The sequence below is a fragment of the Lolium rigidum genome, chromosome 5 (assembly GCF_022539505.1).
Source record: "Lolium rigidum isolate FL_2022 chromosome 5, APGP_CSIRO_Lrig_0.1, whole genome shotgun sequence".
Classification (NCBI taxonomy): Eukaryota; Viridiplantae; Streptophyta; class Magnoliopsida; order Poales; family Poaceae; genus Lolium; species Lolium rigidum.
Genome location: NC_061512.1, coordinates 57,788,331 through 57,860,419, shown reverse-complemented (window position 1 = coordinate 57,860,419; position 72,089 = coordinate 57,788,331).

The window sequence follows — 72,089 nt, the reverse complement described above, 5'->3', positions numbered from 1 at the left end:
TACTATGGTTTCAACTAGTTCTTGAGTAGTTATTGGATGGATCCTATCAAGGTTGGATTCATTAGCAACTAGGCTTGAATGGTTTTACTTAAGCATAAGCATCTTAAGCAATTAGTTATACATGGTTGTTATCATGGTGGGTTCATCTTGTTGGTGATAGCTAGCTAGGGTTTATAGGTCCTTATAAGCAGTGGTTGAAGATGATTCCTTATTTTCTTCAAAAGAATAACTTTTGAAGAACATACTTCTTAAATAATAAGAAGTATATCAATTAAGGTTGAGGTTGTCTAGGTTTTACTTGTTGGTTCTATTAAATAAGGAATAATTGGCTCCTAATAATAGGATGGTTCATAAGTATCTCACACTAGTAGGGTTTAGTGGAGTATGGTTATGTAATGGTAATTATTGGGCATAGATGCTAGTGGAGTTCATCACAATGGTGTGATGCTAATCATGGATAGTTAAGGATGATGGCTTTAGTAATAGGATCTAGGGTTTACACTTGTTTAACCCTACTTGATCAATTAGGTCTGATGAGGATGAACACATGGGATACCCATATATTAGTGATAGGTCTTCTACATTTTATGTGTCCAAGACAAGTGTTTAGTTGCTACTATGGTTTTGTGGATCAGAAGTAAGTACATGATCACATATTCTAACCTAGGTTTAGATTTAGAAGCAATTTAGGGTTCACATGGAATAATGGAACTAGGTTTCTAGTTGAATTAGGGTTTTGGGTTTACACAAAAATGATGGGGTTGTACTATCATTTAATATGGAATTAGAGTTTGCTATTTACCATGTAATTATTTGTTTAATAACTTCATTTTAAAGTTGAAGTTATTAGTAACTTGGAGTTAAAAATAATATTGAATTTGTCATTATATTATTTTTAATGAATTAATAATTAAGGTAATTATTAATCAGGGTTTAAAATTTCTCTAATAATGATTTAACAAAGAAACAAATAAAGAAAATTAGTCTTAATGTTTTCTTTATTTATTTACTCGGTTTTTTATTTACTTTTGGAGATTCTTACTAATTATTAAATTTTAATTGAATTTAGAATTAAAATTTAAAGCTTAAATAACCAGTATTAAATAAATGAATTTTTATTAAAAATAAAAATTTCATACTTTATTTTTATTAGTTAGGGTTTTCTATTCTAAGAATTTTAATATCTTATTTTAATTTTTCTCGAGTTAGTATGAATTTGATTTGAATTTGCAAAGTTGCAAGCAATTTATGGAATTGAATTAAAACGAAAATGACTGAGTGTACCCGGGTTATAACTAACCCAAGCCACTGACTGGTGGGCCTGTGGCCACATCAGCTGCCACGTTAGTGGTTGACTGGTCAAAATCGGAGACGTGGCCGGGGAACACCTGACTGGCGGGTTGCCGGCGACGGCGCCGCCGTTCCAGGGCTCGCGCGGACGGGCTTCATGCACCAGTCGACTCAGCACGTCTAGACAAACCTACTGGTACCAGCGCCGCCTCCAGATGGTCGCCGGAGCAAGTCCGGCGGCGAGGACGAGCGGCAGCACTCGCTGGCTATTGATGCGGGAATGATTTAGGCCGAAATTGAAGAGGCTAGGGGCGCTTGAGCACCGGTGACTCACCCCGGATACGATGCGCGTGATGGCGAGGTCGTGGGCGGTCGGGTTCGCCGGAATCGACATCTCCGGCCATCGGGAACGATGAGCTCGGTGAGGTCGGTGCGAGAGGTTTCAGCTCGATTCCTTGTGGGGGCTGGGCAAGAAGAGCACGGCGGTGACAACGGTGACCTCAGCTTGGCCTGGGAAGGTCTCCACCGCCGGCGATTGAGGATGGCCGGAACAGCTAGGTTTTCGTTTTGGCGAATTAGACAGAGAGAGGGGAAATTTTGGATGCTAGGGTTCTCAGCGGCGGCGAGGGGGTACTTATCGACGACGACCAAGCGGTGGCGCGAATCCTGGCGCACGCGGTCGAGGAGAGCTCGACAGCGAGCTGCTTCCAGGAACGGAGGAAGACGATGTCTCCCCCTCCTCGTGAAATATCTGCCGAAGGGGTACGTTTGAGGCTGGGCCAAACTGGGCTAGCTTGTTGGGCTGCTGCGGTGGGCTGTGGTGGCCAAGTCTGGTAAGCCTCCTCTCTATTTTTCCTGTTTTCTTTTTCTTTCTTATTTTCTGTTTTTTTCCATTTTGTTTTATAATTCTATTTTGAATTCATGTTTTAACTATTTCCTATTTTGCAGGTGTTAAACATTTGGTCTTTTATGAAGACTAATAAAAGTATTATTGTATTACTCAATTGTTTTAATTAAACATTTCACATATGTGAGCTTTATTACAAATTGTAATTAATTATGATTTTATGCACTCATTTTAATTTCCTTTTTCTTGTGTAATCAAATCTATTTTGAATTATTAGGGTTGAGGAATTCTACTCCAAAGCATTTGAGGATCATAATGAATTCTTGGTTTCTTATTTGAGAGTGTTGCTCACTTGCATATTATTTTATGTGATTACTTATTTATTATAGTTTTGTAAATTCTCTTATAACTCCCTTTCAAGGTTAACACCCTTATTATCTTTGAAAATGTCTAATTAGATATTGTCCCCATACTGGCTTGGTCTTAGTTACAAAGGTAAGTGGTTGATCACCCCACATGGTCTAATTAAAGGTTTTAAATTAGGTTTATCTTGTGCTCCATAAGTAAGTATAGGTTGTGGAGATGAGGTGACACCATTTTGCATGTGCTAGGGTTTAATCTCCCCTAACCAAGTCAAGATGGTTACTTGCTTAATATTTCATGTGCTGCTCTTATTACTAAGGTTTGAGAATTAGATTTATCTCCTACCAATTGGCTTCTATTATTAACCTCAATTTATCATTTAAGTAACTACATTGGTTATAGTTCTTTTTATAGTTAACTTTGGTCATATGGATGGATGGTTTCTCACCATGTAAAGTATGGAGTTTCACTCTAAGGTTTTCTTAGGTACTTTATTTTATGGAATATAGATATGGTAGGATTCTACTGATGATCACTAAGTGGTTCACAAATTAAGGTTGGGATATAAGCCTAGGTTTGCTTACTAGTTACCTCCCTATGATTTCATGTGGGAAATAATATCTACTAATCATATAAGTGTTAGCATTTGGATTATTCTCCTATTTCTCCAAAGCATGGTCATGGATTAGGCATAATCCACTTGTTCTTAATATCTCTACCTCAAGTTCTTAGGGTTTATGATCATCACTTAATTTATAATGATCAAGGTTTGGCTTCCTAAGTTATTTCTCAAGAATTAGGTTTCTCACTCCCAAGATTAAGGTCTTGATCAACTAAGTATAGCACTTCTGGTTTATCTTCTTGAATGGGACTACTATGGTTGCCTCTTAAGTTATATCCCAGGAGAATGCCTGAGATATTCTGTTAGGGTTCTACTTAATCAATGATGATATAATCATCTGGGTATATGGATAGTTCTTTCCCTCAAATCCAAGTGTTGCCTCACTAACTTGAGTGTAACACCATAGTTTGAGCTCTCTTATATAAGATTAGCTTATTCTAGGTTATGATGTACTCCTAATACTCTAGTTCAATGATTGGCTTTTATTCTTAAGTAGATAAAACTAGAATTGATATGAATGGACTCTCTCATTTGGAAAGGACTTCAATGCTAACCTAAAGTTATTCTCCAAAGATAATGATGTGGTCACCAATATCTATGGTTACATAAATGGGTTCTCTCTCTAGGAAATGTCTTCAATAATATCCTAGGGTTTCTCTGAGATGATGATTTGAATACATGGATGTATATTCAAGGTTTAGTTCAAGGTTTATCATTGATCCTCTAATAAGTAACATAGAACTCTCACTTCTCTAGGTTTGATGTATATTAATATGTAGTAGAGAGAGTTGTATATTTCTAGAGTTTATCTCCTTGTCTTGCTTCCAAGAATGAAGTAAAATAAATACCATGAGATTCATGGTAAGATCATGTATTAGTTTAAGACATGGAGAAGATAAGTGGAGAATAGTTTCTTCAATTATTGTTACTTGATTTCCAATTACATGGATGTTCACATGTTATGGCTAGGAATATCATGTTGTGATATTTAATAAGATCAGGTAGTTGATCATTGAGTAAAGTGTTGTTGTGTTGATTATTAGTTCCATTTGATCTAACCCCTTAGATCAAATTATCTCTACCCAAAACAGAGTTTTAACAAAGTCACATTGAGGTTTATAGCGCTTGACTTGATGAGCTACTTCAATTCCACCAAGGTCAAGTGAAACTTCAGTTACTGTGACTGTTTTACTTTAAAGCGCGAAAATTCCCCGGATTTTCTATGCATGAATGCAATGCACACATCTATTTCCTCTATTTTTGTAACCCCATTACCTGGGATATTACATTGTTCGTAAAGAAGTCAACTACTTCAACTTCCCAATGAAAGAATCAGTTCAGGGATGGAGGCTGAAGTGATTTTATATCAAAGAATCTTCATCAGCCGACACTCAGCTTCCACAATTCAACGATGTCCTGGAAGCCGAACCTAAGAAGTCTTGGAAGAACATACTTTCACCCGATGAGAAACCAGCAGTCGATAGATTACTCGAAAGATTCCTTCGGATCAAAGAATTCGATGGCCAAACCATGATAGGTACTGAAGTGGCGGCTGTGTTCTTAAAACGTCGAGTCCAACCAGTCATGTCTAGGGCTCACCCGATGTGGTTGTACTCGGGACCCAAAGATGAAACTAGGGTAAATGTTGCCGACTTATTTGACAAGGAACTGCTTGATGAAGTTAGGCGCCTTACTCATTTTAACCAAGAAGATTCAATCCCATTAATATCTCCCCAGCCTCCGTTCAGTGCTGACCATCTACCAATCGAGGTAAATCTCTCTTTCATGTACTTGTTAATCTGTCACCTTCACTCTCTACAATTTTCATTATTCTTACCCCATTACTTCGACAGATCCCCATAGCTGCGAACATTTGCTAGGTCTGACGAAGGATGTTTCTGAAAGAAGAGACTCTTCAGTCCCTGTAGAGTCCCATACTGAAGGAAACATAAGCTCGGAAGATGATCATGACGATCCAATGATTCCTGAAGCTTCCTTCATTGACCCTCAATCTCCTACTGACGAGATAAGTGACTGATGACCCACAAGTATAGGGGATCGCGGCAGTCTTCGCGGGTAGTAAAACCCAATTTATTGATTCGACACAAGGGGAGGTAAAGAATACTTATAAGCCTTAACAACTGAGTTGTCAATTCAGCTGCACCTGGAAAAGCACTAGTAACAGGGGTGATGTGAAAGTAGCAAGTGATATGAGAGCAATAGTAAAAGTAACACAAGCAGCAGTAATAGTAATATGAGAGCAATGGCACCAGAAAATAGTTGATACTACTTCCAATGTCATGTAGAACAAGTATATGATGATGAAAGATGGACCGGGGTTCCCAGCTATCTACACTAGTGGTAACTCTCCAATAACAAGTGTTGGGTGAACAAATTACAGTCGGGCAATTGATAGGATTGAAATAGCATTAAGACAGAATATCAAGATCATTAATCATGTAGGCATGTTTTCCAATTATAGTCGTACGTGCTCGCAATGAGAAACTTGCACAACATCTTTTGTCCTACCAGACGGTGGCAGCTGGGCCTCTAGGGAAACTACTGGATATTAAGGTACTCCTTTTAATAGAGCACCGGAGCAAAGCATTAACACTTGGTGAAAACATGTGATCCTCACATCACTACCATCCCCTCCGGTTGTCCCGATTCTTGTCACTTCGGGGCCTTTGGTTCCGGACAGTGACATGTGCATACAACTTGTAGATACAATCTAAGCAATAAGTATAGAGCTTAAATCTAAGATCATGCCACTCGGGCCCTAGTGACAAGCATTAAACACAACAAGATTGCAGCAACAATAACTTCATAAACTTTGTAGATAGACAATCATAACGTAACAATCCATCGGATCCCGACAAACACAACACCGATTACATCAGATGAATCTCAATCATGTAAGGCAGCTCATGAGATCATTGTATTGAAGTACATGGGGGAGAGAATACCAACTAGCTACAGCTAGAACCCGTAGTCCATGGGGGAACTACTCACGGAACATGATGGAGGCGATGGCGTTAATGGAGATGGCTTCCGGGGGCACTTCCCCGTCCCGGCAGGTGCCGGAACGGAGACTTCGTCCCCCGAATTGGAGTTTCGCGATGGTGGCGGCACCCCCGGAGTCTTTCCGGAGTTTCGTCAAGTGGTACGGTGTTTTTAGGTCGAAAGGGATTTTATAGGCGAAGAGGCGGCGCAGGGGGCACTGGGGCTCCCCACCATAGGCCGGCGCGGGCCCAGGCCAGGCCGCGCCGCCTTATGGTGTGGTGGCCCTCTGGCCCCTCTCCGACTCTTCTTCGGTGTTCTGGAGCCTTCCGGGAAAAATAGGAGGTTTGGCGTTGATTTCGTCCAATTCCGAGAATATTGCCCGAACAGCCTTTCTGGAACCAAAAACAGCAGAAAACAGGAACTGGCACCGTGGCATCTTGTTAATAGGTTAGTTCCGGAAAACGCATAAAAACATTATAAAGTGCAAGCAAAACATGTAAGTATTGTCATAAAACAAGCATGGAACGACATAAATTATGGATACGTCGGGGACGTATCAGCATCCCCAAGCTTAGTTCCTGCTCGTCCCGAGCAGGTAAACGATAAAAAGAATAATTTCCGTAGTGACATGCTACTTACATACCCTTGATCATACTATTACAAAGCATATGAAATGAATGAAGTGACTCAAGGCAATGATCTATAGTTGCTAACAAGTAGATAACATATAGCAAAACTTTTCATGAATAGTACTTTCAAGACAAGCATCAAAAGTCTTGCGCAAGAGTTAACTCATAAAGCAATAAGTTCAAAGTAAAGGCATCGAAACAACACAAAGGAAGATATAAGTTTCAGCGGTTGCTTTCAACTTGTAACATGCATATCTCATGGATAATTGCCAACACAAAGTAATATGATGAATGCAAATATGCAAGTATGTAAGAATCAATGCACAGTTGAGACAAGTGTTTGCTTCTAAGGTGGAAGGAAGTAGGTAAACTGACTCAACATAAAAGTAGAAGAATGGCCCTTCAAAGAGGAAAGCATCGATTGCTATATTTGTGCTAGAGCTTTGGTTTTGAAAACATAAAGAGAGCATAAAAGTAAAGTTTTGAGAGGTGTTTGTTGTTGTCAACGAATGGTAGTGGGCACTCTAACCCCCTTGCCAGACAAACCTTCAAGAGCGGCTCCCATCAATTATTTTTATTTTTGGGTGGCACTCCTTCCAACCTTTCTTTCACAAACCATGGCTAACCGAATCCTCGGGTGCCTGCCAACAATCTCATACCATGAAGGAGTGCCTTTTTATTTTAGTTTTATTATAATGACACTCCTCCCCACCTTTGCTTTCTCAAGCCATGGCTAACCGAATCCTTCGGGTGCCGTCCAACAATCACATACCATGGAGGAGTGTCTATTTTTGTTAATTAATTTGGGACTGGGAATCCCATTGCCAGCTCTTTTTGCAAAATTATTGGATAAGCGGATGAAGCCACTAGTCCATTGGTGAAAGTTGCCCAACATGATTGAAAGATAAACACCACATATTTCCTCATGAGCTATAAAACATTGACACAAATTGAGAAGCATTTTGAATTGTTTAAAGGTAGAACTCAAGCAATTTACTTTGGAATGGCAGGAAATACCACATAGTAGGTAGGTATGGTGGACACAAATGGCATAGGTTTTGGCTCAAGGTTTTGGATGCACGAGAAGCATTCCCTCTCAGTACAAGGCTTTGGGCTAGCAAGGTTGTTTGAAGCAAACACAAGTATGAACCGGTACAACAAAACTTACATAAGAACATATTGCAAGCATTATAATACTTTACATTGTCTTCCTTGTTGCTCAAACACTTTTACCAGAAAATATCTAGACCTTAAGAGAGACCAATTATGCAAACCAATTTCAACAAGCTCTACAGTAGTTCTCCACTAATAGGCTTAGACTACATGAAAAAAACTTAATCATGATCTACTTGAGAGCTCAAAACAATTGCCAAGTGTCACATTATCCAAGACATGATGAGGCATTTTCTGTTTTCAACCAAATATAAATAAGTGCAATAGCTTCCAACTTTTATCATTGAACATTAAAAGTAAAACGAAGAACACGAGTGTTCATATGAAAAAGCGGAGCGTGTCTCTCTCCCAAACAAGGATTGCTAGGATCCGATCTTATTCAAACACAAACAAAAATAAAAGCACACAGACGCTCCAAGTAAAGAACATAAGATGTGACCGAATAAAAATATAGTTTCAATAGAAGAAACCTGATAAGTTGATGAAGAAGGGGATGCCTTGGGCATCCCCAAGCTTAGACGCTTGATTCTCCTTGAAATATGCAGGGATGAACCACGGGGGCATCCCCAAGCTTAGACTTTTCACTCTTCTTGATCATATATCATCCTCCTCTCTCACTACAACATGACCCCCCCTTCAGCAACGCATTGATGCGTTGCCAAATGTTCATATAAGCGTTGGAAAGGTCTACACCAACGGATTTATATGCGTTGCCGTTGGTGGCGTTGCAAGGGTCTACAACAACACAAAAACATCCGTTGGTAATCAAGATACATAAGCGTTGTAAGATAGCAACGTATATAACGAGAGGTTAACAACACCTCCTATGCGTTGGTGGTATCATGCACGAATGGGTTTTGAAGCTGATATAAGGCTACATCGCATGATTAATTAATATTTTTTCTATATCTATTAGTAGTCACTAAGTCAATGCATATAGTGCACATGAGCCAAGATATAGGGAAAAAACATTTCATATAATATATTAACTATGTTCAACTACAAAGGACAAGATTCAAATAACACAAATTATCTAGTACTTCACCATTACAAATATATTCTCTTCCCAACACTGACAATTAAAATGACATTCTAAAACTAATTTAAGCTATCCAGTAGTAGGAGCAGTCATCATCTTGTAATCAACATCTCAACCATGCATCATAAATTTATCTTTGAAATCTACAAGAGAAAAAATGAGATCAGTAATTAAAGAAAAAGCATCAAATTTATAAATTGGTAACATTTTGGAGGGGTAAACTTTACAAGAGGGTGACATACAAAGGTTGAAGGCCATGCGATAGTTAATGTTGTTGCATGACCAATAATCTTGACCTTTTTGAGTGGTCGTATCAACTCATCGGATTTCGCTAATGTAGCATCAACACGCACTGCCCAGAATTGATTTCCAAGTTTAACACCTTCCACTGCATATTCCGGGTCACTAATTAGGAGTGTACCAAGAGCAACATTCTTGTTCAGATTTCCCAAACTCTTCAAAAATACTATAGTGCCAACCTTTTAGATAAACAGAAATGCACGAGAAAACAATATTCAATGTAGTTTAAACCTGCAAAGAATCTTGAATTAAAGAAGCATAATGCACATACATCTATCGAGTTTGCATCCAATCCATTCGTCGTACTACTTTGTTGTTTCTGCAGATGACAGTGCAACATCAGTATGCAATAAAGTGAAATTATAAGAAAACTGAAAAGGAGAAGTGAAAGTTTTTCAAATATCATATCATTAATTAGCTTGCTTTGTTGCACTAGCCACTTTTGATATCTTCATTTGGCCACCATGCTAATGAGAATTGCAATATAATCAAATATTAGAAACAAAAAAAAACTTCATAAGAAGCTGCAAGTGATTAAAAAATACACATTGTTCTATCCACAGACTACTGCTGCATGGTACCATTATTAGTAATCCGACTAATACTTTAGTATCAGCTACCTAGTAAGAAGAAATGTGCTCTGCAAATTGTCAAGGCAGCTGAAATGATATCGTTATGGATACATAATAATGAACAAACAGATAATTACAAGATAAATGGAGGCAGTATAAATCTTTTATCTCTGAATAGTAGGCCTCCATTACCTGATTTTCCTAGTTCCTCATGAAGCCACGTCATCACATAAATATGAGGGTACAACTCTTGGATTGATGTCAACATTTGCGGTACTCTTTCTTATCAGTGTTAGAAGCTAAGTAAATTGTATTTTACCTACTTCTTGCCATATTCCCTTTTGGTTCAGATGTGCTTTATTGGAAAGTATGTGGGAAGCTGGTCTGATGTAATGATATTAGAATTTAGATCACCTTTGTACGTCACTTTTTGATGTAGTATGATCTCATAAGTTTTACTCCATCCGATCCGTAATACGTGTTGGGAGTTCAATTCAAATTTGAGCTAAATACATGATAATTATCATAAATCGGAGGGGGTATATAAATATTCGAGTAATCCACACGACGGTCATGTATGGATGAAATGCACTGACCATTGTTGTTGTTAACTGATGTAAGAATACTTGCTGACAGTTCTTTGGCTATAATTTTTCTGTTCACAAGGTGAACTGCTGGAAAAGAAACGTACTTCTACGAAATAAGATGAACTTGCCTCAGGTCTCAAACTGCTAACTCAGTGCCCATTTGTCGATGTATGTATACAACACAGTTACTTACTGAGTGTCGAGTGGAATTTTAGTACTAATTCTTTGCAAGTCCAAATTGTGCATGCACACCATTTCAAATGTTAACATTGACATGTATATTTCAGTATTAGCTTTATTTTCTTCTTGCACGACATACATATATTCTAAAAAAATCAATAGAACGCAGTCACGTAGTCCCGCAGCAACACGCGGGGTGTCATCTAGTTTCTACAAAAGATAACTCCAAGAATTAAAGTGCACACGAACCTTTTCTGCAGTAACACTTTCCTTCCTTTGGTTGGACGTTTTTATCATGGACCCAAGCTTCTTTGTTCTATGACAAAATATTCATTATAACATTGTCATGGACAATAATAAAAACTCATGTTGCAAGAATTAGAAGCAGTCATAAATTTGTTGCTGCTAGGATACGTATTAAATCATAAGCAAACTGAAAAGGAGAAGAGAAATATTAGGTAATTCCATGTCATACATTAACATGCTTTGCTGCAGTAGCCCGTTTTGGGATGTTTGTGTTCCGGCCACCGTGCTAATGAGAATGTAGATAATAGTCAGAGGTAATACAAGTAGAAAACAGAATTTAAATGTATATATGATGAATGAGAAGATGAAACATTAAAACTTGTGTCATTGTGTAGGGGGTCAATGTCCAAATCCTAAAGTATATAGTGTAATTCATATTAGATAACAAATAAATTCATGAAACATGTCATCCTTAAAATGGTAACTACAGGCTGAATGAGGGCGACATCAGCTACCGAAGAGTTAACTCAAAAAAGTAAAGAAGTGCACTAACCTTTTCTGCACTAGCACTTTCTTTCCTAGGTTGCCCATTTTCATCTTGGACCAAAGTTTATTTGTTCTATGATAGTAGATATATTGTAAGATTGGCAAAAACTACAATAAACACTGATATTGCAACAACTACGATGAAGAAAGAAATTGTTGATCAACTATTTTAGGTTGCAAACAATATATAAATGTGCAAACCTCATGTATAGCAGGACATTTCTCCGATAGTTGCATCTCCATATCATTTAAAAAGTTTTCCTTGTTCTCTAGTGAAAGGCAAGAGATTAATAATCCCTATAAAAGAAAGAAACAAGAATGTACCAATGTATATATACAGTACCATCACAATGTTCTCCTTTCCAATTGTACCAAGTTGTTGGCTATGAAGATCACCACATACTCTCTGCCGGTCAAAAACAAAATTAGAATAAGACCATATTTATTTAAATGACTTCGACCTTTTTAACGATACATACTTTCCTTTTTGACTTCTTTTTAAATGGACGCAAAAGATCCAATCTCAGTTTCATTACTAATTTATATGATGCTTAGACAACTATACATTTGGCGGGTTACCGCGAACAGCATATGGTCAGATAATCGCATTGCACCAGAGAAGTAAAATGTTTGAACTGAAGTCGTTTTGACTAAAGCAGAGGACCGAAAAATATCATGGTCTCCGGTGCAGCAATCTGCACTTGACAGACGAGAAGTACACTACTATTTTCCATGTTTATTCCAAGGAATATTTCTCTGTTACTCACGGAAATCTTATGCGCTACTTCTAGAACTTTTGGGGGGGCTCTAGCTAGTGTTTCTTGCCTCCAGCAAACTGATGTTCACCGATCATGCTATGCCCCCCTTGTGTAAATCTGTGCAGGTTAAGTTACAGGATGTGATTCGTCAGCTCGTCGGGAAGTCCCAGAGCGCGCGGTCGGAGCCAAAAATCCCCGACATGTCGGATCCTCCCTTGCCTCCCTCCGACGGCAGGGTCTAAGAGGCCGTGCGGCGATGGCATCGTGGCCTCGCGGAACGGCCTGAGATGCCGCCGGCGGCATAACGCTTGGTCTACGAGACGCTCGGACGCGGCAGCTGGATGGATCAGACAGAGGAGAGAAGATAGAAGGGAGAGGACACACTGACCTTCAATCAAAGAAAATACGCCGAATCGCCCGATGGCCGCCGCCACCAGTCGGCAGATGTTCGCGAGCTCTTGTTGGAGAAGAGACCGGATCGGGAGGTGCGGATATGGAAGGTGCGGGAGATTTAGAGGGAGTTACAATAATCTTTTTTATTTACATTTTAAGTAACCCATTGAACGGTTTAGTTTCTATGAGAGGTGGGGTTAATAAACTAGTACAATGCCATCTCGAACTTCCTGGCTTAAAAATGTGAGAACAACGCGCGCGAAATCAGAAAATGCTGAAAAAAATCGGAGGGAACAAAAAATATCGGAGGGAAAGGGGGAATACAAGAAAAAAAAATGGAGAAAGATTAAAATAGATTTCAATCGCCCCAATTATGCCTGATTAATTTGGGTGGCGTGCAGTGTATCCCCCGTCTGCACCAAGACATGTGGTTGGTTCCCAGGATCGAGCAATGTTTTTTAATGAGTTCTATAGTTGTACTACTTGATACGAAACCACAATCAGCAACAAAAATCGTTACAGGCTTACAGCCCACAATTTTTTAAAAGAAGCCCACAATCGTCAAAGGGAAATTTAGGACTTTTCTAAAAAGGGACAATTTATGGTTTATAAAAAAAAAGAAATTTAGGACATACTACCTAAGATTAATTGAAAAGGTAACGCTTATCTATCACTACTGATATATTTTCTAAGGTTTATTATGTCTAAGCTATATTATGTATAGGACAAAGGTAAAGAAACCAGCTGGTAAAGTTATCCAGTTATGCATACCACTTCACTATTGGCGTGTCCCAACGCATAGACTGCAACGCATGGAATTCGTTGTCACTTGTATTGTTCCCAACGGATAGACTTACCAACGCAAATATCCGTAGCTACGTCGATATTTTACAGCGCATTTGTAAAGCGTTGCAAAGTATGCGATGCTGTATGGGGGAGCATGTTGTAGTGTCTTGACCCTTGAAAACTTCCTTCACACCAAACTTCTCATAAACTTCATTAGAGGGGTTAGTACTCAAAATTTTTGAATCCACCTTGGTACTGTAGTGGCACATTGCAAGAACTCAATAAAACATTAGCTACAGCTTTCCACGTCTAGAAAACCTCGCTTAAAGTCCACAAGAGACAATGCAAAAACAGAGACAGAATCTGCCAAAACAGAACAGCCAGTAAAGACGAATTTTAAATAAATACTTCCGTTGCTCAAATCAGAAAACTCAAAACTAACGAAAGTTGCGTACATATCTGAGGAACACGCACGTAAATTGGCATATTTTTCTGAGTTTCGTACAGAGAAAACAGCCCAGATTCGTGACAGATAGAAATCTGTTTCTGCGCAGAAATCCAAATCTAGTATCAACCTTCGATTAGAGGCTTCACTTGGCACAACAAAACACAAAACTAAGATAAGGAGAGTTTGCTACAGTAGTAAACAACTTCCAAGACACAAATATAAAACAAAGTACTGTAGCAAAATAACACATGGGTTATCTCCCAAGAAGTTGCTTTCTTTATAGCCATTAAGATGGGCTCAGCAGTTTTTATGATGCACTCGCAAGAAATAGTATTTGAAGCAAAAAGAGAGCATCAAGAAGAAAATTCAAAACACATTTAAGTCTAACCCACTTCCTATGCATAGGAATCTTGCACACAAATAAATTCATGAAGAACAAAGTGACAAGCATAAGAAGGTAAAACAAGAGTAACTTCAAAATTTTCAGCATATAGAGAGGTGTTTTAGTACCATGCAAATTTCTACAACCATATTTTCCACTCTCATAATAATTTTCAGTAGCTTCATGAACAAACTCAACAATATAACTATCACATGCAGCATACTTTTCATGATTTCCAAACAAATAATTTTTATCAAGTTCAAGAATAGTGGAATTAAAACTTTCAAACTTACTTTTATTAATAATATAACAAGGTAGGTGATCAATCTCAATAGATATGGGACTCATAAAATAAGTCAAGAACTCTCCAATCCCATTTTCATTAGTAGTACAATTAATATTATCAAATAACATAGGACCATCATCAAGAGCTTTATCATAAACATTTGCTACGCAAAATTCTTTAGTACCATGCATTTCGACATCAGGCACAAACAAAGCATTATCATAAGATTTATCAAAGTAGCATGGATTATCATAGATAACAGTAGCATAATTATTTTCACAAGTTTTACTCATAGGTAGTATTTCAAGAGAATCCACAGGAACATAACATTCAACCTCTTCCGGTAAGCATGGAGGACAATCAAATAGTGTAAGAGATGAAGAGTTACTCTCATTAGAAGGTTGGCATGGGTAGCTAATCCATTCTTCCTCCTTTTGTTCGTCGCTCTCCTCTTCTTTTTCATCCAATGAGCTTTCAGGTTCATCAATTTCCTCTTCTGCAGGTTCCTGCAAATTGTAAGTGCATTCTTGTGCATTAATGTGTCTCTCTTTATAATCAAGGATATAAGGATTCCTACTGTAGCATTCTATGCAAGAATTAAGGATAGTAGAGACATAATCTTTAAGGTCCTTACAAATAGCACAAGTTTCATAATTCTCAACCATGAAGGATTCTATCTCGGAGGCTCCCATAAATAAGACAAATTGTTCTACCTCTTCGAACCCATAATGAATATAGCAATTCCGATTATAGTTCGTAATTAAAAATTCCTCACTAAAGCCACATTGAAATTTAAGATGTTTAGTATCCTGTTGAGAGCAATAGTTTATATCATGGCGTTTAAGCAAGATTCTAGCCATTGTATTCAATTTTTCTATCATAGCACTCATTATTTTACCAGTTCTTGATTCTCTATAATTATTATAACATTCTATAAGCTCCAAGGAGGTTGTTGGTTCTCCCATAATAGCAGTTTTTAATTTTTCGAATTTTCAAATTTTTATGGATTTTTGGGTATACGAGAAAAATAAAACAAGACAAAAATTAACTAGGCAAAAGTAAACTAAGCAAAATAATACTAGACGGAAATAAACTAAGCACAAATAAACTAGACAAAAGTAAACTAAGCAAAACAAAATAAAATAAAATAGACAGAGAGGTGGAGTGTACTCCCCAGGTGAACTTATGAGTAGAGCTATGCCTCCCCGGCAACGGCGCCAGAAAACAGTCTTGATGACCCACAAGTATAGGGGATCGCGGCAGTCTTCGCGGGTAGTAAAACCCAATTTATTGATTCGACACAAGGGGAGGTAAAGAATACTTATAAGCCTTAACAACTGAGTTGTCAATTCAGCTGCACCTGGAAAAGCACTAGTAACAGGGGTGATGTGAAAGTAGCAGTGATATGAGAGCAATAGTAAAAGTAACACAGCAGCAGTAATAGTAATATGAGAGCAATGGCACCAGAAAATAGTTGATACTACTTCCAATGTCATGTAGAACAAGTATATGATGATGAAAGATGGACCGGGGTTCCCAGCTATCTACACTAGTGGTAACTCTCCAATAACAAGTGTTGGGTGAACAAATTACAGTCGGGCAATTGATAGGATTGAAATAGCATTAAGACAGAATATCAAGATCATTAATCATGTAGGCATGTTTTCCAATTATAGTCGTACGTGCTCGCAATGAGAAACTTGCACAACATCTTTTGTCCTACCAGCCGGTGGCAGCCGGGCCTCTAGGGAAACTACTGGATATTAAGGTACTCCTTTTAATAGAGCACCGGAGCAAAGCATTAACACTTGGTGAAAACATGTGATCCTCACATCACTACCATCCCCTCCGGTTGTCCCGATTCTTGTCACTTCGGGGCCTTTGGTTCCGGACGATGACATGTGCATACAACTTGTAGATACAATCTAAGCAATAAGTATAGAGCTTAAATCTAAGATCATGCCACTCGGGCCCTAGTGACAAGCATTAAACACAACAAGATTGCAACAACAATAACTTCATAAACTTTGTAGATAGACAATCATAACGTAACAATCCATCGGATCCCGACAAACACAACACCGATTACATCGGATGAATCTCAATCATGTAAGGCAGCTCATGAGATCATTGTATTGAAGTACATGGGGGAGAGAATACCAACTAGCTACAGCTAGAACCCGTAGTCCATGGGGGAACTACTCACGGAACATGATGGAGGCGATGGCGTTAATGGAGATGGCTTCCGGGGCACTTCCCCGTCCCGGCGAGGTGCCGGAAAGAGACTTCTGTCCCCCGAATTGGAGTTTCGCGATGGTGGCGGCGCCCCTGGAGTCTTTCTGGAGTTTCGTCAAGTGGTACGGTGTTTTTAGGTCGAAAGGGATTTTATAGGCGAAGAGGCGGCGCAGGGGGCACCTGGGGGCTCCCCACCATAGGCCGGCGCGGGCCCAGGCCAGGCCGCGCCGCCTTATGGTGTGGTGGCCCTCTGGCCCCTCTCCGACTCTTCTTCGGTGTTCGGAGCCTTCCGGGAAAAATAAGAGGTTTGGCGTTGATTTCGTCCAATTCCGAGAATATTGCCCGAACAGCCTTTCCGGAACCAAAAACAGCAGAAAACAGAACTGGCACCGTGGCATCTTGTTAATAGGTTAGTTTCGGAAAATGCATAAAAACATTATAAAGTGCAAGCAAAACATGTAAGTATTGTCATAAAACAAGCATGGAACGACAGAAATTATGGATACGTCGGGGACGTATCAGTGACACAGCGGGGTCGATCCATGATGACGACGCTGACCGTGCTGCCTTTGTTGATGTAGCTGCGGAGAAGGCCGACGAACTGCCCTCAAAGAAATCATCCGGCGGTTTTGCCGATGAAGATGATCTTTTCGATCTGTACGTCCTCATTACTTTTTCCTGAAATTAAACTATGATTATGACTATTTGCACTTGATTCTCATATCATCGGCTTCTCATCCTTGTAGTGAGGGTTTCATCAAGCCCCCTCCCAAGAAGGCCAAGAAGAGTACCAGAAGGCCGGACCCAACGGCCTCTGAAGCTTCGACTCCTACCATGGCCCCAGCGGCACAAATTTCAACAGCTTCTTCCCTCTCCAAAGGGAAAGAAATCCCTTCGACTGTCGTTGCCACGACTTCTTCTGAGAACCCGTAAGTTTCTCTCCCCTTTTTCGGTTTTAATAATATGCCTATCCCTGGCAACTTTTGAGTGAGTTTTCATCGGACCAATGATCAATTTTTTCCTTTGGTAATTATCATCTTTCTTCTACTTTCCCTAGGACTTACGGGCCGTCATCTCATCTTTGGAGGCTTTCGCCTCCCGATATACTTCTCTCGAGAATGACAAAAATCGGCTCCAAAAAGAGGTCGAATCCTCCTCCTCAAAGTTAGAGGGCGCAATTAAAATTGCTGCCGAAGCTCGCCAAATAGTCGAGTCTTTGAAGGATGAACTCGAAGGGTTGAAGAAGAAGCTGAAGGACGAAGAGACATCCAGGCTTGCAGTCGAGGCCCAAATGAATTAAAAGGATGATCTCCTTCGCCAGTCTGTTTTGGCCTTGCTCAGTAATTCCCATCTGACTTTTCTCTTTGATTTTCCCTTTATTGATCAAGTTTTTTTTTAGCTAATCCTTCTTTTTCGTTCCCTGCAGGAGATGCTAATATTCCTGCTGAGGCTTTGGATAAGCTCCCGAACAACTCTCCTGCCAACGCTCTGTCGTTGGCCCTGGAGTCTCACAAGCTTGTTCAAGCCCTTCTCCAGAAGAGCAAAGGTGCCGTGGCAAGGATGCACGCGATGATTTTCCCCAAGATCAACCAGAACAAGATCTTGGGGCAGCTGATTGATGCTTTCGCCATCAATACGAAATAGGTCATTGAGGTATTCAAACGTACTTCACGCACCTATGGCGCCCTCCTAGCTTTTCAGCTTATGAAGGGTCACGGTTTCAAGGCCGATATTGGAGAAATGTCCAAGGATCTGCCGGAGGACCAGGATGGGAAATATGTCGACTTGGGCGAATTTAAAACTTCAACACTTAAGTGTGCTCGCCAAATCCTTGAACTGGTCTCGGCAAAGAAATCTTCCACTGGTCCAAGCTTGTCGAACCAGACCCTGGCCCCTTGAATTTATTTTTGTAATTCTTGCTTAGTTTGAAACAATTTCCTGTCTCAAGACCTTATGTTTGTAACAACTTTTGTACTGGCAATGTTGCCAGTACCCTCCTGTGATAATACTTTTATTTGTATGCTCCCAATGGGAGTAAATTCCAGTGTTGAACCCATATAATACATCATGCCTTTGAATAATTTTTGTAGGTTTTCCCTATGCCTTCATTCGCCGACCATTCTTCGGGTGCCTCATCTGAGAATGATCGACTTCAACGTACGGAAGGTCGAATTGCTCAAATGGAAAAGGACATGCACAGTACTTATGCCTTGGCTGCTATTATCGGGAAAAAGAGCGAGCTGGCTGCCGATGCAGAACGCTATGCTCTTGCAGAACTGCATAAAGCCACGGAGAGCTTGAACTGTAAGTGTCCTTGACTTCCTGCCCTTTGAATTCTATAAAGGTATCTTCTGATCTTTCTTTGTTGATCCTTGCAGTCATAGCTCTGAACCCAGCCGAAGAAAACAAGCGCATACATGAGCGTGTGAATGCATTGACTGAATTGTCTTCTCTAGATGAGGTTTTCTGGAAGAATCAATCGAAAGCTTCCACTATTCCGGAGTTCCAGGATCGAGTACAGCAAGTCCATCGCTTCTTTGACAAATGCTACAAAGTGTTGAGAATAACCTGGAAGACGATATTCCCATTAAACGGGGTTCCTCCCACGTTACTGACATTAATGTCTGAGTTTGGGAACGTCAGGAAGATCCGAAGGTTAATCCGCTCGCAAGTTATTGCTAGGGCTCAGTCTGCGTTTACTCTTCTTTTGGCAAAACACCCAACGATAGATCTTATGGCTGTTGCAAATACCGAGGGAGATGTAAATCACCTTTTCGACACAGCCTTTATCCCTTCTTGTATTGTAGCCGACAAGTTAGAGCGTAACTCGAAAGTAGATGAAAAAATTGCAGAGCAGGCATCCTGAAAAAATATTTATGTTTAAACAATGTAAACACCTATCGCATCCAAATATTCGGGTGCGCTTTACCCGATGGGAGCTTTGTTCCTGCATGTAAATGCTGTTGGCTATTTTCCTTCAGTGGGGTAAATTTTAATTACCTGTTTCTCATTATGATGTATGTTTATTGGCAGCAAAATATGTGAGCGATCAGCTCGTGTTGCAGGTTTTGCTAAACCTGTTGTATGTGCAACTTTTGCTTTCAACCGATCGTATGAATTGACAATAGTTCCCGAATAAATCGGTGGAACTAGACCTGCCAATGACTCTGTCGTTTGTTAGTACTTCTGTAATTTAAAGTACCGAACATAGGTCGTTTTCACATGTATTTCATGATCCTTGCTATCTGCGGTTCTCCTATAGTCTTGAGGCGTCTGTTAGCAAAGGGAAGAGAGCGAAATTCCCACCGATTTTGCCTCGTAGCACTCGTAATTTCATAGGCTTTTTAGAGTGCCATTCTGGGGGTTCTTTCAATTAGACCAATGTTCACTATAAGGTGCGAACAAAAAGGACTTTGTAATCTTGTTCGAGTAACCCGATTTACTGCAATACTTCAAAAAAACAAAGCTTTGAGTCTTCATTAAAAACATAAGTAAAAACTAAGGGGCTAAAAGTGAGCCCTTATTGAAAAGCGAAAAAAGCTAAAAATAATGACGCCCATCCTTTTAAGCAAGAGGAAGGTTCTTCTTATCTTCGGTCTTCTCCATCGTGCCAATGACTTTGGATGCATGACTGGCGTCATCAGGGGTGCCTGTAGCAAGTGTTGTAGTTTTGCTTCCTTCAGGAATGACTTTGTTACCAGCTGCCGAATGTTCTACTGTCGATGCTTTTAGGGCAAGATCACTCGGTTTCTTCTTCAGCTTCTTGACGCGTTCATCCTCCTTATCATCTAGTGTTGCTGACTTAGAAGGGTAGTCATCAGTTTCTTTCCTTAGTCCAAACTTGGTAGCAATCTTCTGAAACTCTCGATCACAATTATCTGAGCGTGAAAAACTTCCATAGATTGTGATGTTTGTTCCATTGTTCCCAGGCATCTTGAGTTTGAGGTATGCATAATGCGGCACAGCCATGAACTTGGCATAAGCTGATCTCCCGAGTATAGCATGGTACTGTGATTCCCAGTTTACTACTTCAAACTCGATCTTTTCCTTCCAAAAGTTGTCGGGTTTGCCAAAGACAACGTTCAGGTAAACTTTGCCAAGAGAGTACGCCGGTAAAGTGGGGAGAATCCCGTGGAAACAGGTATCCGTTTCCTCCAACATCTTCATCGTAATTCCCATATTTTTAATTGTGTCGAGGAATATCAGATTTAAGCCGCTTCCACCATCCATGAACACCTTGCTCATGTTAAATCCTCCAATTTGTGCTTCGACTACCAAGGCTGCATGTCCTGGCTTTGGAATTGTCATCGGGTGGTCCGATCTACTGAACAGAACGCTCTGAGAAGACCAATCGATGTACTAAGGAATGTTGGCCATGATACTCTCCGCCAAGTTTATCTCCTGGGTGAGCTTCTTCATCTCCCGTCTCGAGACACCCGTTCGATGAATCATGCATTCACCGAAATCCGCAAATATGTATGCCTCATGTTTATACCAAAATTATACCACTTTTGGGCCGTTTCAAATTACCAAAACTATATCCCAAACTATATTCCCTAAAAGAAAAGGAAAGCTAAAGATAGTTGTTAATTGTTAGAGGGGTGAAAAATAATGCATTCACCAAAATCGACAAACTATATTACGTGGCAAACTCGTTATTGCACATAAATAGAGGTGTGGCACTCTCCACCGACAGAGAGAGGGAGAGGGGTGGCCACGAAGAGAGAGAGAGAGGGGTGGCCACGAAGAGACGGAGAGGGGTATACTGCCCGTTAGATCAGTTGACAATGGTTCGTGGAGTCGATCCGTGTGACAACGGCTTAACCAATCAGGATAAGTTTAGGCTTCTGAGAGCATTTGTGACAGAACTTGAGGGCAAAACTGAGTAGTACTAAGAATCGAAGGGCACATAAATAGTAAATAGACTAAGGGATTCAAACAAAAGAATTACAAAATGAAAAATGCGTGTTTTGTACAATATAATTCATATTGGGCTACATCAAATTATTTGCAATTCAAATATACATGAGTGTGACAATTATGGCATCATTTAGACAAACTATGTTTTTGGGGAAGATGTTTTGCAAAGGGGTTTGAGTGGAAAACCATGCATCTTCATAGCTACACTAGTGATTCTGAGAAGTGGCAATTTGTGGTAAAACTTGATTTATATATGTTTGTTAAGGTTTTGTATGTGGCAGGTTGCGTACGAAGACTCCATGAGTAGGTGCCACTATGTTTTTATTTTTTTGGAATTTTTTGCGCATGAAATGACTCAATTACCTATGTTAATCTCATTTGTTGACTCTCTGTTGACCAGCTACTTGAGGGTAAAACTGAGTATATTGCACTTGCCAGTCTATGTACTCGAGGGGAAAACTGAGTACATATAAAATTTCTGTATAAGGCCCGAGGTTATAACTGAGTACACCAAACGTCCCAGGGTTAGACTCGTGTCGCGGTGCACGCTGCAGCCGTGCATAGCGGACGCGTGTTGCGGTACATGCCACCTTCGTATTTATAGAGCCCTTTTTCTCTCCCTCGACGCACGTTCTCACTACAACCGCCTCTCCTGTCCCATCATCTTCTCCACAACCGAAGAAAAAACTCCGAAGAAAACCGCCGGCGATGGAGAAGAATGAGATGCCCATTGTCGGCGCATCAGCCGCCGGCCCATCGGCCGCGGCCCCCGTCCATGCCCCTGTGGCTGCTTCCAACGTAGCAGCCGGCGCATCAGCCGCCGCCCCATCGGACGCCGCCTCCGTCCAGGCCCCCGTACAGGCCCCCGTCGCTTAGAACCAGTACGAACCAGTGCCGTACGTCGCGCTGGAGAACCCCTACGACACCAGCATCATCGACGACGAGCCGGAGGTAACCCTTTGCTCCCTTGTTCTTATCCCATTTCAATCCTTTTGTGTTAGATCTAGCGTTATTAGGGTTCGTTTGTTCCTAGTTCAATCCATTTGTGTTAGATCTTGCGTTATTAGGGTTCGTCTGTTCCTAGTTCAATCCTTTTGTGTTAGGTCTTGCGTTATTAGTGTTTGTGATTTGCTTTTGTTTAAGATTCGTGCCGATGATGATGAATATTTGGGCACAAAATTATTTAGGGTTTGGTCAGTAAACAATTGGTGTGTACAAATTTGTTGTGCATGATGTTTGGTTTACTGACTCAAATCCTCGATATAAGTGTGTCCAATGTAACTGAGGCTACCTTTTTTTTCGAGCCCATATTATCATGCATGATCTTTGTTCACTCTCTGTTCCAGCATCGTAGCAATTGACTCCGTGTTTTTTTTCACGATCTTTGGTGCTACGTGACAGGTGCAGAGCAGCGCCGTCGATAGAGACGACGAGTCCTTCCATACCAAGACTCGTCACATCCTCAGGAGGCTGTAGTCCGGCCATTACGATGGCCCCTTTGCTCGAGGCATTTACAAGTGCCCCTTCTGCAACAGGAAGCTCGGCGCCACCGACTTCAACTGCCTGGTGAACCATGCTGAATCCATTGGCAGATGCGGCGCTAGAGTTGGAACGACCGTGAACGTGCATGCGTTCATGGCCCAACACAAAGCATTTGGGATTCACGTGTGCAACCTCCAAGCGAGTCACAGGCACTACCTGGAGGCGTTGAACATGCCTACTGCACTCTCTGTATGTGACTGCTCTATCTATAGAGCAACTTAAATTCATGTAAAATGTAGCTTATGTTTTATCTATTGGTACTATTGTTGGATCTGTCGTGGATGTATCTATGCTATGTTGGCTGATGTATGCAGCTTATCCTATATTTTCTCTGGATTTGTGCACTAGTTTTCCTACCTGATTGGGTAAAAACGAAGGCATAAAGAAATGAATGGCGTTAAAAAACAGAAGGAGAAGCTGCTCTAGATTTGCTACCAATTTGGGATATCAAATGTGAATGAGATCGAGCGAGAGAGAGGAAAAAGGTTCATTGAAAACTGCTAATCTGGGCGAAAGAGACAGAAACCACTCTTGCCCACGTCCCGGACCCACACGGTTCCACACGCTATGGCCCCACACGCTATGGCCACACAAACACGGTCTCATCCTGTCCCACGCGGTCCCTTCCTACCAGCCCCACACGACACGGCCCAACAAACGACACGACCCCACTCGTCAGCACGGAACGGTCAACTTAACAGATTCCTTCCGTCTGAGTTCCTTCTGCGGGTTTCAGACAAAGACTTGGGGAAAACTGAGGAAAAACTAAGGAGCTGAGGAAAACTGAGTACAACTAAGGACCTGAGGGCACGAAAATAGAAAGGGATTTCTAGTTTCGTGCCCCTGGTTCGTTAGTTGTACTCAGTTTTCCCCAGTCCCTTAGTTTTTCCTCAGTTTTCCCCTCCTCTAGTTTGAAACACGCACAAGTGCTGGAACGGCCGGTAGCCGTCGGGTCGGAGGCCTTGACCGTTAGTCCGACCGGGTGGGGCCGCACAGGGCAGCTCCTCCCCGACCGTCTCGTGCTGGCGGGTAGGGTCAGGAGACACGTCGGAGCAGCCATCCATCTATCGCTGACGTGTGGGCCGTTTTATTTCATGATTTTATACGCGGTGCTGCCAATGACAAATGGGGCCGCTCTATAGGGCTGCCGCAGCCAATGACCAGTGGGGTCGTATATTTTTCAGTAAAAGACATATATTGCCGCTCTGTGGGGCTGCCGCAGCCAATGACCAGTGGGGTCGTCTATTTATTTAGGGAAACTCATATATTGCCGCTCTGTGGGGCCTCCGCAGCCAATGACCAGTGGGGTCGTCTATTTTTCAGGAAAAGACATATATTGCCGCTCCGTGGGGCTGCCGCAGCCAATGACCCGTGGGGTCGTCTATTTATTTAGAGAAACTCATATATTGCCGCTCCGTGGGGCCTCCGCAGCCAATGACCGAGTGGGGTCGTCTATTTTTCGGGAAAAGACATATATTGCCGCTGCCGGGGGCTGCCGCAGCCAATGACCAGTGGGGTCGTCTATTTATTTAGAGAGAAAAAATCATATCTTGCCGCTCTGATATATGTCTTTAGAGAATATCATAGAGAGAAGCAACAAGTTCGCTAATTAATTATTCTTAGGGATCCCTTATTCTTAAGCTAGACCGGAGAACCGCTGGCAGCTCGTTCCCCACCGTCGGACGGAGCAGCCATCGCCGGCGGCGCGCCGGCGCCTCGTCGCGCCGCCGGCTCCGTCCCCCGGCGGCGTCGGACGAACTGCGGCGCTGCACGTCAACCACGGCTCCAGCACTTGTTTCGTCCGCACGCATTGTACCCACCGCAGGAAAGTCCGCCGCAAGCAGATCCGCCGCCCACGACGACCGGGATTTGTTCCGCGCACCAATTGGTAGACCTCCGCTTCTGCCTCCCCCGCCCCCTAATCGATTCGGTTCCCGTAATTTATTGGAGTTTGCAGGTACGAAATAGTCCTCAATGTCTCGTCGTAGCGGGTACACCGGCGAGGGTGGGGATTCGATCATGTCGTGGCCACGTTCTACTTCTCCTACCTCGTCGGAAGTGCGGGTATATAGCTTCAGCTCTCTGTACTACCGTTGAATTTGAAGTTCCGCCATGGCCTGTTGGGGTGATTTCAGTTGTTCTTTTTTCCATTATTGTTACAGTTAGCCGAGCAAGCCGATGATCCATGGTACATTGCATACCAAGATGAATCAACCCGGTGGTGTAGCCGGAGGATGGATTTGGAGGAGAAGGTGGCCAATTTAGGTGATGAATTGGCCCGTAAAAACCTGATGATATTCGAGCTGAAGCGTATTGTGGAGGAAGAAAAGAAGAATTCAGAGCTTATTCGCAAGGAGAAGTTGAGAGTTGAGACAGATCTTGCCGTATTTGATCAAGTGGTAGAAAATCTAGAACATGAACTTAAAGTGATGGGAGAGGAGAAAAGTAGATTCATCCGTGCAGTTTTATTAGGTGTCATCCCTGTCCTAGCGGTTATGTGGTTCCGGTAGACGATTTAGTATAGAATTGTTATTCAGTAGATGGCTCTAACCACCGTATTTTGTTGTGGCTCTAAGCACTCGTATTTCGGTGTACAATTTCCTACTTGTGCTAAGTAATGTGCACGATAATTTTAGCAAGGGATCCCAAAAGTGAAAGCATGTACCAGCCTCCGGATCAAATACATATCAATATCTTCCCAATCAAGTTGGGATAGAATTCAAATCATACATATGGATGTACATGGACACATCAAGAACGTGAAGAAGCTTTTTTGAGACGGAGGTAGTAGTTCGAACAATTTTATCCCATTTGGAAATTGAAAAATACAAATTTATAATAATTTATCCCAATTTGCGGCGTCGAACACGGTCGCGCAGCGATGGGCAAGAAAGGCCGGGACGACGGGCGGCTGAGGGGTGGTCATCTGCGCCATCAAACGTTGAAGCGATGTTATCGGCGATGGCTTCAATGTTCGTGGCATCGATGACCAGTGTCGGAACCGCCGCTGTCTTGGTGTACTTCATCAGCGACGGATCTGCGGAGGGCTGGATCGGTGGCTTTGCAGCGCGGTTGTAGACGATGGCTTCAATCGTCTTGGCATCGATTCGCACTCTCGGCACCGGAAGTGAGACATCAACAGGCTCCGACATTGAAGGCTGGGTCTGCGCCGTCGAAGCGATGTTGTAGGCGATGGCTTCAATGTTCGTGGCATCGATGACCACTGTCGGCACGGCCGCCGTCTTGGTGTTCTTCATCATTCAACAGATCTGAGAATAGAATCGAAAGTGAGACAGAGAGAGACATTTCAACTATTTCTGACGGTTAGATCCTCACCGGCACTCTTAGATCCACGGCGCACGCACGGTTAGATGCACGCCGACGCACGCATGGTTAGATCCGCGCCGCCGCACGCCCGCCGCACGCACGGTTAGATCCGCGCCGCCGCACGCCGCCGCACGCACGGTTAGATCTGCGCCGCCGCACGCCGCCGCACGCACGGTTAGATCCGCGCCGCCGCGACCGCCGTAGTAAGAGAGGAAATACGAGAGAGGAGGATGCGACTGGAATATGCGACTGCCAGGGTTGGTAGGTATGTGCTCTGCTCTTGTCTCCGTATGCGTCCATCGTGGTAGAGAGAGAGATACAGGCCGTCCGATCATAAATGATCGAACGGTGCAAGCGTTCGTTGAGCTTTCAACTAACCAAGATCCGTGTGACATACATCTCGACCAATCGAGAGATCAGCCGGTGAGTACAAGTTAGGAAAACTGAGTAGAACTAAGAGGGGGAAAAGTGAGGAAATGTTTATCGGAAGGGCAAAGCTGAGTATGACCGAGTAAAACAAGTGGGCCCGGAGGGGAAAGCCGAGTAACACTAAGTAAAACAGGGGCACACAAATAATAAACGGACTAAGGGAAATTGAAGCTTTTGGCATAAAAATTGTAAAATTGTGTTATTTGAACAATATATTACATTTTGGCCGACTAGATATTGTTTGCAACTCAAAGATACACAAGTGTGACGAATTTGGACTCATTTGGACAAAGTTTGTAAGCATAGTGGGTATTTGGGAGGTGTATTGAGCGAAAGCCCTGCATCTTCATATCTAGTAGCTCATGGACTAGGAAGTGGTTTTGAAGCTTTTGGCATAAAAACTTCATATCTCTATATTTCCTTTTCCATTATTATTTCTCTAGGTTGTAGGTAACATAACAAGGCTCCATGGGAAGGTTCCACCATGTTTTGAATTATTTTGAATTGAACCCTAAAACCTAAAACCTAAAACCCTAAAATGATAAATGTGGCTTAAATGTGGCATACAAATTGTTCATACAAATTCAAATTGTTCAACACAAAGGGATCCCCAATACAAAGGGAACCACACTACAAATTGTTCATACAAATTCAAATTGTTCAACACAAAGGCATCCCCAATACAAATTGTTCAACACAAAGGGATCGCCAATACAAAGGGAACCCCAATACAAATTGTTCATACAAATTCAAATTAGTTGTTCAGAATAAAATCTTTCTCTTGCTCCCGGTGTGACTCGCGGGGCCACCACCTTACTCCGGGTAACCCTAACAGGGATATTACCGGTGTCTACCTTCCTTTTGCCCTCTTTCTTGTTCTTCTTCTTCTGCAAAGCTTGTGCTTTTTCTTCTGCCATGTACTCTTCGAAGTTAGCTTGTATCATGGCCTTACCACTTTCGTGGCATTCTCGACTATATTGTTCCCTCTCCTCTAGACTCATCGGTTGAAGCCATTCTATATCCATCTGTTCCCTCTGCTCTCCATCCAATGGTTCAAGCAGCTCTACATCCATCTGTTCCCCCGCTCTCGATCCATCGGTTCAATCTCCTCATGTTGAACTGCTCGCTTCAATCTCCTCTCGCATTTGCTGCTTCAATCTCCTCATGTTGAGCTGCTTGCTTCAATCTCCTCTGCATTTGTTGCTTCAATCACCTCATGTTGAACTGCTGCTTCAATCTCAAGTTGAATTGCTGCTTCATTCTCCTCTGCATTTTCTGCTCCCGCCTGATCTTCCATTCCAAAAGCTGGGTCAACTCCATTTTTATAAAGCCTAGCAATGTGTCCAGGGATTCCACAACGTTTGGACTTACGTTTTCGAATCGGTGCACCACCCTCTGCACTAGCTCTGATCCTATTCTTCCTCGGCCTACCTGCCGGTCTAGTCAATACCGGAGAGTACAGTTTGAAGCCTGGATCGACTTTCATCCATTGGTCTTTTCCCAACAAGGTAGGAACATTCATAGCATATGTAGCCCTAAATTTGGCAACAGAGAAATACTCTAACACATACTGATCAACTTCACCATCTTCACCCCCTATAACACTCATGAAAAACAATGCGTGTATGCAGGGTATCCCACGGATCTGCCATCCCCTACAATGGCATGTCCTATCAACCAAACTCACTGGGATACCTCCACTTGCCTGTTTTCTTTGTCGGTGTAGGTTACCTCAGCCTCCATTCCTTTTCGACGCACTCTGCATCCTCAATTGTTTTGCCCTGGCATGCAAAGACTTAATCAAAGACGGGAGCATGAGATGGCCAACATAATTTGTGGATGCAATTCTTTGACGCGAGATCGATCTTTATCATGATCATCTGCCTAATCTTATCAAATATTTGCCACAGACATAAGCCCTTTCAATGACTTGACCTTTGAATTGAAACTCTCCGCAAGGTTACTTGTTACATAGTCTACCTTGCAAATTTCATTGAATTGGCTTCTTGACCACACCCTACCATGATGTTCATCCAAGTACTCCTTCACCCCGGGTTTTTGTTTATACAACACATCCAAATGAAACGAGATGCTTCCTAGAGCTGCATGTGTATGAAGCTGGCCATAGGTTGTCGGTAAAAACTTTACCCTTGAATTTCTTTGTAAAATTCTGTACCAAGTGTCGCATACATTCCCTATGCTCCAATCCGGGGAATACTTGCTTCTACCGTGAGTCTCCAAACCTTTGCAAGCGTCTGTGTGGATAACAAGTCATGTTGGATGACCTATAAGGTCGCGCAAATTCTGCAGAAACCAAGTCCAACTTTCCTGTGACTCAACCTCCAAAACCCCATAAGCAACAAGGAACATCCAATTATGTCCATCAACTGCAGTAGCAGCAACTAGCTGTCCTTTAAACCTGCCATGAAGAGCTGATGCATCCACGGCCAAATAAGGCACCGCAACCGTCCAAAAAGCCTTTCCGAGCAAGCTTTGAAACAAACAAAAGCCCTTCCGAAACATTCCTTGTGCATTACCTTCCCGCTTTTCAATTTGTAGGGAACTGTATGCTTGTCTATCGCTACAACACTTGCTGGACTAGCCATCTCCACTTCAGCTTTGAAAGTGTAAAGCAACTGAAAGCTTTCATTCCATGGACCATTGATCTTGTCAAGAGCCATTTCCTTTGCATAGAACATCCTCATGTAAGGTACTTTCATTTTATACTTCTCAACCACCTTTTTTATGAGTGCTGTTGGACCAAGTGAAGGATCTTCTCTCAGCCAATCTAGGATTACATCTGCCAACCACCTAGTCTTCGCTAGCTTTGTTTTCAGCTCTGGCTCTCCCCTAGAGGTGGACATCTATGGATCTCATTATTCTTCTTTATCTGAAACATAATGATAAGGGATGTCAGTAATAGATAACAAATTTTACACCGTGATCTAAATACACAAGCTGGTTGGCGTAGTACACGAACCAAGCTGCTTCGCGCATTGTGGATGCATGCAGCCTAAACCTACACCTTGGGTATGGGCATTTAATTGTGAACCTACCGGCTCACTTTTAATAACCTCAAAATTATTCTTAGTGAGAATGTGATATGTAGTAATTGCATTACGGCAGTCCATCATCGTTTGAAACACGATGCCTTCTACAAGCTGGGGTTTCTCCCTGTTCCACTCAATTGTTGGCAAGTCTTCACCTTCGTAATCGGCTAAAACGAGGCTGTCATCATTCTCATTCTTCTCTTCATCATCAGTGTCATCAAATCTGGCACCAAAAGCCATATCTTCCATGTATTGATCCTCCATTGCCCGCTTACTGCATCGATCTACCAATTCAGGAAACATCAACTCATCCTCATCATCTTGAGGAGGCTGATCCTCAATGTCTGCATCGTCCTCCACATCGACCGTACGAACGATCGGCTACCACTAGCACCGGGACAGATGGTGCTGCTTGTGGACCTACAAGGAGCGCCACGGCGCACACTATTAGCGAGAGGCAGCGGCAGTAGAGAGACATGATGCCCGACCACTGATGATGCCCCGGCACTAGATGATGCCTGGCCCCTGTCCACATGGATACGAATTTTACCGAACCGGCAAGAAGCATTCAAAGCAAAAAGAAATCCCAGATCGTCTTCGGAAATTAGTGGAACAAATCTTCCCTCCGAGCTGTTGAAATATTCGAAATGAACTGCATCGAGAGAGCTCCAGGTGTAGTTATCGTAGATGTTAGCTTTGAAATCCGTTAACGAGATGGTTGTTGCAACCACCGCAGGGAAGTTAAACCCAGTCTTGCAGCGTTTAGAATCACGCGTAAAGCTAGAATCCAGCCTAACCACCAGCCGAAAAGCCGGCGCTGGATCCATCCTATTCGAAAAGCAACGCAGATTAGTTGAGCAACAACGATTGGCGCTCAAAAACTGCCTCATCGTTAATTCACATGGGATAGGCGGACGATGCTTACCCGGATGGAATCCATGCGTTAGATCCCTCCGATTCCCAATCTTCTCCACGGCTGGCGGGAATAGTCCGCACACCGGACGGAATTACAAAGAGGACGGGGGTAGATCCGGATCTGGTGGAGGCGGAGCCCGAGGGTGGTGGTGGGGGCGGGGCCGGCTCGGCGGCGGACGACGCCATAAGGTAGGTGGGCAGGATGGCGTGGCGGCGGAGGGCGGTGTGTGAGCTCCTCCGAGTCTCGGACGGAGGGAAAGCTTTGGGTCAGCTCTTCCAGTCAATAGACAACACATTTCGAAAGCAACGGTCAAGTCAAAACCACCGCGGCTCCCTAGCCGTCACCGGTAACGGAAGGCCTCTCGAACGGACGGCAACCCTCCCGTCCGAGCCTCCGAAAGGGGTTTCAAACTAGAGGGAGGGAAAAGCTGAGTAAAAGTTAAGAGGCTGGGGAAAACTGAGTACAACTAACGAACCAGGGGCACGAAACTAGAAATCCCAAATAGAAAACCCTTCAAATTAATATTCATAAGTTATTCAAATTCATATTCATAAGTTATTCAAATTCATATTCATACATTATTCAAATTCATATTCATAAGTTATTCAAATTCAAATTCATAAGTTATTCAAATTCATATTCATAAGGAATTTAAATAGTTAAATGTTCATAATGAATAAATTATTCTTTTATTACATAGAGTTTTTTTCTGAACATTTTGATATATCATATGTTAGTTTTTGATTTTAAATAAGGCGGGAAACGAAATTATTTGAAAAGCCAAATAGAAATATAACTTTGGTCCCGGTTCGTGCCACGAACCGGGAGCAAAGGGTTAATTTGCGCCCGCACGGAACATGGCAGCCAAAAGGCCTTTGGTGCCAGTTGGTGGCACGAACGGGGACCAAAGGGGGACCTTTGGTCTCGGTTCATGCCACAAACCGGGCCAAACGGTCTCCACCTATAACTGCTCCCCTTCGTCTCCGCAGAGATCAATCCCGCGGAGACGATCGAGCATGACGCCGCCAGGCTGCCGAAGTGTCGCGCGCCCACCATCGCACACCGTTGCCGCCGCGCGCACCACTGCCACCGTTGCCACCGTGCACCACCGCCGCCGCCCCTCCTGCCGCGCGTCCGATGCCGCCGCGCCACCTCGAGCCGGCTGCGTCCGCTAACTCCCGCCATGCGTGTCCCCCACCACCGCAGCCAACCTCCCGCCACGCTTTCGTCCCACCTGCCACGCGTCCGCCGCCGCCGCCGCCCGGCCTCCTCCGCCGCTGGTCTCTTCCTCCGCCGACGGCCTCCTCCGGTTTTTGGTAAGTTTTTTTATTTTAGAATTATTTAATATGTTGGTAATGTAGTAATTGTAATATTTTTTTAATTAGTATAGTAGTGTAGTAGTAATATTAGTTTAGATAGAAATATCTGTTAGTAAAAATTTAGATAGAAATATTTGTTAGATAAAAAAGTAGTGAAATTTCTATGTTAGAAATATTTGTTATATAAAAATTTATATGTTAGGAAAAAGTAGTAATATTTGTTAGTAATATATATTAATAAGTTAATCAAATTCAAATTCATATCCATTAGTAGTAAATATTAGCATAAATATTTAGATAGAAATATTAGTTAAAACTTGTTAGAAATATTTACTTACTAAATACTAGTAGTAATATTAGTTAGAAATATTATTTATAGAACTATATTAGTACTATGTATATATAGTTAGTTTATTTACCACAATATTATTTCGTATATAGTTGGTTTATTTAGCACAATATTATGTTTGTTTAATTATGTTAGTATGCATGATTTAGTTTTCATAGCTACGATGCCGCGCCCGCCGCATCGTGGAGGATATGGGCATGTTCTGGACCAGATGCTGGTGATGGGGGAGGTCTGGGACTAGGCTACGCCGGGGTGGCACTGGGAGGTGCTATATTCCGGGGCGCGCATCTTGGTGCGGAATCCGGGTCCTGTCGTCGACCTGAATCTTCTTTGGTGGCGGTCGCGTGGGCCATGATCGGTGCGGAGGGAGCCGGCCCCCGAGGAGGTGGTAGGTCGCCGCATTAGAGAGGAGGACGAACACGTTCGTCGTTACCTCTGCATGTGTTAGACACCATGTATAGGAACATATTGTCAGTTCTGCAGGGATCTGACGTGAGCTATGGTCCTGTGATTGCTCCGTGGCTTTGGGTGTTCACCCGGCGCGGATCAGGACCCGTCGGTGCCGTTGAGAGGTGGTAGTGATGTATTAGGGTTAAATAAAAATGGACCCTGGCTATATATGCATGTAAATGCAATATCTGCTTTCAGCACTACATTATCCTTAATTAATAACTGTATATGTATATCCAATTTATGTTTTCTGCATTATCCTTAATTAATATCTATATATGTGATTATATGATGGTTCCTATAACTTGCAAGTCGTTGCAGAAACTATGGACGCTGACAGAGACGAAGTACAAGAAGAATTCATGACGAACCTCATAGCCGGCGGTGTTCTGGATGATGGCGGTGGAGATGATGATGTCACCGCAATGTATTTGAATGACTCCGGTGAGGGAGCGGAGGATCCTGAGCGAAGAGAAGATGGCTCAGGTGTGGAAGAAGATAATGGCTCCGCTGATGGAACCTTAGTTATTACAAAGTCCACCGAGGTACATAAATTAAGACGCTGATGACTATATGCATTAACTAATTTGTATATATATATTGACGATGAATTCTTTCCTTTCTAGCCCTCTGGATCGAGCAATTCTTCAGTAAAGTCAAAGCGAGGCCCGGCCAAAAAGTTGTCTGAAGGTGCTAGGTTCGACATCGTCGAAATCGGTTAGCGTGGCCGACCGACTGCTCCCGACAAGGATGCAAAGTTATTTATAAGTCAATGCGGAGTGATTGTTAGGGACTGCATCCCAATCACTGTTCGAGAATGGCACAAGCCGAAGGGAGAGGCTGAAGCAGGTCATTATGTCCATGATGTAGCCAAAAACAACCTTTGGCGTCGGGTCATGGCACATTTGCACCTACCTCCAGAGAAGAAGGTCGATAGAGCCAGACATATGGAGGAGAAACAAGGGGTTTTGGTATAAACAAGATGTCTGAACTATTCAAGAACCATAAGAAAAGATTGCACCAGGACTTTGTCAAGCAAAAGAAGAATCCGGACTTCACTAGAGCATCTGAGCAGATAAAATATCACTAGCCCGAATTCGTGAAGTACATGCTTGTGAGAAGAATTTAAGAAAAGGTTGGCAACAAATAAGGCAAATGTTGTGTTGAAGCAATATCACCAAATTACGGGTCCAGGTGGCTATAGGGCTAATAGGCCTAAGTGGCAGGTAGCTGAGGCGGTACTGGTCAGCAAAGGGATCCAAATAGGGACATTCGATTGGACCGAACGGTCGAAGGAGTGCTTCTACGGGATTGGGGGAAGGTTGGACCCAGAAACTTGGAAGTGTATTTATAATAAAGAACATCTCAAAATCCTTGTGAAGCCCTTATAGATGCACATAGGGACGTGCGGGAGGGGAGGTTCCATCCCAAAAGAGAGAACGACGAGCTGACACGCGCCGTTGGGAACAAAGAACACGGCAGACAAACACGAGGCACAGAAGGCTCCGTTCCGTGGAAGTGTGGCTTTCCCGAGGAAAGGAAGATATTTCCTGATAAAAGCCATGCGAGGAGAAAGGCAAGGGAATCGGACCGCATACCATGCTTAGAGGAATCACGTGAGCATCCTTAAAGCCAAATTAACAAAGTACTTACAACCGAGTGATCTCGGGGGCAGCATGAAGATACTGAATTCGATGCTATCGACCCGCAGCAATCTTAGCATCGAAAAGCAAGTGTGGCTTGCACTTAGCTAGATAATTATTATCGGGTGATGGTGCCTCCTCGCTACCCCGTGGATGATCTCACGGAGAGTCGTCCTTGTGAGCTGCATGTAAAAGTTGTGAACATATCCATGAAGGCGGCGGTCGGCTATGTCTTTCCTACAAGAACTTACCATTGTCGTCCGGTCCAAGATGGCTATGCTGTTGCGGGGGTGGATGAAGTGACAGCAGGTGAAGTTGGGGAAATCGCTCGAAGTAGGAGAAGCCCTTAGAACCACTGTTCTATGGCGGAAGGAAAAAATTGTGTTTCCGAGTTCGAAGCCAAGCATGCCACCTCCATCTCATTCTCTACCACCTCCGTAGCCTCGTCCGCATGATGATTCTCCTCTGCGTGATGATTCTCCTCCACGTGATGATTCTCCTCTACGTGAGCGGTCTCCTCCGCCACCGCCAGTCTCCTCCGCGTGAGCATACTCCACCGCCTCCTCCTCGTCAGGAGACTCCGCCGAGTCTACGACCTAAGCCAAAGAGGAAGAGTACTACAACTCCCAAGAGATCATCAACTCTGAAAGCTCCAAAGAGGTCTAAGACTCCAGAGTTGCTACCACATGAGCGGACTGATGAGCAAAACGACGAAGTCGTAAAGGAACAGATGAAGGCGCATTTTGTGCCAAAGAAGCCTCCGTCAAAATTTTTTATACACTAGTAACAAGTGGGGCTTCAATGACGGTCTGGGGCTGACGTTTGAGAAATTCGTCAGCGAATGTCTTTTTCTGTGACGGTGGCGCGTTTTCGCGTCACAGGTGGCGTTTTGTGCCGCTCGGACCCAGAAATCAGTGACGGGCGAGGTCTAAACGTCAACGATTGTGCATAAATGAGTGTCGCGCGAGGTGGGCGGCCCGAACTACGGAGTCAGCAGGGGGGTTCGTCACAACAACTGTGCTTCGGGACGGTGGACACACCTAACCCACACTCTCCACGCTTCTGTTCACGTACTTTTCTGTCTGACCGCACAACAGTCCAAGGCCAACAACACTGGGACCCATATTTGTAAGGGGAGACAAACATTGTCTGCACACATGTACCTGGCCTGCAGAACTCGGGCCCGCATGTCAGGTACCGACATGACCCTCATGCGTGGGGCCGCCCGTTCTGATAGCCTCCTAGCATGCGAAGTGGACCAGAACTCTCAGTACCACCCACATGGGTTCCACATGTCAGTTGCCATGCCAAAAAAAATTGCGCACGTGCGAGCACAAGTGCCTGCCTGCCGTCAATTCTAGATGCATGACCTCGTAGGTCAAAGCCTGATGGGCCTACATAATATGTCATGCCTACGTGGGTCCCAGGTTCCAATTCCGCCAGGCCCACATGGAGATGTGGCATGGCCCCGCATGTCAGCGCTTGCTAGGCCTACGTAGTTTGTCGGTCCTACGTGGGTCCCAGGTGCCATTCCCATCGGGCCCACATGGAGATGTGGCGTGGCCCCGCATGTCAGAGCTTTAGTAGGCCCGACATGTTAGACTCACTGGGACCGTATGTCTGAGCTTGGTGGGCCCGGTATGCCAGAGCTAGGTGGGACCGCATGTTAGAATTTGCTAGGCCTACATACTTTGTACGGCCTACATGGGTCCCAGGTGCCATTTCCATCGGGCCCACATGGAGATGTGTCAATTCTGGACACGTGGCCCCGCATGTCAGAACCTATTAACGAGATGCCACAGTGCCAGTTCCATTTTTCTGCTGTTTTTGTATTTCAGAAAAGTTGTAGAGGAAATATTCTCGGAATTGTACGAAACACCCGAAGTTAATATTTTACTGAAACGAAGATGAAGTCCATAGGGGGGTTGAAGAGGCGCAGCAGGGCGGCCAGACCTACCCTAGGCGGGGCCTGGACCTGGCCCGCGCCTAGGGGTGGTTTGGGCCCACCGAGTGCTCCACCGATCTAAATCCTCCGCCTATTTATACATCTTCTCGGGAAAACCCTGGACACCCGAGCGTCCATCCACGTAAACTTCCGCCGCGGCCGCCATCGCGGAACCCATCTCGGGGGTTCGAAGTTCTTCCCGGCACCCCGCCGGAAGGGGAAATCATCACCGGAGGCATCTACATCGCCATGCCCGCCTCCGAAGTGATGTGTGAGTAGTTCATCTCCGGACTATGGTTCCATAGCGATAGCTAGATGGTTGTCTCCTACACTTTGTGCTTCATGTATCGATCTTGTGAGCTGCCCTACATGATCAAGATCATCTTTATGTAATCCTATATGTTTGATTTGCTGGGATCCGATGAATATTGTATACTATGTTGAGATTGATTATATATTCATGTCATATGTTATTTTTGATCTTGCATGCTCTCCATTGCTAGTAGAAACTCTGGCCAAGTGGACACTTGTGACCTCAAGAGGGGGTATTTATGCTCGATAGTAGGTTCATGCCTCTAGTTTTACGGGAGAGTGACTTTATAACTTCTAAGATTTTAGATGTGCTTACGCTACTAGGGAGAAAACAACAATGTTTTATCCGAGGGTAATTCTATTGTTTACTTTACACACATTTCTTAATGCGATAGTCTGTTGCTTGCAACTTAATACTAAAAGGGGTTCAGACGATAACCTGAAGGTGGATTATTAGTCATAGATGCAGTTGGATTATGGTTTATGTATTATGTTGTAATGCCCATATCAAATCTCATAGTAATCATCTTGTCATTTATTTATCGATATTCTATCAATTGCCCAGCTGTAATTGGTTCACCCAACATGCTATTTATTTATGGAGAGACACCTCTAGTGAACTGTGGACCCCAGTCCTATTTCCTTTACTGATAAGTTCTACTACAATCGTGTTACGTTACATTCGATTTCGCTTACTCGATGTGAGTTATGCGTGTGCAGCTTCCACTATATTCTCCTAATCATTCACCTTAACAAAGGAGTAGTACTTGTCATGGACTCAAAACTTAAAGACCATGGGCAATGGGCGAACATGGCTGCCATGATAAAGGGGTAATTTCATTCAATATCGTATCGACATCTTTCATCTGTTCTCATTTGATTATATCAACTAATTAATAACTCATTTGCTCATTTTTTCTTTGCCGGGCAGGGCTTGGAAATGGTTCATCAAGACTGCTAGGGGTGAATGGAAACCAGAGCTTACATTTCAAGATTATCCTGTAAGTAGTACTATAGCTATATGCCCACAAATCTCTTTGATTTTTTGTTTGATTACCATGCATTATCATGCTTGATTATTAGTTTGATCGAATTATTTTTTCGTAAAGTGTTTGAAGCAGGAACCAGGAAATAATTTATGTGGATACTACATCTCGTGAGTTCATTCGCGAGATGTCCTGTCACTGAGGACCCGGAGGCGGCTATACATGCCCCTCGTGTACGTGAACAATATTTCACAATCTTATTTTGTTAGCATCAATTGTATTGAGTTCCATTCCTATATATTGATCTCCTTTTTTAATTTAGATGGAACGTGTGCGAGACTCTCTCCTAACGGAGGATCGCATACGAGCAATTTAACAGGAACTTGCGGGATTCTTAGTTAGGGAGGTCATAGCTCGAACTGGAGAACACCATCGGGAGTTCACATATCTATGACATTAGGGATATGAATAGATATGCTAAAGCGGATAAGCTTTATATTGTAAACATGCATTACTTAACCTGTGTTTCATGACGATGTCTATATATACATGATGATGTTTTTGGTTTGTTGAATGATGTGTGCATTGCAGAATTGAATGAATAACATAAAACCCTGAAACTCTGCCGCGGCAGAGAAACGCTGCTCTACCCTAAACCTCTGCCGCGGCAGAGAAACTGCCATTTCCTCTGCCACGGCAGAGACCCTCTAATTCCGGTTCGTCTGACGGACTGGGACCAAAGGTCCTCCACCATGAGCCCCCTGGCCGCACCACGTGGAGGCCCCTTCAGGCCCGGAGTACATTTGAACCAGGACTAAAGGGGATGGCCTTTAATCCCCAAAGCCCTGTCCCGGTTGCAAAACCCGGACTAGCACTAGCATAAAAAGGGCCAATACCGGTTCCAGAGGGCCTTTTGTACCGTAAATGCAACCGGTACAAAAGATTCGGGACAAAGCCCCCCCTTTTAGTGCCGGTTCCTTACGAACCGGTATTAAAGGGGCCTCCACGTGGTCACCTAGGAGACCGCAGGGCTAGGACCCTTGGTACCGGTTTGTAACACGAACCGGTACCAAAGGTTGGCTACCGCGGCAGAGAAAGTGCATAAATCTCTCGCCGCGGCGGAGAATTCCGGGTTTAGGGTTTTAGGAGGGATTTAGGGGTATCGGACCGTTTCAGTGTACGAGGGTTGCGGCGATGCGCCAGAAACGCGTTTGGGTTTAGGTAGTACATGAAGATCAAGGTGATGCATATCAACTTGGTGCATATAATATAACACATGTAATTGCATAAGATTGCAAATTAAGTAGTACATGCATGAAGATCGATATTCATGCATAGTGGTACTCTCTGAGGCATACTATCTATTACATGTAGCATAGTGGTACTCTCCGAGTCAAACTATATATTACATGTAGATCTTCATGAATAGTGGTACTCTCCGAAGGTGGGTATGACGTCCCGAAGGAAAAATCCCGCCAATTCCTCGTCAATTGCTTTGAGGCGGTGCTCGATTGAGATCCTGTCCCGCTTTCTTGCCAACTGTAAAAGAATGAGATACAAATGAATACATGAGCTATGTGTGTATATATATATCAAATCAAAATCAAACAATTATGACTGAAACTCAGCACAACTTATGGTAACAAAATAAATTTTTGAATATTGTTTTCATACCTCTCTATTTCTTTGATTATTCGTTCTCTTGCTGACAATTTTGTGGATGTACTCGGAAACGTAGTATCCACATAGATTAGAGCCCTCTTGTTTTTTCATGCATTTCTGTAATAGAATATAATTCAATCAAACAATAATCAAGTATGATAAAGGTGTGTGGACATAGGTAGTACTACATATTTTGTTCGCACGCCATATCAGCTTCGGTTTCCATCCACCGGTCAGATCTTCCTGGATGAACGTTTGCCATACGCTGCCCGACAAAAGAAAATGCATAAAAGAGTTATCAATTTTTTGTTATCAGGAAATTAACGAAAAAACCGATAAGAATTAAAATTACTTTTTGAGCATATCAAAAGCCGTCTTGTATAGTATAGGCTCTTTGGTTAGTGAGTCAAAGACTTCAACATCTCCATCGTACATTTTAATGATGATAATAATAAAGTGGTACCTGCGCACGTTTAAATATGCAGTGTCATAGATATAAGTCATCAGTTAAAATTTTAACATATGGTGAGAAAAATAGAATGTGTTATAAGACAATGAACACTCACTTGAAGTTGTAAGGCCAAAGCATTATCTTTTTGTCACGTTGTCGATTCAAAAACCTTAGCAAAGTCTCCGGTGTATCCTTGTTATAGATGGGATCTTCTATGGTTCTTTCATGCATTGTATTCGGGTCAATGAACCCAATGTCCGTGATTTCATCCCTTTTGCATTCGAGCTTCTTTGATCTGCATAATATAGTTCACAAAAGATTAAATTGAGGATAATTTGTAGACAATGAACGAGCTGAACTAAAGAATTCTCAAATTACATTAATAAACCACTTACATACAATAGACACTGATGATAGATTTGTCGAGGGCCCGGAGATTGTAAAACTAAAAAAGTTCGCAGAAGTCAACGCTGACAGAGTATTCTTGGAAGTAGTGCTCATCCCTAACTCGCACCATGATAGCCTCGATCCCTCTCTTTGTGGCATTAGTGTACCACACATGCAAATTGTGCATACTTGTTGGTAGCGACCTGACATTCTCGACCAAATCTTTCCCTTGAACAAATTTATATGCTACTTCAGCGATGGGTTAATCGGTTGTGTTTTGTCGAGAACTTTTAATGGCCTTCTCATCAAACACCTTGAGAGGGGGGACCGATTGAACGGGTTGTTCTCCGAGCTAGTGCACTTGTTTCCCTTTTTTCACCGAGACCACCGATTGATCGGGTTTTTTTCACCTGCACCATATCGTCATACGACCTTTCAATAGAACACATATAGTCATATGGCGGCGATGGTACAGGGTCATATAGATTCTCAACGGTACGCACAACTTTCACCGGATCTAGAGTCTTCTCAAAAGGTATCTCTGGCACTTTCTTAGCAAAATGGGCTTCCACCTCGGACTTAGAGGTTTTGATGCATTCCTCGATAGTTTTTTCCCAAGGTAACTTCTCAACAGCGGCAATGGTTTCTCTTTCTAGGTCTCTTCCTAGGCGGCGTACCGTTCCGCTTAACGGGCTGTCTTACGCGGAGGATCTCGAGATGGTGGACTCGAGCTAGGGTCCCTCTCAGGTAGGTGTGGACATTGCTGCTCTGTTGGAGATATGCCCAAGAGGAAATAATAAAATGGTTATTACAATATATCTTTGTGTTTATGATAATGTTTACATACCATGCTATAATTGTATTAACCGAAACATTGATACATGTGTGTTATGTGAACAAAAAGAGTCCCTAGTAAGCCTCTTTATAAACTAGCTTGTTGATTAATAGATGATCATGGTTTCGTGATCATGAACATTGGATGTTATTAATAACAAGGTTATGTCATTATATGAACTAGCACAGTGGCCCTCGCAAATGCGAGGGCATCATCTTTAATGTATTAAAAAGTTGTAATCCTAAATTTACAGCTTCAAGAATATCCACATTATTTCATTGTGGTTATACTCCTTTAAAAAAACATCACATCCACTCTATAATGTAGGACATAATACGGTTCTATAATCTCTATAAAAGTATATTATTGCATGTGATTATATTAATTCTATGGGTATATTTACTCTCTTATGCATTGGGATTTCATACTTTTCTTACAACCTTGGTTCGAAAGCACATGACACCCTATCAAGCTTTTCTTTATTTACAAATTATTTATTTATAATTAGTTTGATCTGCAAGTCACAGTACATACTTTTCTTATTTTATACTATGGCCAAGCATAGAGATAGTTTTCTAAGATGGATTAAGTTCCTGCCTTAGTGTCTTTTCCATCTTTCTTTATGTTTAGTTTTTGTAGTTCTTCTTTCTTGTTGTATATATGTTTTTAAGACTGAGTTGAGTTAATAAAATTTTCATGTGGGGATTTTGCCTCACAGTCATGCTTCAAAAAAACATGTATTAATTTAAGTGAAGTCGCATATTGATTGTGTCCATAAGTGTAATTCCAAACTATGAATGAATTAAGACATGCTATATAAATTTGAAACATGCAAAACAATACATATTTCAAATGGAATTATTGGATCTGAATTTCTTGATTTACGTTGGTTTTTGGATGTAAATGATAATAATTATTTTTAGTTACCAATCATGTTGAAAATACTCTTGGAACTTCATCTAGTTAATAACTTGTTCATTTTTACATATAAAACATCGCCTCTTGTGGTTTTTTGACAGACTGCCAGTTAGAGACTATCTACTATGTTATTCTTAAAAAAGATATACACAGTTCATACTTCAAACTAAATTTTTACGAAAAAATTCTACACATGAGCGTAATATTTGCCACTATGAACCAATCAATCAATCAAAATATTATATCCCCATTTTTTATTTACTCTGCATTCTAAATTTAGTTACAGTCAAAGTTTGCAAAGCTTGTCCAAAAATATAGGCACAAATATCAACATCCATCATACTAAAATCATATAACATAAAAATATATTTTATGATTATTTTGTTACCATAGATTTTATATGATAGATGGACCGGAAAAGTAAATTCACATGAGCGCAATATTTTCCACTATCAGGCAATCAACCGATCAAAATATTATATTCCCATTTTTATTTACTCTTCATTCTAAATTTAGTTACAGTCAAAGTTTGCAAAGCTTGTCCAACCATTTAGGAAACAATATCACATCCATCACACAAAAATCATATGACATAAAAATCTATTTTATGATTATTTTATTACCATAGATTTTATATGATAGATGGAACGACAAAGTAAATAAAAATGAAGAGAGTAGTTGAAGCCACACAGGCATGTGGAGTTCAAATAGAGCACATGATATTTATTATAGATCGATCTTTAGGATTACCTAAATTAGAAATTTTCTCTGGTGATCTTATCAAATAAAATAATTCAAGTGAGGAATGTACTTAGGTAGTTTAATAAAGTAACTCAGCGGTGGGCCCTATTTTATGATGTGCTGACTTCTCGGTTTTCTCCTTTGATCGATCCGTGGAGCACTATGGCGGCGCAGGCAACATCGCTAGTTCTTTTTTCGTTACATAGAGAATTTATTTCGTCTAGGTGGAAACCTCTATTCTCGGTACTTTTTAATATAATATGTGTCAAACACTTGTTTTCACAACAAACAATTTTCATTAAATCCCGACTGTAGATTTTAGATCTAACATTACAAAATAATTAAGATGACATAGATTAACCTAACATCTCCACGATACATCCGTATATTGCATCCTCAACGAACTTATTTCCTCTAGGAGGCTAGATAGCTAAATAATATAGTATTTTTTGGATTTCCCTCAAAAAAATAATGTAGTATTTTTTTTAAGCTGACTGACCTATTTTTATGGGGTTTCTTTATAGATAAAAGTGTACGTTTGTTTTTTTAAAGGGACTCTGGTTTATTTGTACGGGATCTGTTCCTGTTATTTTTTGGCTTTCCATATGTACTCACGAAGTAGAGGCCATTTAGCACATTTATATGTGAATCAGGAGTTCCATTGCCACACGTTTTATCTAATCTTCATATGTACCGTTTACATTTTATTTTTCCTTCTGTGTACGGTCAGACATGACATATCATGTGTGTCACAAAATATGTGTTATATATGTTATGTAAAATCTTTAAATCTTGGTCATTAAAGTTGTAGATCTAACAGCTGAAATAATACTAATGATGTGGACTAATGTGATGTTTTTGGATTTCCCTCAAAAAAATAATGTAGTATTTTATTAAACTGATTGACCTATTTTGATGGAGTTTCTTTATAGATAGAAGTGTACGTTTATTTATTAAAAGGGACTCTGGCTTATTTGTACGGGATCTGTTACCTGTTAATTTTTGGCTTTCCATATGTACTCACAAAGTAGAGGCCATTTAGCACTTTTATATGTCAATCAGGAGTCCCATTGCCACACGTTTTATCTCATCTCCATATGTATCGTTTACTTTTTATTTTTCCTTCTGTGTACGGTCAGACATGACATATCATGTGTGTCACAAAATATGTGTTATATATGTTACGTAAAATCTTTAAATCTTGGCCATTAAAATTATAGATCTAACAGCTGAAATAATACTAATGATGTGGATTAATGTGGTGTCTCTATTTTAAACATCTGTATTTTGCTTTTAGTATATAATAGATGATGTAATGGACACACCCAATTAAGCGTAGCATAAGATCACGTCATTAAGTTATTTGCTATAAGCTTTCGATACATAGTTACCTAGTCCTTTCGACCATGAGATCATGTAAATCACTTATACCGGAAAGGTACTTTGATTACATCAAACGCCACTGCGTAAATGGGTGGTTATAAAGGTGGGATTAAGTATCCGGAAAGTATGAGTTGAGGCATATGGATCAACAGTGGGATTTGTCCATCCCGATGACGGACAGATATACTCTGGGCCCTCTCGGTGGAATGTCATCTAAATAGCTTGCAAGCATATGAATGGTTCATAAGAGACCACATACCACGGTAGGAGTAAAGAGTACTTGTCATGAGACGAGGTTGAACGAGGTATAGAGATACCGATGATCAAACCTCGGACAAGTAAAATATCGCGTGACAAAGGGAATCGGTATCATATGTAAATGGTTCAATCGATCACTAAAGTCATTGTTGAATATGTGGGAGCCATTATGGATCTCCAGATCCCGCTATTGGTTATTGGTCAGAGAGAAGTCTCAACCATGTCTACATAGTTCGCGAACCGTAGGGTGACACACTTAAGGTTTGATGTCGTTTAAGTAGATATGGATATATGGAATGGAGTTCGAAGTTTTGTTCGGAGTCTCGGATAGGATCCAGGACATCACGAGGAGGTCCGGAATGGTCCGGAGAATAAGATTCATATATAGGAAGTCATTTTCTAGTTTTGAAAATGATCCGGTATTTTTCCCGGAAGGTTCTAGAAGGTTCTAGAAGAGTCCGAAGAAATCAGCATGGAAGGTAGAGTCCCAGAGGGACTCCACCCACCTTGGCCGGCCAACCTAAGGGAGGAGGAGTCCCAAGTGGACTCCTCCCCATGGTGGCCGGCCACCCCACCAAGGAAAGGGGCGAGTCCCACTCCCCCTAGGTTTGGTCATATGGAAGATTTATGTTGGGGTCTTATTCGGAGACTTTTGACCTAATCCTTGTGGCTTCCACCTATATAAAGAGAGGAGGGGAGGGGCTGGCCGGGTACTCTTGGCTCCACCTTGGCCGCACCCCTATGAGGGCCGGCGCCCAAGCCCCCTCTCCCCAAAACCCTAGCTACTTCTCCTCCACCACTTCTCCCGCATATGCTTAGCGAAGCTCCGCCGGAGATCTCCATCGACACCGCCACCACGCCGTTGTGCTGTCGGGATTCCAAGGAGGATCTACTACTTCCGCTGCCCGCTGGAACGGGGAGAAGGACGTCGTCATCAACACCGAACGTGTGACCGAGTACGGAGGTGCTGCCCGATTGTGGCACCGTCAAGATCTTCTACGCGCTTTTGAAAGCGGCAAGTGATCGTCTACCGTAGCAATGAGAGCCTCCTCTTGTAGGCTTTGGAAATCTTCAAGGGTTAGTCTCGTTCATCCCCTCGTTGCTCCCATCTTCTAGATTACATCTTGGCTTGGATTGCGTTCTCGCGGTAGGAATTTTTTTGTTTTCTATGCTACGAATCCCTACAGAGTGGTATCGCAGCCGTGTCTATGCATAGATGGTTGCACGAGTAGAACACAATTGTTTTGTGGGCGTTGATGCTTATGTTGTCTTTAGTTCGAGTACTTTGCATCTTTGTGGCATGGTGGGATGAAGCGGCTCGGGCTAACTTTACATGACCGCGTTCATGAGACTTGCTCCACGTTCGACATGCAACTTGCATTGCATAAGTGGCTTTGCGGGTGTCTGTCTCTCCCACCATAGTGAAGATTCAATTTACTCTTTCTATTGACAACACTAGTATCACCGTTGTGGTTCATGTTCGTAGGTAGATTGGATCTTACTCGAAAACCCTAAACCACGTAAAATATGCAAACCAAATTAGAGACGTCTAACTTGTTTTTGCAGGGTTTGGTGATGTGATATGGCCATGATGTGATGATGAATATGTATGAGATGATCATTATTGTATTGTGGCAACCGGCAGGAGCCTTATGGTTGTTTTTAAATTTCATGTTGAGTAGTATTTCAAAGTAGTTGTAATAGTTGCTACATGAGGCGAACAATCATGAAGACGGCGCCATGGACCTTGACGCTACACCGACGATGATGGAGATCATGCCCGTTGATGATGGAGATCATGTCCGTGCTTTGGAGATGAAGATCGAAGGCGCAAAGACTAAAGGGCCATATCATATCACATATGAATTGCATGTGATGTTAATCCTTTAAGCATCTTATTTTTCTTAGAACGCGACGGTAGCATTATAAGATGATCCCTCACATTAATATCAAGATAATAAAGTGTTCTCCCTCGTATGCACCGTTGATATAGTTCGTCGTTTCGAAGCATCTCGTGATGATCGGATGTGATAGACTCAACGTTCACATACAACGGGTGTAAGCCATGTTGCACACGCGGAATACTTGGGTTAGCTTGACAAGCCTAGCATGTACGATACATGGCCTCGGGACAACGGAAACCGAAAGGTTGAACACGAGTCATATGGATGATATGATCAACATATTTATGTTCACCATTGAAGCTACATCATCTCACGTGATGATCGGTTTTGATGTAGTGGATTTGGATCGTGTACCACTTAACAACTATGAGGGATGTTGTATTAAGTGGGAGTTCATTAGTAATTAGATTAAAACATGAACTAATTATCATAAACATAGTCTGAGTAGTATTTTGAATTAATTTTGTAGTATTGACATCCGTTTTTCTACCATGCGCTAGTCTTGTAATTGAGATAGAAATACTGTTAAGTCTGACAAGAAACTTTACGGACTGGTACCGTATTGTTAAAGAATCAAGAAATAATTAAGTCCTATTGCAAACTTTTAGTAAACCTCGTATTGTTGATTCAAAGAGCTATGGTTTCAGTTAGTACCTAAAGTCATCTTGTCTCCATGAAACTTGAAGTTCAAATCTGTTTGAAAACTAAGGAGCTGAAAATTTTAGTTTTCAGAAATAATCAAAGGTATGAGATATATGTGATATCTAAGACCTTATTGCAAGATGATAGATTATAATTTGGTGAGACTACATAAACTCATAAGTTTTATGGGAATGTACGAAGGTTGAAGACGCAAGGCGTCCCAATCCTCCAACTATTGGGGCACTAACGATATTCGCGTATCCATGAAGTGATCGTCCTTAGTATGCACCGTTGCTAAGACTCATCGTTTCGAAGCATCTCGTGATGATCGGGTGTTATAGATTCTACGTGTGCATACAACGGGTGCAAGCCAGATTTGCACATGCGAATACTGAGGTTAAACTTTACGAGCCTAGCATGTACTTACATGGTCTCGGAAAAGTCGTCATGATATGATGGATAAAATTATGAGTGAAACTGTTCATCATATTACAAAGTTACTAATAGTGAAATCTGAAACACTTGTCATATGATGATCAACTTCAAAGTAAGAACCTCAAGGTTATTGGTATTTGACCAACAAACCTAGAAGTTACTGAAGGTGAAGTATTTTCTGAGAATGAGGAAAGCTAAAAGAGAAACTAAAAAAAATATTTTGGCAGAAAGAAAGAAAAGACTAGAAAGTCTAGCTCAGGTGTATATAAATGATATACATGTTATGGATGTATTCCTTGTTTGGTCACATAATGAAATTCTTGGGTATTTGTACCAAATTGGTTGGTATGAAATGTCATACAATATAACACAATACAAGAATATGATGGCTGATGGCGTGTATTTCACACGTTCGTTGGGCAACCCCAAGAGGAAGGTATGATGCGCACAGCAGCAAGTTTTCCCTCAGAAAGAAACCAAGGTTTATCGAACCAGGAGGAGCCAAGAAGCACGTTGAAGGTTGATGGCGGCGGGATGTAGTGCGGCGCAACACCGGAGATTCCGGCGCCAACGTGGAACCCGCACAACACAACCAAAGTACTTTGCCCCAACGAAACAAGTGAGGTTGTCAATCTCACCGGCTTGCTGTAACAAAGGATTAACCGTATTGTGTGGAAGATGATTGTTTGCAGAGAAAACAAGTAAAACAAGTATTGCAAAGCAGATTTGTATTTCAAGTATTAAAGAATGGACCGGGGTCCACAGCTCACTAGAGGTGTCTCTCCCATAAGATAAAAGCATGTTGGGTGAACAAATTACAGTCGGGCAATTGACAAATAGAGAGGGCATAACAATGCACATACATGACATGATAAGTATAGTGAGATTTAATTGGGCATTACGACAAAGTACATAGACCGCCATCCAACCGCATCTATGCCTAAAAAGTCCACCTTCGGGTTATCATCCGAACCCCTCCAGTATTAAGTTGCAAACAACAGACAATTGCATTAAGTATGGTGCGTAATGTAATCAACAACTACATCCTCGGACATAGCGCCAATGTTTTATCCCTAGTGGCAACAAGCACAACACAACCTTAGGGGTTTCGTCACTCCCCTGGTGTCAATGCGGGCATGAACCCACTATCGAGCATAAGTACTCCCTCTTGGAGTTAAAAGTAAAAACTTGGCCGCAGCCTCTACTAGAAACGGAGAGCATGCAAGATCATAAACAACACATGTATAATAACTTCATAATTAACATGACATAGTATTCTCTATCCATCGGATCCCGACAAACACAACATATAGAATTACAGATAGATGATCTTGATCATGTTAGGCAGCTCACAAGATCCAACAATGAAGCACAATGAGGAGAAGACAACCATCTAGCTACTGCTATGGACCCATAGTCCAGGGGTGAACTACTCACTCATCACTCCGGAGGCGACCATGGCGGTGTAGAGTCCTCCGGGAGATGATTCCCCTCTCCGGCGAGGGTGCCGGAGGCGATCTCCTGGATCCCCCGAGATGGGATCGGCGGCGGCGGCGTCTCGCAAGGTTTTCCGTATCGTGGCTCTCGGTACTGGGGGTTTCGTCACGGAGGCTTTAAGTAGGCGGAAGGGCAAGTCAAGAGGCGGCACGGGGGCCCACACCATAGGCCGGCGCGGCCAGGGGTGGGGCCGCGCCGCCTAGGGTTTGGCCACCCCGTGGCCCCTCTTCGTCTCGTCTTCGGACTTCGGAAGCTTCGTGGAAAAATAGGCCCCCGGGCTTTGATTTCGTCCAATTCCGAGAATATTTCTTTACTAGGATTTCTGAAACCAAAAACAGCAGAAAACAAGCAATCGGCACTTCGGCATCTTGTTAATAGGTTAGTTCCAGAAAATGCACGAATATGACATAAAGTGTGCATAAAACATGTAGGTATCATCAATAATATGGCATAGAACATAAGAAATTATCGATACGTCGGAGACGTATCAAGCATCCCCAAGCTTAGTTCCGCTCGTCCCGAGCGAGGTAAAACGATAACAAAGATAATTTCGAAGTGATATGCCATCATAACCTTGATCATACTATTTGTAAACATATGTAGTGGATGCAGCGATCAAAACAATGGTGATGACATGAGTAAACAAGTGAATCATAAAGCAAAGACTTTTCATGAATATTACTTCAAGACAAGTATCAATAAGTCTTGCATAAGAGTTAACTCATAAAGCAATAAATCAAAGTAAAGGTATTGAAGCAACACAAAGGAAGATTAAGTTTCAGCAGTTGCTTTCAACTTGTAACATGTATATCTCATGGATAATAGTCAACATAGAGTAATATAACAAGTACAATATGCAAGTATGTAGGAATCAATGCACGGTTCACACAAGTGTTTGCTTCTTGAGGTGGAGAGAGATAGGTGAACTGACTCAACATAAAAGTAAAGAGAATGGTCCTTCAAAGAGGAAAGCATCGATTGCTATATTTGTGCTAGAGCTTTTATTTTGAAAACATGAAACAATTTTGTCAACGGTAGTAATAAAGCATATGAGTTATGTACATTATATCTTACAAGTTGCAAGTCTCATGCATAGTATACTAATAGTGCCCGCACCTTGTCCTAATTAACTTGGACTACCGGATCTTTGCAATGCACATGTTTTGACCAAGTGTCACAATGGGGTACCTCCATGCCGCCTCGTACAAAGGTCTAAGGAGAAAGCTCGCATTTTGGATTTCTCGCTTTTGATTATTCTCAACTTAGACATCCATACCGGGACAACATGGACAACAGATAATGGACTCCTCTTTTATGCATAAGCATGTGGCAACAATTATTATTCTCATATGAGATTGAGGATATGTGTCCAAGACTGAAACTTCCACCATGAATCATGGCTTTAGTTAGCGGCCCAAAGTTCTTCTCTAACAATATGCATGCTCCAACCATGAAGGTGGTAGATCTCTCTTGCTTCAGACAAGACGGACATGCATAGCAACTCACATGATATCCAACAAAGAATAGTGGTTATCGCTCAACAAGCAACTTAATAAGAGATAAAGTGCATAAGTACATATTCAATACTACAATAGTTTTTAAGCTATTTGTCCCATGAGCTATATATTGCAAAGGTGAATGATGGAATTTTAAAGGTAGCACTCAAGCAATTTACTTTGGAATGGCGGATAAATACCATGTAGTAGGTAGGTATGGTGGACACAAATGGCATAGTGGTTGGCTCAAGTATTTTGGATGCATGAGAAGTATTCCCTCTCGATACAAGGTTTAGGCTAGCAAGGCTATTTGAAACAAACACAAGGATGAACGGTACAGCAAAACTCACATAAAAGACATATGGTAAACATTATAAGACTCCATACCGTCTTCCTTGTTGTTCAAAACTCAATACTAGATGTTATCTAGACTCTAGAGAAACCAAATATGCAAACCAAATTAGCAAGCTCTAAGTATTTCTTCATTAATGGGTGCAAGGTATATGATGCAAGAGCTTAAACATGAGCACAACAATTGCCAAGTATCAAATTATCCAAGACATTTTAGAGTTACTACATGTAGCATTTTCCAATTCCAACCATATAACAATTTAACGAAGGAGAAACTTCGCCATGAATACTATGAGTAGAGCCTAAGGACATATTTGTCCATATGCAACAGCGGAGCGTGTCTCTCTCCCATAAAGTGAATGCTAGGATCCATTTTATTCAAACAAAAAAAAAAACAAAAACAAACCGACGCTCCAAGCAAAGTACATAAGATGTGGCCGAATAAAAATATAGTTTCAGGGGAGGAACCTGATAATGTTGTCGATGAAGAAGGGGATGCCTTGGGCATCCCCAAGCTTAGATGCTTGAGTCTTCTTAATATATGCAGGGGTGAACCACCGGGGCATCCCCAAGCTTAGAGCTTTCACTCTCCTTGATCATATTGCATCATACTCCTCTCTTGATCCTTGAAAACTTCCTCCACACCAAACTCGAAACAACTCATTAGAGGGTTAGTGCATAATAAAAATTCACATGTTCAGAGGTGACACAATCATTCTTAACACTTCTGGACATTGCATAAAGCTACTGGACATTAATGGATCAAAGAAATTCATCCAACATAGCAAAAGAGGCAATGCGAAATAAAAGACAGAATCTGTCAAAACAGAACAGTCCGTAAAGATGGATTTTATTAGGCCACCAGACTTGCTCAAACGAAAATGCTCAAATTGAATGAAAGTTGCGTACATATCTGAGGATCATGCTCGTAAATTGGCGTAATTTTCTGAGCTACCTACAGAGAGATAGACCCAGATTCGTGACAGCAAAGAATTCTGAAACTGCGCAGTAATCCAAATCTAGTACTTACTTTTCTATCAAAGACTTTACTTGGCACAACAAAACTTAAAACTAAGATAAGGAGAGGTTGCTACAGTAGTAAACAACTTCCAAGACACAAAAATAAAAACAAAGTACTGTAGGTAAAAACATGGGTTGTCTCCCATAAGCGCTTTTCTTTAACGCCTTTCAGCTAGGCGCAGAAAGTGTATCTCAAGTAACATCAAGAGACGAAGCATCAACATCATAATTTGTTCTAATAATAGAATCATAAGGTAACTTCATTCTCTTTCTAGGGAAGTGTTCCATACCTTTCTTGAGAGGAAATTGATATTTAATATTACCTTCCTTCATATCAATAGTAGCACCAACGGTTCGAAGAAAAGGTCTTCCCAATATAATGGGGCAAGATGCATTGCATTCAATATCCAAGACAACAAAATCAACGGGGAAAAGGTTATTGTTAACCATAATATGAACATTATCAACTTTCCCCGAAGGTTTCTTTTTAGCATTATCAGCGAGATTAATATCCAAATAACAATTTTTCAATGGTGGAAAGTCAAGCATATCATAGACTTTTTTAGGCATAACAGAAATACTTGCACCAAGATCACATAAAGCATTACAATCAAAATCTTTGACCTTCATCTTAATGATGGGCTCCCAACCATCCTCTAGCTTTTTAGGAATAGAGGCTTCGCGCTCTAGTTTCTCTTCTCTAGCTTTTATGAGAGCATTTGTAATATGATGCGTGAAAGCCAAGTTTATAGCACTAGCATTAGGACTTTTAGCAAGTTTTTGCAAGAACTTTATAACTTCAGAGATGTGGCAATCATCAAAATTCAAACCATTATAATCTAAAGCAATGGGATCATCATCCCCAATGTTGGAAAAAATTTCAGCAGCTTTATCACAAGCGAGTTTCAAGCAGTTTTAGCGGTTTCGAGTAGTTTTCGCGCTTTGCATTAGAAGTGGAAACATTGCTAACACCAATTCTTTTATTAGTATGAGTAGGAGGTGCAGCAACATGTGTAGCATTAGCATTACTAGTGGTGGTAATAGTCCAAACTTTAGCTATATTCTTCTCTTTAGCTAGTTTTTCATTTTCTTCTCTATCCCACCTAGCACGCAGTTCGGCCATTAATCTTATATTCTCATTAATTCTAACTTGAATGGCATTTGCTGTAGTAACAATTTTATTATGATGATTCTCATTAGGCAAAACTTTTGATTTCAAAAGATCAACATCAGCAGGCAAGACTATCGACTTTAGAAGCAAGTATATCAATTTTACCAAGCTTTTCTTCAACAGATTTGTTAAAAGCAGTTTGTGTACTAATAAATTCTTTAAGCATGGCTTCAAGTCCAGGGGGTGAATTCCTATTATTGTTGTAAGAATTTCCATAAGAATTACCATAGCCGTTACCATTATTATAAGGATATGGCCTATAGTTATTACTAGAATTGTTCCGGTAAGCATTGTTGTTGAAATTATTATTTTTAATGAAGTTTACATCAACATGTTCTTCTTGTGCAACCAATGAAGCTAACGGAACATTATTAGGATCAATATTAGTCCTATCATTCACAAGCATAGACATAATAGTATCAACCTTATCATTCAAGGAAGAGGATTCTTCAACAGAATTTACCTTCTTACCTTGTGGAGCTCTTTCCGTGTGCCATTCAGAGTAATTAACCATCATATTATCAAGAAGCTTTGTTGCTTCACCAAGAGTGATGGACATAAAGGTACCTCCAGCAGCTGAATCCAATAAATTCCGTGAAGAAAAATTTAGTCCTGCATAGAAGGTTTGGATGATCATCCAAGTAGTCGATCCATGGGTTGGGCGATTTTTAACCAGAGATTTCATTCTTTCCCAAGCTTGAGCAACATGTTCATTATCTAATTGTTTAAAATTCATTATGCTACTCCTCAAAGATATAATTTTAGCAGGGGGATAATATCTACCAATAAAAGCATCCTTGCATTTAGTCCAGGAATCAATACTATTCTTAGGCGAGAGATAGCAACCAATCTTTAGCTCTTCCTCTTAATGAGAAAGGGAACAATTTTAATTTTATAATGTCACCATCTACATCTTTATACTTTTGCATTTCACATAGTTCAACAAAATTATTGAGATGGGCAGCAGACATCATCGGAACTTACACTGAGAAAATTGCTCTCGCATAACAAGATTAAGTAAAGCAGGTTTAATTTCAAAGAATTCCGCTTGTAGTAGCAGGTGGAGCAATAGGTGTGCATAAGAAATCATTATTATTTGTGCTAGTGAAGTCACACAACTTAGTATTTTCAGGGTTGGCCATTTTAGCAATAGTAAATAAAGCAGAACTAGATAAAGTAAATGCAAGTAAACTAATTTTTTTGTGTTTTTGATATAGCAAACAAGACGAGTAAATAAAGTAAAACTAGCAACTAATTTTTTTGTGTTTTGATATAGTGCAGCAAACAAAGTAGTAAATAAAATAAAGCAAGACAAAAACAAAGTAAAGAGATTGAGAAGTGGAGACTCCCTTGCAGCGTGTCTTGATCTCCTCGGCAACGGCGCCAGAAAAGATGCTTGATGGCGTGTATTTCACACGTTCGTTGGGCAACCCCAAGAGGAAGGTATGATGCGCACAGCAGCAAGTTTTCCCTCAGAAAGAAACCAAGGTTTATCGAACCAGGAGGAGCCAAGAAGCACGTTGAAGGTTGATGGCGGCGGGATGTAGTGCGGCGCAACACCAGAGATTCCGGCGCCAACGTGGAACCTGCACAACACAACCAAAGTACTTTGCCCCAACGAAACAGTGAGGTTGTCAATCTCACCGGCTTGCTGTAACAAAGGATTAACCGTATTGTGTGGAAGATGATTGTTTGCAGAGAAAACGAGTAAAACAAGTATTGCAGTAGATTTGTATTTCGAGTATTAAAGAATGGACCGGGGTCCACAGTTCACTAGAGGTGTCTCTCCCATAAGATAAAAGCATGTTGGGTGAACAAATTACAGTCGGGCAATTGACAAATAGAGAGGGCATAACAATGCACATACATGACATGATAAGTATAGTGAGATTTAATTGGGCATTACGACAAAGTACATAGACCGCCATCCAAGCTGCATCTATGCCTAAAAAGTCCACCTTCGGGTTATCATCCGAACCCCCTCCGGTATTAAGTTGCAAAGCAACGAGACAATTGCATTAAGTATGGTGCGTAATGTAATCAATAACTACATCCTCGAACATAGCATCAATGTTTTATCCCTAGTGGCAACAACGACAACACAACCTTAGAACTTTCTGTCACTCGTCCCGGTGTCAATGCAGGCATGAACCCACTATCGAGCATAAGTACTCCCTCTTGGAGTTAAAAGTAAAAACTTGGCCAGAGCCTCTACTAGAAACGGAGAGCATACAAGATCATAAACAACACATGTGTAATAACTTGATAATTAACATGACATAGTATTCTCTATCCATCGGATCCCGACAAACACAACATATAGAATTACAGATAGATGATCTTGATCATGTTAGGCAGCTCACAAGATCCGACAATGAAGCACAATGAGGAGAAGACAACCATCTAGCTACTGCTATGGACCCATAGTCCAGGGGTGAGACTACTCACTCATCACTCCGGAGGCGACCATGGCGGTGTAGAGTCCTCCGGGAGATGATTCCCCTCTCCGGCGAGGGTGCCGGAGGCGATCTCCTGGACCCCCGAGATGGGATCGGCGGCGGCGGCGTCTCAGTAAGGTTTTCCGTATCGTGGCTCTCGGTACTGGGGGTTTCGTCACGGAGGCTATTTGTAGGCGGAAGGGTAGGTCAAGAGGCGGCACGGGGGCCCCACACCACAGGGCCGCGCGGCCAAGGGGGGCCGCGCCGCCCTATAGTGTGGCCCCTCCGTGGCCCCTCTTCGTCTCGTCCTTCGGACTTCGGAAGCTTCGTGAGAAAATAGGCCTCCGGGCTTTGATTTCGTCCAATTCCGAGAATATTTCGTTACTAGGATTTCGAAACCAAAAACAGCAGAAAACGAGCAAGCGGCACTTCGGCATCTTGTTAATAGGTTAGTTCCAGAAAATGCACGAATATGACATAAAGTGTGCATAAAACATGTAGGTATTATCAATAATATGGCATAGAACATAAGAAATTATCGATACGTCGGAGACGTATCACCAAGGAATGCCCGTCAATGCCCCAATCCCTTCTTCTATCATGTCAATCAGGAAAGGATCTACAACGAAGTCTATGGGGCCAAGGAATTCAACTGTTGTCCCCAATACTCCATCAGCATGGATAAGCTCAACTCCAACCTCGAGTATTTCGGAGAAGCTCTTGAGATTTGTGAAGAACAAGGACTGACACCTCTGATGACCTTCTCTCACAACTACTCCAAGGAAGTGATATGCAATTCTACGCCACAGCTGTATTCCTTGAGGATGAAGGAGGTTTTCGCTCGTTGAAATGGATGACTAGGGAGCATGTGATGGAGGCCACGTGGGAGGAGTTTGCTAGAGGCATTGGATATGAGCTTCATGACTATGACACCAACATCTTCAAGATCCACCAACAACCCAAGCCAATGGCCAAAGAGAAGATGGCCGACCTCTACATTCCCGGAAGGATGTTGTGTGGAAGTGCTTACCACCTCCTCCCCGTCTACGACATCATGAATCGGATCTATCGCAGCACCATCAACCCCAAGCACACCAACCATGATGAAGTGCACGGATTTCTTGTAAACCTTCTTGTGCGTACTCATGAGCTGAGGGGCCACGGCAAGCAGCTGGACGTCTTGTACTATATTTGGCATGAGATGCGGGACTGTGCCTTTCTTCGCAAGCTTCCTCAATATGCACCCTACATTATGAGGCTCATTTGCCTAAAGTGGGATCAAGCGGGCCGTGGAGATCTTCTTGAGCAATGTCACCCCATCACTATCCATAAGGAGAAGAGTCCTCTTGTCAAGAACCATGATCTTCCAAGGTTCGGCAAGGGAGCTCCCAAGGACAAGGACGAAGACGAAGCCGATAGTGATGATTCCGACTATGTGCCCAACTCCGTCAAGACCAAGGGCCTCTTCGCCAAGCTCACCGCTCGCCTCAAGAAGTCCTTCTGCTTCAAGAGGGACCTTGAAGATAGGATGTATCAAGCTCACCATGACAACAAGAAGATCCGCCAACGCCAAAAGGCGATGATGAGGCATATGCAGCTCCTGTCTCCGAGGGCTCCGAGGACAACATCACTCCTCCCGGTGAGCGGAAGTCCAAGCTTACTTGGTCGAGTTCCGAGGACTCCATCCCCGAGCACATTGTTCGTCCCTCTCCACCACCTCATGGCAAGGGTCTTGCTCAAGATGGAGACGACGATGATGAAGACGAAGATGAAGAGGAGGAAGATGTTGAGGATGAGGGTGATGAGGATGAAGATGAAGACGACGAGGATGATGATGACGAGTGATCCCCTTGGGGCGTTAGTATGCTCTTTCTCCCTTTTTGGTGTCTCGATGCCAAAGGGGGAGAAGTTGATCTATTAGGACGGGAATTTGCATGGGGATGCCAAGGGCTTGGTGCTTCATTTTGGTTCTTTCGGCCTTGGCATCAAATCTTCCCCTAGTTATTTGGAACTTTATTCGTATGGGTGCTTGCTACTCTATTTGTGGATCTCCCGATCCCCCGGTTTGTATTAAGACTTAATCGTTTGTAGCTTAATGGTCTTCACTATTTATCCTTTGATTGGCTACATCAATCCTATGGAGGCTCTCATTATTATGAGTTTGGTTTTCTCAAGGCAAAGGTATGAAAAGTTTCACCCAAACTCTCCTATATGCACTTATACTTGCCTCCATAGTGTGCTTGTGCTATATGATCTTGTCATATGTTCTTCTTAGCACTTGTGCTTGGTTTGTAGAATCTAGGGGGAGTTTCTCTCTAGGATGTGTGCATTTGTATACAAATGCATATTCCAAATATGCACACATCTAGGGGGAGCTTCGTCTACTCTTGCAAACCAAATACCTTATCATAATATCATATGAATTATTGCAAATTCGTGTGTTGTCATCAAACACCAAAAAGGGGGAGATTGTAAGAGCAAGATCTATATCCCATGTTTTGTGTGTTTGTTAACAACACTCGAACAATTCTAACCGTGCACAAAGTTTGTCATTGATAGGTTTGCAAGGTGTACGGTGCCCTCGTCGGACACATTATGATCAGAAGACCGAAGCGTAGTTCTTAGGCTTACTGGTTTTGTGTGTGTGTCGCGAGGTAACATGGTAGGAGAGGAAAAGAGGAAAAAGCTGTTTTAGCCATAGCGGTACTACCGGTACCAGGAGCGGTAGTACCACTACCTCTACTGGTACCGCTCTGAGATACCGCTCTGAGGATTGCACACGAGATTGCCCCACAGAACAAGTTACGGTACCTTGAGCGGTAGTACCGCTTGCATGCGGTAGTACCGCCCACGGTACCGCTCAAGTACCGTAGCACGTTACGGTAGTACCGCTCTGGTACCGCTTCGGTACCGCTTTGGATCCAGTAAGGTCTGGACCCTATTGCGGTACCTCAAGCGGTACCACGAGCGGTAGTACCGCTATGTGTCCACGTGGACAAGTTTTGTGGGGATTCGAACTCAGAGCGGTAGTACCGCTTCCCAGAAGCGGTAGTACCGCTTAGGCAAAAACAGCACATAACGGTTGGATTTGGAGGGACCTATAAAAAGGCCCCTTCTTCCCCAGCTCATTTTTTCGCTCTTCTCTCTCCCTCTCCTCCATTGTTGCTGAGCTCAAACTGAGTGGATCTCCCTCCCTACCCAATCAATCTTGCTCATACTTTGAGGAGTGGTGGAGGAGACCCCGATCTATCGTTCTACCGAGAGAAATTTCACCAATTCGTGGTAGTCCTTAGTGGATCTTGGTGGTAGAGTTCCTATAGTGGAATCTTGGAAGAAGTGCATCCATGGAGGCTAGCTTGGTGTTGTACTAGCTCCATGGGTTGTTGGGAGCCTCCTTGTGGTGTGGAGCTCGCCCCAACCTTGTGAAGGAATCACCGCCTCGACCGGTGCCTTAGTGGAGAAGGGGAGCACCTTCGTGGAGCTCTCTCGAGGAAGAAGGTGAGGCCTTCCTTCGTGGTGTGGCCGTCTAGCCTCTTGTGTGAGGCTAGCACCTCCTCAACGCAGACGTACTCCCTTTTGAGGGAGGAAGCTGCGGGAAACAAACCTCGCCTCGTCTCCGCGCCCTCCGGTTGTCCCGCTCCTTACTCTTACTATCTTGTGTGATTCCTTTGCTTGTTGTACTTGTCTAGGATCATTGTAGGAACACCGCCATCGCTAAAGCTATCATCTTTATCTTCCGTTGCACTAAAAATTGAAAAAGATTAAAAATTGCGTAGCGCCCATTCACCCCCCCTCTTGTTCGCTACGATCCATTCACATAGTTTTACCGTGACAATCAATAAAGATGAACGATCAAACCATTCCAAATGTCTGCATCAATATTCTAGAGAATGTGTTCTGCAAATCTTCATGGTCATCTAGTGGACAAGGACTTATTCCACATTTCTATAATAGTTCAAATCCTCGTGATGATATAATTTTTATCACATGCCCAAGATGTATAATAATATTTTTTCCTAAAACATCTACACATGTGCCTACAAATATTGATCAAATAATTGTCCATAACAGAAAGATTATAAATAGCAAAAATAAAAGTAGCATTACAGTTAAATTACTGGAGCACTGCTTATTGGACAGAATGTGAGAAACTTTTTTTTCCAGCAATACATTCATGTTCTCTCTATTACATGTTGGATAAAAAAGTTCTCACTTACTTATATTAAACTTTTCAACTTCTTATATTCCATTTTAATAAACATATTTTTAGTGATGGATCCTTTTAGTTGGTACTTTAACTTCTAAAATTTAGCTAACATAACCAACATTTCCCTCAAGCTTTAAATATTGATACACATTGTTTTGTTATACAATTCAAGCATCCAACACCACAAACAATCTCATGTCACGTGGAAGTGAATTTGACCACAAGATTGAGATCAATACATTCGAAGTATATTTCTCCTAAACCTGAGCAAAGTGAAATTGGACAAAATCATATTCTTGCCGGACATTAATTTCTAAGATGGGATGTGTGATAGTGTTTTTACAAGCTTGGCCCTGAATATGGTGATATATGTTTTAGAGTTTATGGTTGTCCATTAGATATATTAAGTAGAAAACTCTTGAATATATGAGGTGTCTTCACGTGTTGCTACATTTACGCAACCTTGTTGATACATTTGACATAGTCCATGTTATATTCACATTGGTTCTTCTCCGCTACAAATTTCATGGTATTCCATATCAATACAACCGGTAGTACACATATGAAGTGGTTTTCCAAAATTTATTATGTACTTCATATGAAGTGGGTATAAGAAAATAAAATGTATAAAATGTTAATGAAACCACTAATTCATGTAAGCACAAATGTACTTTATTATTTATTTAGTTACGAATATGTGGTATTTTCCTAAACTAATAAAAACATTAAATACAGTTTGAAATGTGTTTAATAATTCTTTAAACACAACTCATAGTTTATATATATAATTCAAGTTTGTTATAACAAAAACTTGTTATGATGCCTCTAATACGTATAAAATGTACTTCAATATTTGTTTGGTTATGGATACTTTTTCTAAACTAATAAAACATCAAATTCACTATATTTATTACTTTTTAATTTGCGTACACAAGTCCTTTAAATCCAAACTCTAGTTTTCACATAGAATTTAAGTTTATTGTAAAATATTACATATTTATGCAGGCCCTATAAATTGGGCCTCCAATTTTATTGTCTACTTTTCCTCTCATGTTAATTCTAAATTTCTGTATAAAAAATATTTATTATTAGATACAACCTAGTTTAAATATGGACTCATTTCTTTCTCTGTAAGTTAGTATATTGTGATGTGGGACTCTAGCTTGTTTTTAGGAGGGTGCTGGTCACCTAGGAGAACTGGCCTACGGATTTATGAGCCAATCTTGCATCATTACGCAGGAGAAGAATGATGATGAACTCACAAAACATCATGAGCATGATAGTGATGCATATATTAGACATGATGTCTAACAGTTATCACGGTGCCCCGCCATATAAATTTTATGAAAGAATTGGAACTAGAAGGGTTTCATGCAAGTAAACTTCAGTTTGCATCATCATATATAGGTGCGCTATACTAACGGCATTTTGTGTGTGCCACTTTGATCTCTTTTATGGACTTCTTTTTGAAGAGCATAACCGTAGGGGAAGCCCCTGATGTGTAGATTTTATTTTATTTATTTCCAAAAGGAGTCACCCAAGCACAAAGTTACAACAAGGAAGACCAAAGATGTAGTTGCAAAGGTATTGATGATCCAATGTAGTAGCAGCTGCACCATGGCTGGCTTCACACGATGTTGGTGTAGCAAAAGATCACATTGAAATCTTACTTACCATCGTTCAAGAGAGGGATTTTTTTGTTTAAAAATCAGGTTATTCCTTTCTATCCATATATTCCATGTAGCGCATATTGCAACATCCGTTAAACAAGGTCCAGAAAACAGGCAACGTGCTAGTGGAAAATGGGAAGATATGGGCTCTGAGCTATCTGCGAATGAAAGCTAGCGAAGTCTCAACAAGAGACTGCGAATGGACATTGAAAGAAAATGTGATCCCTTGTCTGTAAAACCTGATTTGAGCACAGAACACTTTTTTTTTACTGTGAGGATAGAACACATGATGGCCCATCATTCAGTATCCAATTCTTGCGGCACATCAGATCCTTGGTATTCAAGCTATCTTTCATGAGCAACTAAGCAAACACACGGTGCTTCGGTAAGCCTTTTGATTTCCAGATCGACTGTAGTGCTTGATGAATGGGAGCTTTATTAAAAATGAAGTTGTAGAACTTGGCCAATGTGTAAGTGGAGTTTCCCCCAAGAGAAAAACCTAGAATCCTTTTCACTGGGGCTCGATCAATATTAGCCCCAGATAAACGAAGTGGTTTAGGGTTTTGCGTGGGGTAAACAGCCCTCACATCTTTCCACTATATATAAGGATCAATACAGGTACAATACACGTATACACATATTTGTACAATGGGCTAGACTACTTAACACTCCCCCTCAATCTAAACCTCTGCTAACTAGGTTAAGATTGTTCTTAAATCTGTCTAGCATCTGTCTTGTGGCCGGTTTAGTAAACACATCGGCCAGCTGATCATTAGTGGAAATAAACCTGACATCCAATAGGCCCGCTGCAACTCGTTCACGCACAAAGTGAAAGTCTACCTCAATGTGTTTCATGCGAGCATGGAAAACTGGATTAGCCATCAGGTATGTAGCCCCAAGATTATCGCACCATAATATGGGAGGACGCTGCTGAGTTACGCCAAGCTCTCTAAGAAGTGAATCAACCCACAATGCTTCAGCAGCGCTATTTGCCAAGGCTTTGTACTCTGCCTCGGTGCTGGACCTTGAAACTGTTGGCTGTTTCTTCGAACTCCATGAGATAATGTTCGAACCAACAAATACGGTGAAACCGCTCGTGCTACGGCGATCATCCACACAGCCAGCCCAATCTGCATCAGTAAAAATACTAATGATGGATGATGGAGATCTCCGAATCTGCGAGCCAACTTGGAGAGTCCCTTTGACATATCGCAAAATTCGCTTCACGGCTTCCCAATGAGCGTCAGTAGGCTGAGAGAGATACTGGCACACCTTATTCACAGCAAATGAAATGTCTGGGCGTGTCAAGGTCAGATACTGTAAGCCTCCCACAACACTGCGGTACCTGAAAGCATCATCAGTACTAAGAGCAGTACCTGTATCACGAGCTAACCTCTCTGATGTCATCAGAGGAATAGGAGCTGAATTAACAATTCTCCATATTGACTCGATGAAGAAGGTCAAGTGCATACTTCCGCTGAGTCAATGTCATGCCCCCTGAATTGTAAGATGCTTCTAATCCAAGGAAATAATCCAGCTTGCCCATATCCTTAATGGGAAACGAAGCAGCAAGAGCATGTACCAAGCGATCCACCGCCTCAGATGTAGAGCCAGAGATAACAATATCATCAACATATACCAGCATGTAAATCTCAACACCATCTCGAGAGAAGATAAACAGAGATGTATCGGCCTTGGACGCCGAAAAACCAAGCTCATACAGACGCTGACTCAGACGAGCATACCAGGCACGTGGCGACTGCTTCAGACCATAAATAGACCGCTGGAGCTTGCATACATGTGAAGGGTATCGTGCATCCTCAAAACCGGGGGGCTGCTGCATATAAACATCTTCATTCAGAAAACCATGAAGAAAGGCATTGCTAACATCAACTTGACGAAGACACCAGCCGCGAGATACTGCAAGAGAGAGCACAAGGCGAACTGTCGCGGGCTTCACAACCGGACTAAATGTGTCACCATAGTCGATGCCATGCTGCTGGGTGAAACCTCGCGCGACCAAACGAGCCTTGTGTTTGTCAATGCTACCATCAGGGCGGTGTTTAGTTTTAAAAATCCACTTACTGCCAACAATGTTAACTCTAGGAGGGCGCGGGACCAATTTCCACGTGCCTGTCTGTGTGAGGGCAGCGAACTCATCTGCCATGGCTGCAGACCAGGCAGGCTCCTCCAATGCTTCCCGGTGAGATGAGGGTGCAGTAAAAAATGCTCGTCGACGTGGATCATAACGAACCGTCCCATCGGTGTAAACCTTCTCTGTCCTGGTGTGATCGCGCGCACGTGTCACCATAGCATGCGTGGAATCAGTGGGAGGGGCAGCCGAAGGTGCCGCGGCCAATGTATCGGCAGAAGGCGGCACGGACTGCCCCGATGCCATCGGCGGTGCAGGGGCGATGGGAGCCGTGCTGGGGACAGTAGAAGCTGGGCCGGCCCCAGATGGGGGCGAGGCAGAAGCCGCGCGTGGCGTGCCCTGCATGGTCGTGCCATGCACGTCGATCGGCGACGCTGGCGAGGCGGCTCTCGGCGACGCAGGAGTGGCGTCGACTGCAGGACCTGGCACCTGAGAACAAACGACATCTGAAACAGGAGCATTAGTGGACAAAAGGGTTAGGTCATAATTTCGCATTGGCGTACTCGTAACCGGTTCATCGGAGGGGAATGTGATGGATTGCTCTAAAGTGGAAACATCAACAGAGACTCCGGGTGTGGCGAAGGGAAACACCGATTCATCAAACACTACATCACGAGAAATATAGTTGCGCCCCGTCGATTTATCCAAGCACTTGTACCCTTTGTGCATCGGGTTGTACCCGAGAAAGACACACATCCTAGATCGAAAATCTAGTTTATGGGAGTTGTATTTGCGGAGACTTGGCCAACATGCGCATCCAAAGATGCGAAGAGAAGAATAGGTTGGCTGAACTTGGAGGAGTCGGAACATGGGCATCTCATTCTTAAGGACGGGTGTAGGCATACGATTTATAAGGTAGCACGCTGTAAGAAAGGCTTCATCCCAATAGTGGAGAGGAAGTGAAGAATGAGCGAGCAGGGCAAGACCTGTTTCCACTAGATGACGGTGTTTACGCTCCGCAATACCGTTCTGCTGAGATGTGTGTGGACAAGAAACACGGTGAGAGATCCCCGTGCGCTGAAAATGCTGGTGAAGGCGATGGTACTCACCACCCCAATCAGATTGTATAGCTTTGATTTTGGCATTCAAAAGGCGCTCAACATGAGCCTGGAAAGCGTAAAAAATCTGCTCAACATCAGACTTGTTTTTAAGAAGATAAATCCAGCAGAAACGTGAATAGTCATCGACAAAACTAACATAATACTTGTACCCCCCTGAAGAAGCACGCGCTGGACCCCAAACATCAGTGTGTATCAACTCAAGAGGCATAGTAGTGACATGAGATGACAAAGAATAAGGCAACTGATGACTTTTAGCACGCTGACAAGCATCACACACAAGAGATAAATTGTCTGACGAGGAACAAGGGAGTTCATTTGTTCTAATTATAGATTGAACTACATTATTGGATGGATGACCGAGGCGTTGGTGCCACTGTGATGGGGTGACCTTGACACTAGCGAAGGCATGGCGAGTGGAGGCTGACGTCGCTTTGGCGAATGGAATAGGATAGAGCCCTCCATGACTTCTACCTTGCAGGATGATTCTCCTCGTGACCTTGTCCTTTACAAAGAAAGCATGACGGTGAAATTCAACGAACACGTCATTATCGGAAACAAGGCGAAAAACGGAAAGGAGATTTTTGCTAATGTAAGGGACATGGAGAATGTTTTTAAGATGAAGTGATGAACAGCTAGATTCGAATAGCCAATATGCGAAATTGACAAACCTGAGCCATTTGCCACTTGCACTTGATCCTTGCCACCATATCGTTCATAGAACTGAAGACGCTCAAGTTCACTTGTCAGGTGGTCCGTGGCGCCGCTATCCAGGTGCCACTGAGGATTGCCGCCGCCACTAGTCGAGGCTGCGTTGCCGGAGCGCTGGTTGGTGAAGTTGTTGTTGGCGCGCTGGTCCTCCGCAGCACGACGGCAATCGGCGGCAAGATGCCCCCAATAGCCGCAATAGTCACAGCGTGGACGCCAGCGCTGGCGTCCTCCTCCGTTGCGTCCACCTCCGCCGCGACCACCGGCGCGACCGTTGCGGCCACCGCCGCCGTTCCCGCCTCCACGGTTGTCGAAGGTGTTGCCGCCTCCATAGGCGTTGTTACCCCCGTAGGAGTTGTGCCCCCCGTAGGGGTTGCCACCTCCACCACCGTACGGGTTGCCCCCGCCATTGGGGCGGTATGCACCCGGTGCGGGCGGTGCGTAGTAGTCGGGCGCACGAGGGCGATGATCGGCCGGAGGTGCTGGTCTTGAGGCGGCGTTGGCCGACGAGGTCCATCCTTCTACTTGGGCCTGATGCGCATGGAGTGCCTCGAAGGAGAGGATGTGAGCATAGAAATCAACATAGGGCACAAACTTATTACCAACGGTGAGTGATGCTGCGATGCCGTTGTACGCGGAGCCAAGTCCGGTGATGATGTAATCGACGAGGTCGTCCTCGGAGATGGGCGATCCAGCGACGGCCATGGAGTCCGCCAGAGACTTCATCATGTGCATGTATTCAGCTGCGGATCGATCCTCCTTCCGCAGGCTCTGAAGTTGACGTCGGATGTTCCGGACGTTGGCGCGGCTGTGGGCGCCGAACATGGCGTGGACGGATGTCCACGCTGCGGCCGCCGTCTTGCAGCCAATCAGCTGGCACGAGATGGATGGCTCCATAGCTCCGAGAAGAAAGCCCAGAACCTTCTGATCCTGAGTCCACCAGTGGTGGTAAGCGGAGTTAGGGATGGTCACCGCCTTGTCTCCCTCCCCCGTGGTGATCTCCTTCGCCGGCGCGGGCTTGGTCCCATCGAGATAGCCGTGAAGATCGGCGCCGGAGAGGTTGGGCAGGAGGAGGCCCTTCCACAGCAGGAAGTTGCCATGGTCGAGACGAACGGGAACAGAGAGCGAGATCGCGGCAGGAGTTGAGGCCGTCGATGAAGAGGTGAGGGCGCTGAGGTCCGTCGTCGTGAGGGCAGACGACGACATGATGATGCCGCGGAGAGGTGCTCGCGGTGAGAGTGGAGCGGAGGCAGGCTCCGATCGGATCTGCAGCCGCGCGACGCGGAGAGGTGCTCGCGGCGGCGCTCTGATACCAAGATAAACGAAGTGGTTTAGGGTTTTGCGTGGGGTAAACAGCCCTCACGTCTTTCCACTATATATAAGGATCAGTACAGGTACAATACACGTATACACATATTTGTACAATGGGCTAGACTACTTAACAGCCCCTGCAAGTACAACTGCACTTGATTAAGCTCCTCAAATGATTGGGCCGATCTTGTGTTGGGCTCTGTGATTGTGTAGGAAGGCTATTGCACTTGACAAGAAGGAAGTCTCTTACCCATTGCAGGTTATACACTAATATATACATTGGTTCCGTGTGTAATCTATGATCCACAAGGAGCTCTTTGCATCCATGACTTCACAGCCTCAATGTGTTTGTGCATTATTGCATCGATGATTTGCAGAGTGATAGGATTAGATTCTCTCTTTCTAAACATTCTGATCTTCTGGCTGTTAAGGTCGGTGCTTTAGATTTTATTTGATGTAGTACACCATGTGATGCCATGAACTGAACTATTGCAAGTTATGGCATTTCGAGATCTTCCGGCGCATGACAAGTTGGTCGTCCTATGGGCCCGTGGCATGATTGTGTGGAAGATTTGTGTCCTTGCGTCCTCGGAATCACTAACAGAGCGACACACTATATATTCCTTGAGAAAAAGAAGTGAAGCAATGATAAGGTTTTGATTGTTAAATGATAGGCACGGCACTTTCCCATGTGAAATCATATGAAGGAGTTGTTTAATTATGAAATACATGTTGACATTGCTTATGCTACCAAATCTTTGTGGCATATATATACCTCTTCACATTCGATCAGTGAGTCAAACAAATGCTCTGCTGTATCGTGTATGCGTATCCTCCGTGGAGAAAAGCTTCAACCTCCAGGAACCAACAGTCTAAACGGCTGCTACCAAAACAGCATAAAACTGTATCGACAGTTCTACCTGACAGCTAGCATATATATGATGAAACAAATGGAATCGGGCAAGCAGGAGGAAGCAACGAATAGGAGCCCGTCTGATTGCCCATTTGGTACGGAGGAACAATCCCCCAGGTCGACCATTGCTTCCGTCCACCGTTCGACAGCTAGGAGGTGTTTTTTTTTTTTTTTGATAGAACCATGCGCTTTATTGATCACATAATCATAATGTCATTACAGATGGCCTCACGGATACACTCCGGAGGAACACCACGCCACACGGCATCTACAGAAAATTCACACCTTCTAGCTAAACAATGTGCAGCCATATTCAGAGAACGAGAAACATGAGTGAAAGAACATGACTCGAAGGAAGCTGCTGCCAATTTCACATCTTCAATCACCGGGCCATAACTTGATCGATCCACCAAAGGCTCAACAATGCGGTTGATGACAGAGAGACAGTCAGAGGCAAAAATCACCTTGGTAAAACCTTCATTGATGGCAAAAGAGATGGCTCGACGGAGGGCAAGAGCTTCCGCCATCTCGGGGCTGGTCACCTCCTGCTGACTGTCACCACATGCGGTAATGAAAGAGCCAGTGTAGTCACGAACAACAATACCTGCGCCCATACGCCTTGACGAAGCAAAGATAGCGGCATCAACATTAATAAGCACTGAACCCATCGGCGGCGGAACCCATTTTTGAGTCACAGAAGGTTCACGTCTGTAAGATGGTGTAGGCTTGTATAGATGTTGACATATCAGATCGATGTAAGCATTAATTCTTGCTGCCAATGACCTTGGATGCAGCATTCCATCTCCCTCACGAAACTTGTTTCTAGCATCCCAAATGTGCCACATAGAGACCATAAGGATAGTAGCTTCAAGGTCAGAGCATTTATCAATGAAATCCAGAGTCCATACCCGCGGCGAGATGAAGGTTTTCCGATTCAGATGAATCATATGCCCAGTTTTAACCTCCTTCCAGACCTCCTTGGCATATGGACAGAACAACAATGCATGCTCAACAGTCTCGTGCTTGTTACAGTAGTTACAGGATGGCTGGGCAGGAACATGGCGCTTTTGAAGTTGATGACCACACGGCAAGCAGTCGTGAGCAAATCTCCAAAGCGTAATCTTCATTTTGCCAGGTGCTTTAACCGCCCAAAGCTTCTTCCAACTCTTGGAATTATCTTGCACAATCGATGATGAACCCTGGCCCCTCTTGCTACGATCAAAAGCAAACTTCGCTGTTCTAGCTAGGTTATAAGCTGATCGCACGGAATAATGCCCATACCGAGTCCAGGGCCAGGCTGCAAAATCTTCCCCGCCAAAGCGACTAATGGGAACTTGCAGAATTTTCCCCGCCGTCTCCTCATCAAAGATTGTGCGGACAAGGTCCCCATCCCACTCACTTCGGCCCTCCAGCATCAAAGTATCCACTGTCTGGTCCGGCAATAAAGGAACCAGGGGTCGCAAAGTGTAAGGAGGAACACCTGGGATCCATTTGTCAACTAGAATTTTCGTTTTGTTCCCATTGCCAATACCCCATTGAATTCCTTCCTTCAACAATGTCATGCCAAACTGAATACTCCTCCAAGTGTACGATGAAGAACGGGGTTTAGGAGCATCCCAGAAATCATTATGAGGGTAGTACCGGCCCTTCAAAACGCGGGCACAGAGAGAAGTAGAATCCGTCAGTAGTCGCCAACACTGACGCCCAAGCATTGCTTGATTGAAAATCTCCAAATCTCTGAAACCCAAGCCTCCTAGAGATTTCGGGGTCGAGAGCCACTCCCAAGATCTCCAGTGTATCTTCTTCTTGCCATCCTCTATACCCCACCATTGGTTAGCAATCAATCGACGCATGGATTCACATGTGGTGATCGGTAACTGAAAACAGCTCATGACATAAGTCGGAATTGCCTGAATAATAGACTTCAGAAAGGTTTCAGACCCTGCTCGAGAGAGAGGGCGATCAGAGCATCCGTTCACACGCTGCCACATGCGGGTAATAAGAAATTTGAAAGTGCTAACTGGTGATCTGCCAACATCTGTTGGCATCCCAAGATAGGTTTCTTGCAAGGCTTCAGAATGGACATTCAGTTTCTGCATCACTCGATTCTTAACAGTAATAGGACAGCTAGCACCAAAGAAAATAGAGGATTTGTCAAGGTTGATCTTCTGACCTGAACCCTCACAATACAACTTCAGGATCTGCTGCAGGTTATCTACACTTCTTCCATCGCTTCGGGCAAAGAAAATACTATCATCCGCAAAGAGTAAATGGGAAATAGGGGGTCCAAGTCTGCCATTACATAAACCTTGTAGCTCGCCTTGGGCCTCCCTTTTCTGCAGAAGACAGGATAATCCTTCCGTACAAAGGAGAAAGAGATAGGGACTAATCGGATCCCCCTGCCGGATCCCTCTAGTTGGCACCACTGGCTCAGTTAAGTCGCCGTTAACCCGAACAGCATACCTAACCATTGTTACACATCTCATCACAGTATCAATCCAACCCTGATCAAAACCAAGCTTCTGAAGGCAGCCAGATAAATAATTCCATTCGACCCGGTCGTATGCTTTCATCATATCAACCTTCAGTGCAAAGTACGGCCTTTTAGCATGTTGCTGTCTGATCGTATGTAAGCATTCATAAGCAATGAGGGCGTTGTCCGTGATCGATCGTCCCGGGACAAACGCACTCTGGAATTCAGACACAACCACCGGCAGGATAAGCTTCAACCGATTGGCCAGTACCTTTGAAGCAATCTTGTAAAGAACATTACAGAGACTAATGGGCCGAAAATTCTTCAACTCCTCTGGATTTGTAGTCTTTGGTATCAGTACAATTACAGAATCGCAAAAACCATCTGGTAAAGGGCTTCCATCAAGGAAACTTCTGACCGCCTGACAGATTGCGTCCTGTAAGAACTCCCAGTGAGTCTGATAAAATAAAGCCGGAAAACCATCCGGTCCTGGTGCCTTTGTTGGTCCCATTTGAAACAACGCTGTTTTGATCTCGTCATTAGTGTAAACTTTAGTTAAATCAGCATTCATCTCCTCAGACACCTTGCGAGGTATAGCATCTAAAACAGCATCCATTGAAACAGTAGGTTCTGAAGAAAAAAGATTCCCATAGAATTCCTGAACCATACCTTTCATCTCTGTCACATCTTCACAACGTGAGCCATCAACCCTTCTAAGTGCTTTGATTTTATTTGCGCGTTTTCTCACCGATGCACGTGCATGGAAGAAGGACGTATTCCGATCTCCTTCACGAAGCCATTCGACTCGAGAACGTTGACGTGCCATAATCTCCTCACGTTCAAAAAGCTCACAAAGATCCTTCTCAAGCTTGCGGGTCTCATCAATTCCCCCATGTGACGCCGACATCCGCAGATAGTGAAGTCGTCGTTCTATTCGTTGAATCTTCTTGCGAATTGCACCAAAGGTCTCCCTACTCCAAGACTGAAGAGAAACAGCAACCTCATTCAGAGTGGACCAAGTGGACTGCAGCGACAAATCACCCCCAGCCCGTTCCGTCCAAGATTTCTCCAGGACCTCCCTGTAATCCGGAGCACGCAGCCACGCTGCCTCAAAACGAAACCCCTGTTGAACAGGAGGTCGTTCCTCGTGGAGATTCGCAGAAAGAGTAACGAGGATAGCTAGATGATCAGAAGTAGTAGTAATGATATTTTCGACGCTCCAAGCATCAAAACGAGCGGTGAAGTCTCCATTGGCCACAGCTCGATCAAGCCTGACTTTGACATGGTCCTGCTCACATTGTCTATTATTCCATGTGAATTTCGGTCCAGAAAAACCGAGATCAACCAGGCCACAATCATCTAGACAGTCACGGAACAAAGACATCTGCGCCTCTGATCTGTCACGAGCACCAACATGCTCATCTTGGCTTAGGGCCTCATTGAAATCTCCACAACATATCCATGGACCTTGCCATTCAGTCCGCAGCCGACGAAGCAAATCCCAGAATTCATGTCTCAGACTTCTCTTCGGCTCCCCATACACAAAAGTTGCACGCCACGGCTCCTCATTATCTAGTGAAATATGGACATCAATAATGTGAGAGTTGAAGCCCTTGAGAGAGACCGTGTACTGCGGCAACCAGAACAAAGCTAGGCCCCCACTGAGCCCAACACTGCTAACAGCGAAACTACCAGCATAGCCCAAAGACCACATGAAATTTTGCGCTCTTGTATCCTTCATCTTCGTCTCGCACAAAAAGAGGAAGGAGGGTCGATGTTTCCGCACAAGATAGCGGAGTTCGCCAACCACCGAGTCCGACCCAAGTCCTCGGCAGTTCCAGCAGAGGAGACTCATTGCGTCTGGCGGGACTGCTCTGCAGTCGCCGCCGGATCCGCCGATCGAAGTTTCTTTTTTGCCGTCGTCTCTGAGTTTGCCTCAAAAACATCCCCACTGTCCACTGAGGCAGGTAAGACAGTGGAAGCTATAACCAACGCCCCAGAGAGTACATCAGTAGAGGGTGGAGCTGCTCCATTATCAGCCGGTACCACTGATGCTCTTGGTTTATACCCCTTGCGTTTCTGGCCAATAAGGCGAGCATCATCACCCTTTCCCACAACACCAGCACCACCCGAGC